The following is a 72,089-nucleotide window of genomic DNA, read 5'->3' as shown; positions in this document are numbered from 1 at the left end:
ACTTAAAAGATTATAATATTTAAATTGGGTATGTTTATATTTTTATTTGCCCAATTAAATATTGGGCCTAATTTAAATATGACCACCATATTTAATTTACTAAGTTTTAGAATTATAAAGTTTTTGTTTAATTAAACTACGGCAAATAAAAAATTTTAGTTAAATTTATAATAATTTTGAAACATATTTTTATTAAATTAACCACAGAGGGCTCTATTGAGGCCAAAATAAGTGTTTGTATAAATTATTGGCCCCACATTTAAACACAATGTGATATTAATATTTTGTTTTATTACTTTTATAAAAGCAAAATATTATATGGATTTAATAAGTTAAACAGTGTTTTATGTACCTAACAAAATTAAAAAATTAGTGGTCCATATTTTTAAAAAAATTTTTAATTAATAAAAAAATTTTAAAATGTTTAAATTGTGAGTTAAATACATGAAATACCTAGATTAAAATAAACATTGAACAATAGGTCTAGAATTTTAAATTGGCAAATTTAAAATAGCTATTTAAATATGAATCATCTAAAATTGAATAAGGGGCTAAAAAAAAAATTATGATATTTGCTTAAAATGTCATTTTTTATCATCTCATACTTAGTGTTTTGAGTTTGTTTCTTATTTAATTAACTTGTTAATACTTATTTTTATGTTATTAGTTGTTTACAAGAGCATGAAAGAGCATATAAAGCATAAAGAGGTGAATTGAGCACAAAAAAAAATAAATAAATAAAGCACACATCAAACATTTTAAGGCATATAAATGTGCAATTTTGATGAGGACTTAGCTAATAATAAAACAGACTTAGAGGTGTCTTATTTATGGTGTTTGGAAGCTAATGGTGAAAAATGAATAAATGACATCAACCAATGTTAAACTTCTTTGGATAGCCTTAGTGGAGCTTATATGTAACCTATTATTTAGAGCGTAAATATAACTTTATGAGCTTAGAGGAAAATTATTTGATATATTTTGAGATGATATGTGAAAAATTAGTGTAATTGAGCCAAATTATATTAAGGATCGCACATTGAGTGTGTTTGTACTTTTTATGTTGATTTATGTGGGACTAAGAGTTAGAGCCTTAATTTGGGTTTAATTATTTTATTTAAGTAAAATAAATAAAATAGAGGTCTGTGGGTCCCTTAGGTCATGCAAGTGGCATATCTATATAAAGATAGTTGTTTTTAAATTGATTTCCTACTTTAACTAGGATTCTTGAGAGATAATTAAGTTAGAATGCAACCAGGACTTTAAAATCAGATCTAGAGTGTCACGACCCAACCCATGGGCCGAACCGGCACTAGGACCTGGGCCAGCCTAAAGCCCCCGAGGCCCGTAGTAAGCCTAATTATTCATTAATCCAACTCTAAGGCCCATTTGGGCCCAATTTCAAGAAAACAACCGGACAGAGTCCGGCCATAAAATGGACCTTTCAACGAGGAGTTTTTGACTCACCCGACCTGTAAACATAATAAATAATCAATTGGAGAGCTCAGCTTACCCTCCACATACTCATATCATCATAAAATAAATGGGAGCTCAGCTCCCTCATCCAACCCATCAAACATGCATAAAATTATGCGTCTACAGGTCCAACATGATAATAATATTACAGACCCAATCAAATAAATACTTCTAACACATGCGAAAATTCTAAGAGTTAATAAAATTACACAAATATTAATAGACAACCTGCGAAAGAGAAAAGCAGGTTAACCACAATAAAATCCTCCTGTAGCCTGAAAAATAATGAATAGGAGTGAGCGTTCGACTCAAAGAGTAAAATATCAATTTTAACCATAATCTCTATAACTATCTAAAACTAATGCAACCTGTGGAGTGAAATGCAACATCAACAATATTTTCACATCATAACAGCAAAAAGGTAATTTGGAGCACTCACGCACCCAGTAATATCAATCATAATATATGGGAGCTGATCCCCTATACAGCTCTCTTAAATCCAACCTGTGCCAGCGAAGAACTCAAGCCGGACTTTCGCTTAATAAACTAAATCGGGGTCCCAGTGAAGAACTCAAGCCGTGTCTACCCCGAAGGACCGGGTCCCAGCGAAGATCTCAAGCCGTGTCTACCCATCCTATCCATAGTCCACACCACATCACACGCACGCCAACGCACGCACACTGCTCCAAATTACCACAACAACATCCATGGCACTTTAACAGTTGTGAATGCAACATAAAACGTGCCTAGAGTTTAACTACATAGATACATACATATAAGTGATGCATGGGCATGCTTGAACATATAATAATAGTGAAATTACAATTAAAATTAATATTTTACTCATAGACTTGACAGCGATCACTGTGGCGACTGGGCGGGGGAAGAAGACTGTCCCGGCTCACCTGACAATTTTATTACAATTATTTAATAAATTGACTCAATACAAACTTAAGAAAATACCAAATAAGTCCTAAGTCGTGCTGAAAATCCGGTAGAGTCTCCCTATACCTAAGACCTACCCAACCTGCAAAAGGGCTCAAAACACACTTCTATATTAACAACCCATATATCCACAATTCAATCACATCACACAGCGCCTCCTGGGCCCATCAAATCAGTCATCCATCACAATATGTAAAATTTCAATTTAGTCCTTATAATTGATCATTTTTGCAAAATTTGCCCAAATAAGCTCTAAAAATTCTAAGACTTTGCCCCGCGGTCTTTAGCAATATTTCTTAGCTAATGCAAAAAGAATAATAATTTTCTGAGCTACCACGAATATTTTATGGATTTTTAATCTTATTTAAGCACTAGAAAATTATGAAAAAGTAAGGTTCGGGTTTACCTATGCCGATTCCGACTTTGGGGATGCGGTCGGGATGTCTGACAATGGTGGGGTAGCCAAAACCTCGATCCAATTCGGAGACTTTTCCGGTAATCGGTCTGTCTAGCCGAAAATTTACAAACTTGAATAACTGTCGAATTTCTGCGAATTGAAGATACCTATATGAAACCCACAACACGGGGGTTAGCACATAAATTTTACGGAATTTTTTAAGCTCATTAAATGCTCTGAAAAACACTGCGAAGTTCCGTGGGACCCACCGAAAAACGGTGTCGAAAAAATTTGAAATTTATATCGCCGCGAAGCTCTCGACGAGTGGAGCGCTCTGGTACTCTCGGTTTTCTCGTGGGGTTCACGGTTTGCGAGAAATCTAGCCCAAAAATCAAAATGGGCTAAAACTTCCCGGACAAAAATTGGACAAACCGCTCGATGGATTTCGGTGTTCTTGGTGTCTATGGAAAGCTCTCGACGAGTAAATGGATTTAAACATAAGACCCGATTCGATTGGTAGCCGGATCGGCTGGGAAGACAAAGCGGCGCGGCGGCGCTGCCGCCGCTTCAGCGCCTTTTTCTGCGTTCGGCGCGGTGAGTCAAGGCTGGGACGAGCGCCGCGGCCGTGGCAGGAAGGCGGCGGCGCGGCAAGGGGAGGAGGGAGGAGAGAGAAAACGAGAGAGAAGGAGAGAGAGGTCAGGACGCGCGCGGGAGAAAAAGAGAAGAAGAAGAAGGGGCCGGTCCGATTCGACCGGTCCGATCCTGTCCGGTTCGATTCGGCCGGTTCGATTCGGTATATAAAAATTTTGGATTTTTACTCTGCCTTGAGACCAAAAACGAGGTCCAAAAATTTCAAAAAAATTTCAGAAAACTCAGAAAAATTCGTAGACTCCAAATATATTTTTAGTTTTGCCACGTTGTCTTTAAATTAATTTTTTAAAAATCATCAAAGTTTATATTTTCAAAAAATAGAATCCGATTTCTAAAGTCCGAAAAATTTCAAATAATTTCCTAAGATTCAAATAAAAAAAAATATCAATATTTACCCAAAAATAATAAAATTAAAAAAAATTTAGGGGTGTTACATAGAGTCTTAGTTAACCTATTAAAATTTAAATAAAATTATATCAAAATTTTAAATCACGAGTTTATATAACGAGTAAATTAACGTGCAATGCATGTTAAGATTAAAAACTAATAAATTCTAAATGATTCAACCAACTATATGATTTAAATCAAAATTTATTGAGAAACACATAACCATAAGTAATAAACATTATATAATTCTAAATTCTAATAAAATTCTTAATTTAATCCTACACCATGACTATTAATTGGAAAAAAATTGAATAGTATATAAAGAAAAATTAAAATTTATCCAATATAAAGGGAAAAAGAAAGATCATAGTTATAGAATATGATATGGTATTTAAAATTATATATAGATTGCTACCAGAAAAAACTTTAACAAAAATACTTTTATGATTTTTGAGAATTTATTTGATAGATATATTAGTAGTAGTTTTCAATTTAAATAGGAAAACATTTAATTATTAATAAAAATTATTTTGAGAATAATAAGAAAGACAATATTTCACCAAATTTAATCTACATAAAATTATAAATATTTTTATTAATTATGAAAAAAATATTAATATTATAATAAATATTTAAAATATAAATATTATTTTACATATCATAAATATTATTATTATTTAAAAGATAAAATCAAAACATGAATAATGAAAAATTTATAAATTGATTAAAAAAACATGTAATTAAATTTATATATTTATAAAATATCTATAATTATGAACTTATATTTTTATATATAAAATTTTCACTAGTTAATACTATTTGACTTACCATTATGTAGTTGAATTTATGTATAAAAAATAATTAATATTATCGTTAAATTTTAAATATATTCAAATAGAAAACTTTTTTTTTTATTCATATAATTTTTTTTATTAGAGGAGTTTAAAAAATTAATTTTAATTTTCTCTTTTCACCTATGTTCTTGCAATCCGTGGCAACCCTTTTGCTATAGATATAATTGCCGTCTCTGGCTATGGTCACAACTCACTCCTTAATTTATGATAATTGGTGAAAAAATCTAACTTCAACATCGCTTTTAAAGGAAATATTTTCATATGATAAATGATGAATAAAAAGAGGAAAATATTACAGAAGAGACACAGAATTATAATTTTAATGAATAAACTATTATTTTCTTAATCAATTTGATCAACTTGATAATATTGCACCCAATTTAAAAATTTTCACCTAAATTATCAAAATTAAAATATTTGAATTGACATGCAAATAAGTATAATAAGTTATGAATTTTTAATATAATCACATTTTATTGATTTTTATGAAAAATAATTATGTTTTATAAATTATTTGATACACATATAATGCACTTGCTTTAAAATAATTTTTAACTAATGAAATACAATTGCCATTTTTAAAAGTTTTAAATATAATTTTTTTAAAATAATTTTTGTAGGACATAAAATCAAATTATAAAAATTTATATTGCTATTATCAAAGATTATTTATGTATAGTTAATATATTTTATTAATTATTTGTGGTATTAAAGGATGTTTGGTTTAACTTATAAGTATGTTAAATTTATTCACAAATAAAAAGTAATAAGTGAATTAATATTTAATTAAAACTATTTAAAATAAGTCAAAAGTTATAAGTAAGATAAATTTATTTGTAATTTATTTAATTATTTTAAATTTATATTTTGATCAAGTAAAAAATTATATTATCCTAATAATTTTTAAAAATATCAACATTATTCTTATCTTAATAATCATAATACTCAATGATGTATTTCTGTTATTTTGATAAATTAAATTCCTTTTAATCACTTTTAATCAAATATTTAAGATATTTAAAAATTAATTTTAAGTAGTTTTATCAAACAATTATTACTTATTTTTAAATTAACTTATAAATTAAAAAAATATATTTTAACTCAAAAAATTTAAAATAAATACTTAAATAAATACCCACATATTAAAATATTTAATTTGATTTATAAACCAATTAAATTTATTTATAAATACAAAATAAAAATAAATTAGTGTTATTTTAACTTATAAATTAAAAAAAAAAACTTAAAATAAGTAATAAGCCACATACTTACTATTTATAAATTATCAACTTATTTTAAAAAGTAATATTTGATCAAATAAAAATATTATATTATCTTAATAATTTATAAAAATATCAATATTATAGTTAATTTAATAATCACAATGCTTAATATTAAACCAAATAATTAAATTACTTAAGGTGTGTGTATAAAAGTAAGCAAGTGCATCATTTAATCAGTAATTACTATTCTTATATAACAAATATTATATTATATATATTAAAAACAAAACTATTTAAAAGATAATTTTAAATAATTCTACTAAACAATTATTATTAATCTTTAAATTCACTTATAAATTTACTCCGTTCGGGTTTGTTTCTAGGGTTTCTCTGGCAATTCCCAAATTATTCTGCTCTATTTACAGAGGCAAATAGGTAATCAATTCTTCTCCTTCCTTTGCCTTGTATCACGCAGTTTCGATTCTGTATTTCTTTGAGGTAAAACGGCTTCTTTTCCCTGCAGCGAAGCCAATCTTGTGCGTTTGTGCGAGAGAGATATGGCTGGAAAGGAAGATAACCGAATTTTCGTTGGAGGCCTGTCTTGGGACGTCACAGAACGACAGCTCGAAAATGCGTTTAGTCGTTACGGAAAAATCATCGAGTGTCAGGTACTCTTTTTGATTTATTGATTTTTTTTTTCTTAAACTCTCTGTTTGGTTGCTATGAAAATGAGGGAAGTTATAAGGAGAGGTTTTGTAAATTGTAGAACTTTTGATTTTTCTAAAAGTTAATAAAAAAAAAAGGAAAAAAGCTACATTCTCCTGTAATTATTATATTTTTTATTTTCAAAACGTGTTGCTACTTTTTTTTTTTTAATTTAAGTTTTTTTGCTTAATTGTTCTTTTCTGAAATCCTTTGAATATTTTTCAACCTTAGCTACTTTTTCATGCTAAATCAAAAAGATATAAATTCACGTAATTTGTTACTTCTTAATTGTTTCTATTATTTCTCTGCTCGAAATATGATAATTTGGACTGGCAATATGCATTGGTATATGGGTTTTGGTGGTCTCTGTTCCCCTTTTTTTGAATTTTAAATATTTCTATTATTATTAATTTGCCTTGTTCTTTCTGTTGTTTTATGGCTTGCTGGTATGATCTTTTGTGATGCTGTGCGTTTAAAGATGCTGTGCGTTTAGAGATGTTTTTGTTCAGAGTGGTTGAATCAGGCTGCTGAAGATCAGTCACATTTCATTGATTAGATTGAAGTGAATACATAGTTTTTAATTTTCCAAGTATGGGTATAATGGTGTTCTCTGGATATTTGGAATATATGGTTTACAGAGGTACCTGGCTTTGTCCATGGAAAAATGAGTGTTATAATTTGAGAAATATCACTTCTGATGGATACAGAAGAGTTCTGTTTCATAAGTTTGGAATTAGGATGTACCATGCAGCAATACTTTTGAATTATTTTTTGGTTGAGAGGTTATCTGTTTACGCAGCTGGTCTTTATCTGGATTCAAGAATAAGGTATTGACAAGTTTGAGTTTATTGCTCTTTGGCAACTCGTATTTCAGTTTAAAGAGGAATATTATTCGAGTCCTTGTGTGAGAGCACTTGCTTGGTTTTGAACTGGCTTTTTCCAGCTTTATTGCTAGTTGGACAAAAACATAATGGAAGGTGTTGCTTGGATGTGTGAGAAAATCAGGACAGATATTGTTTCTTCCTTGGATGCCTGTCAATAGGGATTTGTGTTGATATGCTTTCCTTCACTGAGAATTGTGATGGTTTTCTATCACTGCAACCATTGTTCAATCCGATAGTATGTGGATTTTTCTTTGTAAATTGTGTTGTTTCGTTGTTTTACTCGTCTTTCACATCCCTGATAGTCAGAAATTCTTCATACCTGATGCTTGACATATTTAGTAGGATGCAAGTGTATGCACGAGCATTGATTTTAATACAAGTTTGGGTGAGATTATGTTCATTACTGTCAAAAAGCTATGAGGAAAGTTCATCATTCTTGATATTACAAATCATAACATTGTTGTCTGCTTCTGCATGGAGGTTGATCGACATGCCATGCTAATGCAGTGGACTCATGATATCCAAGTTTCCTACTTTTCATCCCTGTACATAGTTAATTTTGGACTGCTTTGGGCTTCATGCTTTTTATTTTATTATAACAAGATTCATTGCATTGCTGGATTTATCAGTTCAGCGGTCAGGATAAATTTTGACTGTTCTTTTCAGATTACAGATGTGGTCACTCACATTTCTTATTCCTTCAACTCATTTCTGATTTTGCATATTTGGGCAACCCAGATGACGGACCTTAATTTGTTTAATTACTTCTTCGTTTTCACATATCTGTTGGAACCTCAGGAGCCATAAACTGTGCCTTATTGCTTTGATGTTCCAGAACTGCATTCTGCATGGCAGAGGACAGATTCAGGGCAGTCTCAGCAACACAGATTTGGGTGGCTCATAGCTTATCAGTGGTTCTATTATTAGTTAAAAATTGACATTGAGAATTAGAATGAGTGTAATTGTTTCTGGTTACCAGAAATGCTCATTCTTTTTTAGCCTGCAGTCTGGATTTTTGTAGTTGTTAGCTGGTAACACTTTCTTCTCTCTTCATGTTGTAAATCCTTCTTCCGCTTGTAACTTTCCAATGAAAGGAAACTATTACATACCTGGTAATGTGGCGATTCGAAGTTTTCAACATTATTGGGAACTTTATGCTTATGATAATAACATAGTTTGAGGATAAAAAGACGTGAACTGAGTTCATTTGAGCATTCATGACTGTCTGTGTCTGTGTCAAGTTTGTTGGTTGGAAGAGGTTCTCTGCTTCTTGTTTGTTCTGCATCTGTGGGAGGATGCACAGAGGAGTTTTCTTTTTCAACTGCTTGTCTGACTGATCCTTTTTGCTGCCTGCCAATTGAATGATGGGCTGCTGAAGAAGGAAGCAGAAAGATGGAAATATAGATTGTTTTCTCTAAAGTGAAGGAACCAGAGAATTCATTATTTTCTTTGTTATCTCCACGGTGAAGGAAGCATATGCCTGGTTATGGTATTTCTTCTGCGCTACCAAAGGATTGACAATGTTGATATGTTTGGATTGTGGATGGTTTAATTTTGTGGCTGCCAGGTGTAGTGATCCGATATTTAAAATATCCTTTGCGGGAGGTTGTGTGATATTTGATAACCTAAGTGGCAAAATAGTCATATTCAGTAGGACTAGCTGTGATGACCAGTTTGAGTGTGAAATTGTTATTGTATCAGGGATAAATTGATGCGATCAAGCTTTAAGGCTGCTATGTAGCAGTTAATTGTGAGACTGTTATTTCAGATTCTGTGGGAAACTGAGATCAAAAGTTGATCTACTTTGTTAGATTTCATATATGATTTGCAGATTCTTTGGTTTTCTTTAAGAACTCTTTGCAATGTCAAACAGGTTGAGATGCCTTAGTCATTCCATAATAACATGTGAAAGTAAGTTATCTACTTGGTACCTTTGATAATCTTTTCTTGATTCAATTTTTTGAGTGCAGATCTTCAATATTAAATTTTCTAGGGCGGATCAAATCTGGTGATTTTACCCTTTGCCCTCCCTCTCCCACCTTTTTGTGGGAAGTTGATAAAATTCATCTGCAAATAAAATCTGAAACTTAGATAAAAAATCATCTTCAAATAAAATCTGAAACTTATTGTTCCCATTTGCTTGATATATCTCCTAAAATACATTCTGCATTTCATAGCTTCTTGTTTTGCAAATGTGCATCTACTACGGCTATAAATGAACAAATGATAATGGTGCACTAGGTCAGGTAGGTGTCTATGCCTTACCATCCTTCGATTGTTTTTTTATGCTTCTTGTTTGGTTATAAAGTCCAGCACTCCTGCTGATTAAACAAATCTCATGTAATGGCCAACTAAAATGCACTTGAATCTGATGAAATGATAGATTTGCAAATGGCTGACAGCTGTGATCTGATGGCAGTCGATTTGCATGATCTCCTTGTATATGATATTAGGTGATAACTGATAATTTCTTTTCCAAAAAAAAAAAGGAAAAAAAATAGTGTACTATATGTATTCTCAATTCCCTCTTCTTAACTTATATTTTTGTTTCAGGCTTTTATTCTGAGTTCTGAGAATGATAATTCTTAAGATTCATTGTAACCATATTTTGTTGGGTAATGAATGACAGTCAAAATCAAAAGCTTCTCAGCACAGGAAGAGCCATTATGGTTGGAAATATACTTGGGTTTTTCTTTTTTTGTTCTAGATATTTCTTAGGAGTAATAGTGTTTTTGTTCTAGATATTTCTTAGCGGTAATAGTGTATCATTATTGTAAGGACTCTCTCTTTCTCTCTCTCTCTCTCTCTCTCTCTCTCTCCCCCTTTCCCCCAATTGCCATTTGCCTCAGTATGTGTGATTTTCTTTACTCTGTTTCCTTTCAAGTGATTAATCCTTCATCATCATGATTATTAGCTATAGTTTCAGGCATCCACAAATACATGTTTTCCTCAGATAATTTTGATTAAATGGTAAGTATTCAATATGGCCCATAGATGATGAGTATTTGCCTTTAATGTTTTTTATTTACTGGGCAAATATGTCTTGATGTCTCATCCATAGTATGGCATTGATTATTGCATATTAGCTTTCCCTAGTTTTATTACGTACATGCATTTGCTTCTCATCAGGCTTTGCTGTCCCGGTGTTTATGCAGGTCATGCTGGAAAGAGATACAGGTCGTCCACGTGGGTTTGGTTTTATCACATTCTCAGATCGTCGGGCCATGGATGATGCTATTAGGGAGATGCATGGGCGGGAGCTTGGTGATCGTGTCATCTCAGTGAACAAGGCTCAACCTAAAATGGGAGGAGATGATTTAGATCATGGCTACAAGGGTGGCAGAGGAGGCTATGGGGGAGACAGACCTCATGGGCAAGATGATTGCTTCAAGTGTGGACGCCCAGGACATTGGGCTCGAGACTGCCCTTCAGTTGGTGGCCGAGGTGGAGGTGGAGGTTCATTCCCTTCACGTTCTAGGTTTGCAGGAGCTGGTGACCGTGGTGACCGCTTTGGAGGTGATCGCGATCGATTCATGGATGACCGCTATGATGGAGGACGATATGGTCATGGGGACCGTTTTGATGGCAGAGACAAATATGGGAGCCGCGATCGCTATGCTGGTGACAGGTACTTGAAGTTTTGTTAAGATGTTTATGTTATTGTGTGAATCATATTTTAATTTGGGGGAAAATGCAAAAAAGTATCTTGAGGTTTTGTACTTTGACTTGTAGGGGGCTTGTGTTTCAATTTTTGACGAAATGATATCCTGAGTTTCACTCTGTTAGCACTAATGTTTTAACACTATTAGTCATGTTGATGTGGCAATGTGCAATCAATAAAATAAATCTACTTTTTTATTTTCATTGAAGATTGTTAATTCAATTTTTTTTTTTAATTTTCAATTATTTTTGGGATCCGAGATATTTTTATAAAAATATTATTTTATTTGAATCACACTGTTATGTCAGCATAACTAACGGTTGTAGAGCCCTTAAAGCGCTATCAAAGTAAAGTTTTAGATATCATTTTGTCAAAAATTTGAACCATGTGCCCCTAAATTGTCAAAGCACAAAAGCTCAATGTACTTCTTTTTATAGTTTTCTCTTTATTTTATTCATGTTGAGAATTTTATTTTAATTTTAATCACAGTAGTAGTATTCTGTTTTTATGTTTTCAAGCTTTGCCCCTTTCAGTAGTAACAGTTAGCTAAATATTGAGCAGTTGTTATTGTTAAGTCATTGAATGACAATTGAATTGTGTTTCACTATTCATCAGTGCTTTGGTGCTTAATTTGTAAACATTGCAGGTACGTTCCAAGTGGGGATCGCATTGCAAGCGATAGATATGGTGGTTCAGATCGATATGCATACAGTGGTTATGGCAAAGACAGAGCCTACGATAGGGATGGTGTTGGAAGAGGAGGCAGTGATAGGTATGGAAGTGGAGGAGGGCCTGCACGAAATGATAGGAGCTATAGGAATAGGCCAGGTCCATATGACAGGCCTGGCAGGGGAGGGCACTTTGAGCGCTATTAAATGTTTGTTTAATGTTGATTGGCACAATGAAACCTGTAGCCTGTAGGTTTATGCACTTGAGAAATTCTTTGTTAGACTTAGTCTATTATGAACTCAAGACACTATATATGGTGAAATTTATATATAAAATAGGTGAGACTCATATATATATTTTGGGTTTATAATAGACGGAGAATATTTAAGTTTTTCCTATGCTCATAGGCCTGTTACTCGGTTTTGTGACAATGTCCAGTTTGAAATTTCTTCTGTAGGATGTTACTAGATGCTATGAAAGGCAAGTCTTGACGGTTTCAATTTTGATTTTGCTTGGTTTCCTTTTGTATTTATCGGATAGCCCATTAATGCATGATTCTTTTCTGTTTAGTTTTAAGTTAATGAACCAGAACTGGAAAATTTTCAAGTAATCAAATGTCTCAAGTTTAAGTTTCATTCCAACAATTTGTCCAGAGCTGTTTAGATTTTAGTTATATTGATTGTAGCGCAGGTGAAATCAGGCTGCAAACGACTGTTTCAGAGCAGAAATTGAAATTTTTTATACTTTATTTGAGTTTGTTTCCTTATTAATTTAGTTTTGTTGTGTTTCTTACTTTATGTTGAATGATAAGAAAATTTTTATTTTGGGAAGTTTAAATAAGCTATTTTTGAATTTTTTATTGAAATTAATTTGCAAATTTTCAATCAAATTTAAATTAATTCTCTTTTAATAAAATATTATAATTTGAATAATAATTAAGTAGAACGAAAACAGAATACATGCATTGCAAGTTCAGTGAAAGCTAAACTAGTGATAAGGAAAGAGTTAGTTTGAATGGAGTGGTACTGTCTCAAAGTAATCATTTTAAATATCTATGAGGAGGATGTTAGTCATAGGATTAAAGTCGGATGGTTGAAGTGGAGAAGTGCTGCGAGAGGTTTATGTGATCATAAGATTCCCAATAAGTTGAAAGGAAAATTTTACCGTACAGCTATACGATCGGCTATATGGTAGTGAGTGTTGGGCATTGAAAGAGTCTTATGCGTCTAAGATAAGAGTTGCAAAGATGAGAATGTTAAATTGGATGAGTGGCCATACTAGATTAGATAAAGTCCGTAATGAGAGTATTAGAAAAAAGGTAGGAGTGGTGCCAATTGAAGATAAGTTGAGAGAAGGGAGATTGAGTTGGTTTGGTCATGTGAAGCGTAAACATACTTATGCGTCTAAGATAAGAGTTGCAAAGATGAGAATGTTAAATTGGATGAGTGGCCATACTAGATTAGATAAAGTCCGTAATGAGAGTATTAGAAAAAAGGTAGGAGTGGTGCCAATTGAAGATAAGTTGAGAGAAGGGAGATTGAGTTGGTTTGGTCATGTGAAGCGTAAACATACGGAGGCTCCAGTTAGACAAGTAGAGCACATTAGGTTAGAGGATAGAAAGAAAAAAATGAGTAGATCTAAATTGACTTGGAAGAGAATAGTACAACATGACTTAGAAGTATTACACATTTCTGAGGATTTAACACAAAATCGTTTAGAGTGGAGAAAACGAATCTATATAGTCGACTCCAAATTTTTGGGATAAAGACTTAGTTGAGTTGAGTTGAATTGTATTATTTTAATTAAATTATTATTTTTTTAAATATTAATTTAAATAAATTTAAATTGAAATTAATGATTTTATGTATTTAAATATTAATTATAATTTAAAAATAATTATAAATCAAAATTTTTATTTAGATTTTGAGTTCACGTAATAAAAATCGAATTCAAATTAAATTCAAACCAAATATATATATATATATATATATATATATATATATATATATATATATATATATATATATATATATAAAAGAGAAATATATAAATAATTTTATTTTATTTTTTATTTTTATTTATTTTATTGAATAATATATTTTAAATTAATATTTTATTTTTTAATTAATATTTGATAATATGTATATAAAAAACTTAGTAAGAATTAAATTATAAAAGTTAAAATAAATATTAAAATAAATAAAAATAATTCAAATCGAATCTAACTCTTTTATTATAAAAATTGAACATATATAATTTTATAATTTAATTTTTTATTTTTAATTTAAATACTATTAAAATTGCCTTTTTTTTTTTTTTTTTTTTGGTTTGAACGCCATTAATGTTGAACCTCTCTGCAAGACCGTTCAGAGAAGAGAATATGGGTTGAATATTGGGTTGGTTTTGAATATGGAAAATGAGTTATTAGTTTTAGGGTTTTTTTTAAAATAATAAATAAATAACTTTAATATTTAAAATCATAAAATTAATATTTAATTATTAAAAATTAGAAAATTATTATTATATTTTTTGCTGTTTATTTGACCTTAAATTAAAAATTATGAGTTAATTTGACTACAAAGTTAGAAAATAAAAATTGACTTATTTAGACATCATGAAAAAAAAACGCAGGCATATTTAAACTTTTTTTTCAAATTATTACATGTATAAATTTATAAATTTTAAATTGAATTATGTTGTTGAGATCAAATTCATAATCTTGCACGCTGCACTGCATGCAAATAACATAATCTTTGCTGTGAAAAATTGGAGTCGATTTTTGAGAAAATTTTCTAAAAACATTGAAAACAAAATTGTATATTCATATATACTAGTTTTTCATTTGAAAACTTGAGAAAATTAATTTTTCAATTTTTTAAAATTTAATTAAGATTTAAAAATATTTTTATAAATTGTTTTTCACAGTTTTTCTTTATAATAAAAGTTTTTTTAATTATTTTTTAAATAAAAAATAATGAATTTTTTTATCATCAAAATTATATTATAATTTTTTATAATTAAATTAAATAATTATTTAAAAAATATTTATTTTCATGGATAAAAAAAAATTAATTATATTATTATAAATAAATAACACACCAATATGACTACAAAACTTAATCTAACCGGTTGGAATAGATTATATGGATTTTTTTTTTTGGACTATTCCGACGCTAAGTCTCTATCAATATCAAAAACTTATAAGTCCTTTAAAACCTCTTCCATTCACACTATCATGGGTTTATCTTTCCCTTTCCTTACTCTTTCTCCTGTTAACTTACCACTCATTTTTATATTTTTATTTTTGCCACGTCTATCTTATGGGTATATTGCTTCTTAGATACTTAAAACTCACTCACATTTAAAAATAAATAAATAAATAATATATATTAAAAATTTTTATAATAAAATAAAATTTTAAATTTATTTTATGATGATTTATTTTTAATTATGAAAGATATGAATAATTTTTGTTGATATGTCTTAAAATTACAATTTTGAGAAATTGTTCATGTGATATTGTGATTTGTTTAAAATATATGAGTTTGTTTGTATTGATTGTTGAGTTGTTCATGGTTTTTTGAGTTATATGACGAATGTTTTCTGGAGATGCTCGTCATCTAGCCTCTATCTCAAAACTGATTGTTTCAAACTGAATCAAACCAATTAACTTTAATTCAATTCTATTTTTTCTAAATTCAGTTCAGTTTTGATTGAGATTTTTAATAAAATTAATTTTTTAATTTCAATTATATTTGAAACCGTACCGACTGAATGCTCTTTCCTGCTTGTAATATAATTGACTTAATTATTTTAATATACAATAACAGGCAAGCACTTGCACATGATACTCCATCTAGTCACACACGAAATCTCCCCATCATACAGTGGTTCATATATATATATATATATATATATATATATATATTGATTATAGAACAATATGGATAAAATTATTTAGTTTGATTTAATTTAGTGATTAAAAGCATGTTACTCATTTGATAAATGTTAGATTTGAATCTTCATTCTCTTATCCCTTTTAAAAAAATATGGATAAAATTTAAGCATATTAATTGTAAATAATTTTGTAATAATAAAATATAAGAATAAATACACTTTAATACCATATGATTTGCACGTTTTATTAATAAGGACATGAGATTTTTTTTTAATACATTTAATAGCCTGTATTATTATATTGTTAACACTTAAAGATAAAATTATTAAACGGCATCAATATGACATGATAAGTCTCCCTATGCTCTTAAACTAGGGTGACTAGTGGATCTCGCCTATTTGGCTGTATTTACCAGTTTGCTAATTGATTTCCTCACAATAGGAGAATAAATATCAACATATTCTTTTTTTTTTTTCATTTTTTCTGACTTAATATTGGATGAATAACATGATTATACAGTAAAATAAGTGTGCATCACTTGTCATGCTAACTTAAGAGTACAAGAAGACTTATCACGTCAGCATATATCGATGTTATTTAATACACAAATCATAAGATATTAAGGTATACTTATCCCTAAAATATAATATCCTATCTAGAAGATGGCTGTAAATGCGTGTAAACATGTTGACTAAGAATTTTTTTTTATGCTTGCGTTGCAAAGATGAATCTCCTTTTCTCCATTATTATCCATACAAAAATATAAATTCGAGAAACATTACAGTAGCTCGCCCTTACCGGTTTTTCCCTGAAGACGAGCTGCAAAATTTTAAAATAAAATAAAGCAAAAAAAAAAATACAAAACTCACCGCTTTGCATTTTAGCAAGTGCAGCTGTCACGTTGCTCATGTATATATTAAAATAAAAATAAGAGTAAAAATAAAAAGATAAAAGATAAAAAAAATTAAGTATTCAGTTGATTTATTTTTTATCCATTCTCATATTTAAAATAAAACAATTTAATTCTTTTTAATTTAAAAATATTTTCATTTTCAAAGAAATGAAAATCAAATATAATTGTGTAAAAATTTAATTAAATTTTTTCTCACAAATAATTTATTCTAAGGGAAGCCATTGAGAGATTAAAATAAAGTTTACAAATTATTTTTCAGGAAAGATGGTTGGTAGAATCAAATTTTTTTATCTAATAAGAACACTGATTGAATCTTACAAACTAAATCAACTCTCGTTAAAGCAATCAAATTTTTTATTAAAAAATTTAATTGCATTACATCACACTGTAACGAACATAATTTTTAAAAAAATCCTTACCAGATTTTTTTTTAATGAACTGATCGTTGACTATAATGGTATGATAATCGTTTTCTTTATTCTAAGAGTCAATTCCCTCATCATCGTTGAATTAATTTGTTGTGTCACTGTAATCGTTCCCTGTGAAAGATTGCTTGTCCTTTTCATTTTCGTGACATTTCCATTATCAAAAGCAAACTTTGGAAAGTAATTGCTGCACGCTTGAGAATTCCAGTTGTTGACTAAAGTAGGGCAAAAAGCTAATAAAGAAAAATAAGTGAAACATAAGCTTATTTAGCTTCTTTTTCTACAATGATGCAAAATTGGTACAATGTAACCAAAGCTTTCTACTCTTTGGCCACACCATTCTTCACAGACTATTCAACAGTTGCTTCAGCACTATAACACAGCTTCTTGTTTGCACCTACCCATGAGAGAGAGAGAGAGAGAGAGAGAGAGAGAGAGAGAGAAAGGACTTTTCAATTTATGTATTCAAGTGGGCAATAAATTCCAAGGCTTACTGGTCTTTTAATGGAAATTTAGTTTAGTGAAATTGATGTCCATACAATAATTTTGCTGTTATCGTTGAATATGATGGGATCTATACGGGACTTTACAACAATTAACATTCATAATAAAATCATTATATATATAATCTTATGTTGTGAAATTGGTATACATATAACGGTTTTATTATTATAACACATAAATCATAATGGGATTCATGTAGAATCTCACCATAATAAATGGTTATAATAAAATTATTATACATAAAATAGTTATAATATAACGGTTATAATAAAATTACGTGAAATTCTACCACAATTAATATTTATAATAAAATCATTGCATATATAATTTCATTTTATGAAATCAATGTTTATACAAAGGTTTTATTATAACATGTTGATCACAATAAAATCCATCACAATCAATAATTATAATAAAACTATTATACATACATCAATTTTGTGGTATAATTTTTCTTCTTAATGATATAACAATGGTTAATATCCCATTAAATATCGTTTTCTATTCATGGTATTAAATTTTTTTCCAATCATTTAGTCATATTAATCACTCTTATTTTCGTAAGTGTTTTGTACACTTTTAAAATCTTGCACATGGAGTTGAAAGTTTAGTATTCAAATTTTATAGTTTTTTATTATTATAATTAAAATAAAAAAGAAAAATATCTAATTAACTATAAGAAATTTAATTTATCCTCATAATTATAATTACAATAGAATTTGTAATAAAAATTACTATCATATTTTTTAAGATGATTTATAATGTGCATAAGAAAAAAATTTATTTATAAATTTAATACATAAATATTTAAATTTTATCATGTTTGTTATGTCTTGATTCTATGATAAATTAAATTTGAAAAAACAAATCAAATATAAATATTGGCAATGTGGCCATGAAATAGACATTTTTAAGTAGTTCACTTTTAAAGAAAATGAAAACACTAACTTTTATTTTTGTTAATAATAAAATTAAAAATTCAAATATTAGTATTTTTATTTTAAATATTTTTAAATAAAAAGTAATAAAATTAAATATTTGATGCAATTATTAAGATACAATGATAACAATGAAGGGTAAAATTATTAAGATACAATGATAACAATGAAGGGTAAAACATAAATTTTTATATTTTTGATATTCCTAAAATTTTTAAAGTTATATAAGGACAAAAACATGATGGTATATATATCTATCATGGGTGATTGACTTAATTAACAATGTGATTGGGTTAATGACATAATGATATGATGCAAGAGATTAGAAATTTAAATTTTAAGAATTTTTTTTTTTTTTTTAAATTGAAGTTAAAAAATAAAGAAAGGTAAATTCTAAACTAATTTCATTATACTTCACATTTATTATATATATATAACCACAAGCCTAGGAAAGAAAATGAACTCTTCTATCTACTGTTTATTTTTTATTTTACCACATGATCAAATAACATTATATATTATAATTTTCATATACATCATATTAAATTGTTTTCTCCAATTTTCATAAAAAACAATTCATTCACATAAATTAATATTTAATTGAAGTAATTACAATTACATAATGTATCATTAATGTCTACTAATTAAGTATAAATTATTTATTATACGCATAATTATTTATATGTTGATGAAAAATTAGTTTAACCGGTGATTAAACTCAAAATTAAAGCAGTGAGAATCAAGAAAGTTCTAAATTTTATTCTCACAATTGTTTGTTTAATTTTTTTATTTAATTATATAATTTTTTCCCATTAATTTTTTATTTTTAAATTTTTTAAAAGCACTAAAAATAGGACATCAGTAACGAATTGACAGATCCATCACTAATCCATCATTGATGATATAGATTAGCGATGGATACATCTCTAATCTGTCACTAACGCCTATTAGCGATGATCATAATCCATCGCTAGTTTAAAAAATAACTTTCAATGATCGATTTTAGTCCATCGGTGATACCCTTGTCGCTAAAGTATCAACGACTGATTAATAAAGTATCAATGACAGATTAGTGATAAATCCATTGTTAATCAATACTATTTGCGACAAAGTTTTAATTCATCGGTAAATCCGTTTCCAATACATGTATTTTCTTATAATGAAGTATAAACATAATTCATAAATGTCCTTAATTATATATATATATGCATTTGATTTAGAAATCTATTTTTCATTTTTCTTTGTATTCCAAGAATTTATTCATAGTTTGTCTTATAGGAATTTGATAGCCTGATGATACAATGTGAGAAAATTTCAAATTAATTATCAATTGTCAAATGGACATCTTCAATGTTGTAAACGTCATGGTGATTAGCTTAATTGATTAACAATCTCAATGAATGGTTTGCTTAACTATTATTATATGTCTAATAATTGAAACTTGAACTCCTCCTTGTTGCTTGAACTCCTTGAAGGAAGGCTGTTGAGAACAACTAATTAAGTATCAATTAATTCAGTACATGTATATCACATCTATTAACTAACCCAAACAAACTCCTAATGCTACATATCACATCTATCAAGTGATGCTAAAATGATGCAATTTTTTTTTTCTTAATCTCCTCTATAATGCCTTATCTGTTATACATTCATTAAGAATTTTGTAACAAGAAAAATTTATCTAAGATAAATTATGAATTTGAAGCATAAATATATATGTCTCATTTAATTTATATGCGAGTCTTATCATATTTATTATGTATTGAATTTTTACTAGACTAGATCTATGTAAGAATTTCTCGTTAAAAACTAATAAATAATAAAATAACTAATTAATTTAATAAAATAAAATTTAAATTAATAATAAAATAATAACTAAATTAATAAAAAATTTTAGAAAATTCTAATCAACAACACTTTTTTTAATTAATTACATACCTTTTTATTTAATTTTCATATATAAAGTTAATGATTTGATGATGATGACGACGATGACGACAAATCAACCCAACAATTTGGAATGGAACAATCTCCAAGGCAATAAGTCCATTTAAATGACTATTAACACATACCATGCATCATTCACTTTGACATATCAATTGACCAATTTGAGATACTTTGATTATTGACTTGGATTATATCATTAATTATCATATGAATATAAAGGCATTTGTTATATTAATAAAATATTAAGGACTAAAACAATTAACCATTGATTTAGAAAATAAAGATTAATTTAATTTATTAATAAAATTTAAATTTAAAAATTAAACTATTATTAAAACATAAATCAGAGACTGAATTATAAATTTTGCTATATTTCAAGAATTTAATTATAATTTAAGGGATTTTATTAGTCAGATGGGCAATCAAATATAAGTTCAATCAACAATAATCTTTAGCAATTACCTATGTTATTAGGTGATGGTGATGTTTATGATGAAAGGGGAAATGCTAATTGGTAATGATCTGTTTGATACTTGCTCTAACTTGCCTTCTCAATTATACCAATATGTTGTTCACACAAAAGAAAAAACTTTTTTTTTCTTTTTTTAAAAAGAAAAAATTATTATGAAATAATATTATGGATAAACTTTTATATATTATGTTAAATTCATATTTTTGTTTGGAACAAAAACAAATTTTCTATATATAGATGCTTGACTAATAAATTTATAAAAAAGAAAAATGTATCAATTGTGGCATAATATCAAGATTAAAGTATTGATTAATAAATAAAATAAATAAATTATTAATCTAGTAATTCAATAATTAAATATTATTTATTTCATAGTTAAAAAAATAACATTCAAACATTATTATTCTTTTAAATTACTCCTTTTTTATGACTTAGTTTACTAATCAAAGCTAAAAGACACGTTTAAGAAATGTTATAAAAAGAGGAAAAAGAACTTGAATTTCTTATAGAGTACAAAATTAGCACTCCCCATTGCAACGGTGTAGATGACCATATCCACTGACTAATTTAAGGTAGATAGTTGATAAAATAGACTGGGCTAACGTTATTTTAGATGGTAGAATTGTTCAAATTATATAAGAAGTAATTTGTCCACTTATTCAACCGATGTAGAATCTTAATGTATCTCCTTGCATTTAAAATTGAAAATTTTAAAAGTGAAATTTATAGAATTGGATATCTGATAGTTTAACATTGATATTAGAATCAATTTTAATACCATATTGATAAAGCAATCGAGGACTATAATTCCACTTTAAAAACATTAATTTTATATCAGAAAAATTTCCCAAATATATATATATATATATATATATATATATATATATATATATATGACAAAAATGAAAACTAAAGTAAAAAGTCTATGAATGACAACAGGTCATATTTGTGGGTATTCAATCTGACCAAACCCTAATAGAATAGATTTGGGTAATATATAATCTGATTTTGAATGGATTCGGATATGAAAAATAATATCTGTGATGGATTCGAGTCGGGTTTGGATTTTAAATTTTGAATATCCGTTACCTGAATTTATTTATATAAATAATTAATTAGATATAAAATGTATTTTTTTAATAATACTTATAAATTTTTATATATTATATTTTAAATAAATAGAATTTTAATATTCTATGAAATTATTAAAATTTTAAAATATAATTTATAAAAAATATTTTTTATTAATATTATTATTTAAAATATATAAATTAAACGATTTCAAGTAATAACAATTAAATTTGGATAGTTAGAATAAATTTTAATCAGGTTTAAGCTAAATCTAAATATTAAAAATATTAATTAAATTTAAATTTAGATAGATTGATTTTTACAGACTTTTGCAAATAATTTATCTAATGCCATCCCTAGTAAATGCATTGAAAACTTATTACTATGATAGATTTTTTTTTTTTTTTTAATTTACGATTGAAATTACTACAAGGTGGATTCCATGTAAGCTAAGAATATAATATTATCCTTTATTTTATTAATCTTCTACTTCTGCTTTGTCAACTTAATAAAATCTATATTTATTATTTTGAATTTGAAATTCGAAGTAAAAATACAATGATCGAAGGGCCAGTCGCCAATTTTATGATACAGAAAATCAATTATTGTAAGAAAAGCTTATAAAATAATTAAAAAAGAAGAAGCATACGTGTGGGGAAGCTCAGGTTTGAAGCTTTCAAACTACAAAATTTTCACGTTGCTTATATAATTCATAAGCAAAATACTTTTATAATTTCATTCAAATGATAGTCTCAACTTTGAATTATTTTAAATTTGAACTTTCCCTTGGGAAGTTTTTGGATGGCTAATATAATAAAAATAATAGAATATGTATTATTGGTTCTTTAAATTGAGATTCAATAACACAACTAGTCGTTTGGCCAGCACATTATGCGAATTATCTGTTTTTTTTTTTAATAATATGATTTAATATAATTTCTCTAATGTTAATATATAATTTTTTTTAATAATAATTGATATAATTTTGTATTTAATAATATATTATTTAATTTTAAATTTTGAAATAAGTTGATTAATATATTATTTTGTAAAACCATTTCTGAGATTTAACTTTATATATATATATTCCGTCTATAACTCTCACCATAAATATGAAAATTCTTATCATATATGTTAATAAATAAATATACTTAAATTTGAGATGGCCTCTTCTCACCCTCTTTAAGGTATGAGAAGATAAATCAAATTAAATTTGATTACTCATAATATAAGAATGTTAAAATGTTACCATATTTGGTTCACAAAATTTCTAAAAAATAAAATATTTATTCTTATACATAAATTATAATATGGTGTTTAATTTGAAAATAACTATATTATATTGTCTATTTTAATTGTTAGGTGCAAATTTGCCATATATATAAATCTTTCAAACCTAATATTTAATTATTTGATCCATTTCATTTTATGAACTACATAGCAATTAGCAACGTCATAAAAAATTAGCTTAATCTACTTCAATTTAATGGCTGAAAACATATCACTTACATGACAAACTTAAATTTGAGTTCTCACTCTTCTAATTCATTACTTAAAAAATTTAATAAAAAATTATTAAAAAGAAAACAGAGGAGTTGCTTCCAATTAATTTTTATTTAAGTTGGACTAAATTATCAATTTTCCCTTAATAGTGAGTTTCTAAAAAGGAACATGAGGTTATATGGAGGAGGTGCCTCCCTATTGAACTCTTATGCTGATATAAGAGTCAATAATTCAGGCATACAAAGTATGTACAACTTAAGAGTCAGAGCTTTATATAATAAAGGTGTATGAAATTGACTTGCCACTGCAATAAGGCCAACTGTCCTTGCGCCATCTAGAAGGCAATCATTTTTATTCTTTAAATTCAAAAATTATTAAATAAATTCATTTTAAATGTTATTAAAAAATTAATTAAAAAGTTATTTTACTATTTTAATATTCTAATAATTAAAATTTAGTAAACATAATTTTAAATATTTTTTAATGCTTTTAATTAATATATTTTACAAAAATATTTTTTTCAACAGGCAAACAGATCTTTATATGCCAAATAGAATTTTATTCTATATAATAGCAAATGGTCAATAAAAAGCAACAATATTTATTGCTGGCAAAAATGGCAAATCTTCACTAATAGTGTCTGTCAATCTCATATGCCACGCATAAATTATCATGGATTAGTAGAATTCTCAATTTTCTTATGGATAAGATAATGAGAAATTATAAATAAACAAACATAATAATATAATAATTAAAAAAATAAATACTCATGGTTACTCCAAGTCAACGTTATGTGTGAAGTTTTGAAACTACTTGTTTATATATAGATTCTTGATAAGTAGAGTCCTCAGGCCAGTATTTCCCTTTAACAAACTGCTCTCGAAACCATAAGCCAAAATGTTGGTTGCTGCCTCTGCTGCTACTCCTGTTATGGCAGGTTTCGCTGACGTGAAGAGTTTCACGGTTCAAGTCATCACCGGCCGGTGGTTCATGGTCTTCGCTTCATTACTGATCATGGCTGCGGCTGGTGCAACCTATATGTTCGGTCTTTACTCTGGTGATATTAAAACTGCTCTAGGATATGATCAAAGCACCCTCAATCTACTTAGTTTCTTCAAGGACCTCGGCGCAAACGTCGGTGTCCTTTCTGGCCTGATCAACGAGGTCACGCCTCCATGGGTGGTTCTCTCAATGGGAGCAGTCTTGAACTTTTTTGGGTACTTCATGATATGGCTAGCCGTGACCAGAAAAATCAACGGTGTCCATGTCTGGCATATGTGCTTGTACATATGTATAGGTGCCAATTCTCAGGCATTTGCCAATACTGGTTCTCTTGTTACCTGCGTCAAGAACTTCCCAGAAAGCCGAGGTGTTGTTCTTGGGATCTTGAAGGGCTATGTTGGCCTTAGCGGTGCAATTATCACCCAATTATACCATGCCTTTTATGGTGATGATTCTAAGGCTTTGATTTTGTTCATAGGTTGGCTTCCTGCTGCCATCTCTGTTGCCTTCTTGAGAACTATTCGAATCATGAAGGTAATTCGCCAACCTAATGAGCTCAAAGTCTTTTACAATTTTCTCTACATTTCTCTTGGGCTTGCTGGGTTTCTGATGATAATAATCATAGTAGAGAAAAGGTTTAATTTTACTCACAGTGAGTATGGTGGTAGTGCAGCCATGGTTATGTTCTTGCTCTTTTTGCCTCTAGCTATTGTTGCTATAGAAGAATACAAGATCTGGAAGAGCAAGAAACAAGCCTTGGATAATCCTCCACCTTTGAAAGATATTATCGCAGAGAAGCCAAGGCAAGACACCACCTTAACAGCAGCATCTGATCCGCCAAGTAGTGACAAATTTTTAGTCACAGTCACAAGTTCTGATGATAAAAGCGATGTTTCTTGCTGGAAAACTGCTTTTAGGCCGCCAGATAGAGGTGAGGACTATACCATATTACAAGCTCTTTTTAGCATTGATATGTTGATCCTCTTCATAGCTACAACTTGTGGTATTGGAGGCACTCTGACCGCTATTGACAACTTGGGTCAGATAGGGGCTTCTTTAGGGTACCCTAAAAGAAGTATAAGCACTTTTGTGTCACTAGTTAGCATATGGAATTATCTTGGTAGAGTTGCAGCAGGTTTCGTCTCTGAACATTTCTTAACCAAGTATAAATTTCCTCGCCCATTAGTGCTCACTTTAATCCTTCTCTTTTCATGTGTGGGTCACATTCTAATTGCCCTCAATGTCCCAAGTGGCCTTTATGTAGCATCCATCATTATTGGATTCTGTTTTGGTGCTCAATGGCCATTGCTTTTCGCTATAATCTCAGAAATTTTTGGTCTTAAATACTACTCTACTTTGTACAATTTTGGGTCTGTGGCTAGTCCTATTGGGTCATATTTGCTCAATGTGAGAGTTACTGGGCACTTGTACGATAGAGAGGCAAAGAAGCAATTGGCGGCTCAGGGACTTGTAAGGCAGCCTGGTCAGGACCTGAATTGTATTGGGACTGAGTGCTTCAGGCTATCCTTCATTATAATTACCGCTGCAACAGTATTTGGTACATTTGTGTCACTTATTTTGGTGCTTAGGACAAGAAAATTTTACAAGAGTGACATCTATAAGAAGTTCCGAGAGGCAGCTCAGGCGGCCGAGACCGAAATGGCTCTAGCCGGAAATGGCGTTGGAAAGACAGAAGTGAAGGCAGCTAACTAGATTTCTGGCTTCAACACAAGGAATAGTAGGTGTTGGTAAAAGAGAAAATTTTAGATTTTTTTATTGAAAAATCTAATGTTGAAATCTCATTAAATGGAGTATTGTGTAGCTTAATTAATATTTCAATACACAGAAAAAAAAAGAGTAATTTCATTTAGAATTCTGATGCGCAATTGATGACTTTGGGATTATCTTTCTATTTTTTTATGGTTTAATTTTTCTTTTCTTTCACTGTCAATGGAAGAATAGCAAGAAACCAAATTGCTTACTTTTTAACCATGGAAGGTTCTTGTAAAATTGGAATAATATTGAAAAAGGTTGGCCACTTGATTACTTAATTTGTTTCTTATTACAAGGAAGTGTTTATCCATTTGTTTATTTATGTTTTCTTTATTTGTTTTTTTGTCCATTTCATTGTTTCCAATTGCGACCGCAATGTGCAATGAAGATCCTCTGGATATTCATTATTGACTTCTTGCTTTGAAGATCATAGAGTGGGCATGGTCATGGTGATGTTAGGCTTGGAATTTTAGTTTGAAACAAGTTTCTTTTGTCAATGTTTTGGCAACACTTTCCCGGAAAAGTCTTGCATGCGCCCGGATGTATTTACACTCAGACCAATAAAAATTGGTTCCTTGATTTGTATAATTTTTGAAATTCCTGTTTTCTCTTTGTTTGCCCTTTCCACCTTACTTGAGCTGTTGTTTGTTTCCAAGTTTTGATCTACTAGAATTTATTGCAAGCTAAGTGAATTGTAGTCTTGTTTGCTTCTGTAGCGGTGTTGAGTTTGAAAATGTTTCGAATTTGCTTCTGGAACTCTTATCTGCAGAGAAAAAGGATTATTTTGACATGATTGCTGCTGGATTTTTCTATTTGGGAAGTTTTTAAATCTCATTATACTACGTTCCTTGAAATATGGCTGCTCTTTAGACTTTAGGTGCCTAGTCATGATAACATTACATTAATTTTTTTTTTTTTAGAGAACACATACAAGATAGGAACAGCACATAGCCCTCAATAAAATAATTTTATTAAGACATGCTAAGCTATATATTAGATATACACTCTCCACAAAGCAATGTAAGACTTGTTTGTGGTGTAGTGCAATGCTATCCTACGAGATGTCCTGATGCGTGGGGACTGGTCGTTCGAGATCCCCACAGTATTATATTATTTAATTACAAGATATGAAGGTCTTCTGTTGGTTTCTTTGTTTGGATGCAAGGTTTAACTTTCATCTCTAGTGTTTTTATTATTTATTTTAATATTTGCTTCTGTAACATTTTCCCTGTGGCTTTTTTTTTATTATTATTATTATTGTTTTAGTAGAAAGAAACATTGTTGGTCGAAGCATGTCAAGATGAAAGGTCTCTGTTTGATACTGATAATCAAGGTGGCTGAAGTGAAAAAAGGTCGAAGCATGTCCTTTGCTTTAAGCTTTTAATTTCATGTGGCTGTTATATATATATATGTCTGTGATTATTAGTTTCTGTTACCCTGTGGTTTGTGTTATATGTTCAGGGTTCTTTGCTGAAGCTGAAGAAGAGCAGCCGAGACAATTTATTGAGAAGCACATGTGCTACGTTTATTTATTTAGTTTTAGCTTCTCTTCTTGATTGCTTTTTAGTTTTTATCATGCTTCAATTGCAAACTTACCTCTCATTAGCTATCAACAACGAGGGTTTCTCCGTTGATCTTAAGCTTAGGAATTTACTTGAAGTAGTCGTTAATCAGTCTTTTTTATGCAGACTTGGTGTCTAACAGAGCTGAATAGCAAAAAATAATTTATATAACCAATCTCAACTAATTTGAGATTAAGGTTTAGTCATTTTTGTTATTGTAGCAAGAATAATAGTATTAGAAGACGTTACACTACTACATTTTAAATTTAAGGAATGATTGCTTTGTAATAATTTATAATTATTGTCTTTTATATATATAAGACAACAGTTTTGCAATGATTTAAATTTGTTGCAAACTAATTGATAAATTATGTCAAAATTTTAACAAAATTATTACTAAAATTGTTAAAATAGTAATTGTTTACACTTATTCAAGATATCGATTTTTATTCATTGCAAAAAATAATTAAACTGTAGCTTTATGTTATGGTAACAGAAGCAAATGTAGCGGTTCTTAAATCGTTACCGTTGACTTATGACAATGGTTTAAGCATATAAGGCAGCAGTTTTGGACCATTACCTCAGATCCATTATATGTTAGTGCTGGTGTTCGATCAGAAGTATTTTCCTACCAATCCTTGGTTTATCTTGAGCTTAGGATTTTTTTTGAAGTAGGAATTAGTTTTAGTTCTAACGGTGATGGTGTGATTTCCATTTTCCATCGCCCTTGAAAAAAAATTGCAGTTAATTAGGCCTTATAATTTTTTAAAATTAAGATATAAAACCCAAATTATTAAAATTGAAGCAAATTGAATCAAATTTGGGTCATATACATGCATTTATCACTGTTAAATCCAATGTTATTAAATTCGGCCTGGAGGTTGACCCAGTAAAGGGACCTGATGAATGCGTCAATGGTTCAATCAGTGAGTTAATAGTTCAACTAGTGAGTCATTAAAAATTAATTAAATATATAAATTAATTAAAATTATTAATATAAATAAATATAATTAATTAAATTTTAATTATTTAAAATAAAATTTTAACATTTATTAAATTATATTTAATAAAATTTAATAGTGTTTTTAAATTTTATATAAAAGTATTTAAGTAATATAATACATAAAATTTTTTATAAATGTATAATTCTCTTTTTAATATTTATGAAATATTAAGTATATATTAAAAAATAAATATATTGAAATAAAAACACATAGCTATCAAATTAACTCACTTAATTTTGATTTTAAATATTTTTTTATGATATTATGAGTTCAATTCTCTATACTTAAAAAAATAAAAAAAAGAGAAATTTTATTAAATAATTGAACTAGCCAGGTCAATTGGGTCACACAGATTCAACCACCGAGCTAACCAGGTCAAGCCGGATCGCTTCCTTATTTGATTTAATTACAAATTTGGACCGATTTAAAGGTTGACTAGTTCACCAGTTAACTAGTTCAACCAGCCAGTTCAATCTGGCTTAATAACTATAGTTAAATCTTCTCCATCATCATTAAAAAGGTTCTTCCTCTGCAACAAGCTTATTGCAAGTCCTTCAGCCTCTCTGCAAAGGAGCCTCATCATGTAAATTGAAATCTTACAAACACCACAGGCAAGGAAGATTTTCCTTTTGATCTAAAGCTGAAGCAAAAACCAGTAAGATTATGCCTAGTTGATACAATATGTTTAACTTGTGTATCCATGTTAATTGCTTAATATTTGCTGTGTCAAATTTGAACTGGATGCAGTGGTGAACCAAAAAAGTAAAGCATCTGCAAGCTTCTTGAAAAGCCATGCTTCCAGGGATGTATAAGAATCTAGATTGGTGTAGATAATTGATCTACAAATCAACTCAAATTGGAAAATGTATGAACCCTGCAACTTTGTGATTAAAGGGGCTTCGAAGGAAAGATTTAAGGAGAACAATCATCTGGATTCACGAAAAATAACCAATTTCTCCATATAATTTCTTTTCTTTTTCTTTTTTACTGTTGATTTCAGAAGCCTCAAAATTTTATGCTCAAAACCAGCGCATCAAAATAAGAGGATTTATTATTAAATAATGTTAAGGAAAAAATATAATTTACAATGTGAATTTAAAACTATTTATCAAAATAATATTTATCAAATAAATTGTCAATTTATCTATACTATATGTATAAATGTGGGAAGGGAAACATTAGTTTTGCTAAAAATATCCTTCATTTTTTAAATTAATTATAATTATATTTTTATTATTTAAATTAATTTTAATATTTATGTAAATTAAAAATTTTTAATTTTAGAATTTATATAAATTTAAAGTTCTTAGTCTACTTATATTTAACTTCAATTAAATATAAATTTTTATGAGAAATAATTAACTAAAATGAGAAATTAATAAGTGAAAAATAAAAAATACAATTAATTTATAATCTATAATCTATCTATCTATAATCTACATTATATATAAATGTGGGAAGAGAGGGGAGCATTGACTTTGCCAACGATACCATTCATTCTTCAAATTAATTATAATTATATTTTATTATTTAAATTAATTTTAATATTTATATAAATTTAAAATTCATAATTTTAGAGTCTATATGAATTTAAAATTATTATTCTTACTTATATTTAATTTCAAATAAATATAAAATTTAATAAAAAGTAATTAACTGAAATAAAAAATTAATAAGTGAAAAATAAAAAATACAATTAATTTATAATCTATCTATCTATATAATTTTAGTATAATTATAAAGTTCCTATTTATAAAATCTTAATCATTTAAATTTAAATAAACAAAAATATATAATTATAGTCCTAAAATATTATAAATTACAATGCAATAAATATCATAAAGCTAAGATTTTTAATACAACTAAACTAAGATTTTAATAAGATGAAAAAATTTAAAGGTTATTACCGAATGAGTTGTTTTAAAAAAAGCCATAAATATAATTAATTAATTAGTAAATAAATAAGTGAAATTGTAAAAATATAGAAATAATTTTAATTTTTATATTATTTATAATATTGAAATCTTTAATGTTACAAAAAATAATTAAACAAACATACTTAAAAAAAAATTAGAAAAAAATGAATTATAAATAAGATGAGTAAAATGAATTGTTAAAATAATATAAATAGAAAAGAAAATATATGAACTCTGAAAAATAGTTAAATAATTGATTGATATATATCCACTTTTGTTTATATATATATATATATATATTAATTTATAAAAAAAATTTAAAAATATATTCTTATAATAACTTTTAACAAAATATTATCTTGACATTAACACTAATTGAAAAAAAAAATACCATGTCAGATACAGATATAATATAACATCATAAAATCTCATAATATTAATTTAATAAAAACTAAAAATTTTATCCTTTTATTATAAGAATATACTAAATCACATACTATAACTTTTGAAATTATCTCTAAAAACTATTATATAGAGAGAGTATTAAAATATATTATAAATGTAAACTAACTAAGGCATGAGTGTATCAATCAAATAAGAAATTATAAGAATAAAAATTTTAAATAATTGGATATATTTCAATAGTTATCTCTAATTTCTAATTCTATAGTTAAATTTTATGTTAACATAGATTATTTTAAGGTAAATATTATCATTTATTATAAACTTTATTTTTTATATTTTATATTTAATTTTCAATTACAATCTATATAACTAATTATTTTTTAAAAGATTTAAAATTGAAATTATTATATTTAATAATGCAGTTAATATTTTTAAAGATTCTTTTGAGAGAGAAAACTTACACCATATAGTTAAGGAAATTAATTTTTTTTAACATACAATTTTAGAAAAATTTAAAAAGTATTATTTTAAAATTACAAAACTTAAATTTTTTTCCCTTTATATGTTATTATAGCCATTAATTAGAATTAATGTTTTATATAAAATCTATCATTACGATAAAAAATTTTTTTTATAATGGTTAAGATTCATATACTGTCAAATAATTAATTTTAATTCATTAATATGTAAAGCACACATAATTAATTTTTTATTTATTAAAGTTTAATATTATAAGTTTGTAAATATTTAGAATAATTAAAAAATAAATTAATGGTAGTGAGATTCAGTGCTTAATGCTCATAATTTTATTATAATAAATTAAATAATTTTTGGTAAATTAGTAAGATTATATGATTATGATTATAAAATTATCAAAATTTAAAATTAGAAATTATATAATAGAATTTTTTTTTATAAGTAGAATTACTATTCAAATAAATTTATAATTTTAATTTATATTTGTTACGATAATAATGCATAAACTTCGTTATTAAAAGTTATTAGCGATGGATTCATCTTTGTAGAAAGTGTTAGAGATGAATTTGTATGGATTATTTTATTAGTGACAAATTCATTTATCCCTCACCAAAAATTTAAAATTATTAACATTTTTATAATGTATTTAAAATTTAAAATTATTAACATTATTAAATTTAAAATTTAAAAGTAATATAAAAAATAAATGGTATTTTTTGCAATCTTATTGTTCCCCTCTTCCCATTTTTATATGTGTGTTGCTCATGATTTTTTAATATATATTTTTTATTGATTTTTCATACATGATATAATATTGCCATAATATATTAATTTTTACTAACTAATTAAATTCAATATTTAATTATATTTTATTCCTAATTAAAGTTTATTTGTATTTTTTAAAATTTTGTTATATGATTAGTTTGTTAATCCTAAACAAAAATGAACTATATTTTTTTAAACTATTTTTTTCAATTTCATTATTTACATATTTTCTGTATTTCTAATCCTACTATTTACATATTTTAGTCTAATGACATTGGAATTGTCCTATTCTTTTTTCTCTGTATTATTACATATAATAATATTAATTCTTTATATGTTGTGAATGAATTGAATTTCTTAATGTTCTTTGCTTGTTATATAATAACTTATCAAATGATTTATTTAACTCGGTTAATTTAATGCTTGTGATTTTTATAATAATATTTAATGTTGTAAACAAAGATTTAATTTGTAAAATATTAATATTTATTACACTAAATATTATTAAATAAATATATTTTATACGTGATTTGCAAATCAAAATATACATTAAACCATCCTTTTTTCGAAGCCGTAAAATCGAATGAAATATTAATACTTGCACATTTTGAAGGACAAATTTTTAATTAGTAAATGCTAAGTAGTCATGTTTTCTTGTCATTCACTGCTATGCGTGCCCATCCCAGCCATCTCAAATCTGATTGCCACTACTTGCCATACTATCAGAATCTGTTCAAATCTATTTTTCTTTTTTATTTTTGCTTCAAATTTAATAAAAGGCTGTGCCGCAAAATCTCAAAAAGAAATCTAAAAAAATATATATATATAAATATATGAAATCAAATAAATATTCAAGGCTATATATTATGTTCTGCATATAAAGAATATGACAGCCTTTAATTGATGAAAGCATTGGAAATCATAGAACATTGTAGAGTCTAATCATGCTTCCTCCATCCACCTTTAATTAATTCTCAAAGAAAAGGGAAGAGCAAGGATTTTATAAAAATTGCAGAACTAAATTGCAAAAAATTAAGAAGGGTAAAAGCAAACAAAATTTCTCCATAAATTGTTTATGATTATCACTGGTAAATAAATTTAAAAACAAAATGATTAATGACAAGATAGTACAAACCTAGAAATTAATAAAATCACAGTCTATAAAAAATCTGACATTCTTATTTTACAATTAGTGTTCTCACGTTTTTATTTTACAATTCGTGTTGTGCATATATTAGCACTTTGAAGCCATTCTCCTGAAAGTGAAAAACAATCTAAGACTATAAGTACATATTTGGTATGACAATCAAACATTGTAATATAATTGAAATTACATTATATATTTAATTACGTTATTTGATAATATAAAAAAATTTGATATAATTAAATGATAATTACATCTTGTAATTATTTATACTTAAAATAACTTAATAATCGTTACATACAAAAATGAATATAGTTATAATTACTTATTTTGATTTTTTTTTTATTTATAGTCAATAATACCATTGTCATTATTTGACCACCACTACTACGATCATCACCACTATCCTGTTATCATCGTCATCATCATTACCATCATCACTTAATTACTGTTGTCATCACATAGTCATTGCCTCCTCCACCACCACCTAGCCACTGCCACCACTACTAACTCACCTTGTCACTGCTACCATTTAGCTACCACTACTACTCGACTACTAATTACTACCATCACTATCACTTATTATCAATATTATTAATAAATTAAATATTAAAATCAAAATTATCATTACATTACACTATTTATATTTTTAATTTGTAACTAAAAATAGGAATGTAATGACAAATATATTACATTCCATTACAACTTTGATTACATTATAACTTTGATTGTCTTATATAATTAATTATATTACATTACATTATACTCCACTAAACGTAACCTAAATTCAAGATAAATTTTAGTTTAGTTTCTTTGATTCAGTTAATTTTTTATTTTCATATCTAAATTATTATAAACATTAACTAAGATTTAGAATTTAAGTAATAATAGGGTACCTAAAATTTTAGTAGAATTAGAATTTGTAGAATTATAAATAATATAAAAAAATATAATTATAAATAATATAAAGAATCAAGGATATTTTTAGATAAAATGGTTGGAGTTTTATTATAATTAATGTATTATATATAAAAATTATGATCATCGTTGGTACTTTTTTCAAAGAACAAAAAACTTGCAAAGATAATAATTATTCATGTAATTATTATGAGATAACTTTAAAATTTTAAGCTAAAAATTATTTTTTTTTATTTTAAAATTTTATAAAATTTAAGATTATTTATTAATTTTATGAAATTTATTGTTGTTTTCTCATGTGTATTTTTTTTTTGGGTATAAATAGGCATCTATAATTTTATTTACCTTAATAAAAGGAAAATAATTAATTTTCTGAATTTTACTTCCTCCAATTTAGATAGCTGAAAATTGATTTCTCTGGAATTGGTGTCAACTTGACCACCCAACCAACTGGCCATGTGATAGCTGCCACTCCAATGCATAGAACCCATTGAGCCCAATTCAACCTCTCTATATCTGCAAACTTCTTCAGAAACTCTACCATTATCACCTGAATGACTATGTTTATCCCATTGATTCCTGAGAACAATTTGTTCTTATGTGTCCGCTTGAACTCATTCTTCTTCTCCAGCTTCCTTGCATTGAATTCATTAAACACTTGGCAGAGAACAAAAGTATTGAAAATCAATGTGTCAATTACCTTCTTTGTGACACCAAAGATGGATTAGCCTTTAAATTGAACCGTTAAGAGAATAGCTATTTGATACAAATGTTAAGCTAATAGGTTCCTCCACATAACGTTGGTTATAAGAGGCTCGGTTCTGCCCACGGATGGTTTATCCATAAGCTCTTCAGTTGGTTGTTCTGTAGCGAAAGCCAGAGTACCAACTGTGTCCATGATCAAATTCACCACAGTTACTGCATTTCAGTCAATGGGACTTCACCAGCTGAAACTGCAGCCACGAAATTGATTACAAGAGCAGCAACATTGACTGTGAGTTGGAACTGAATAAATTTGAGTATATTGTTGTGGACACGCCTTCCCACCTCAAAACTGTTGCACAAAAGCAAAATTATCATACAAAATGACTATATCTGAGCTTTCCTTGGCAACTTCGGCGTATCTTGGATCCCCATAGACAGCCCGATATCTGCGTCATTCAATGCTGGTGCATCATTAGTTCCATCACCAATGACAGCCACCACATGTCACTTTTTTCAGGCACTGCACCATGAGAAGTTTATCAAAAGGGGAAGATCTTGCCATGATGAATATTTTATCTGCTTTCTCCATTCTTTCCTCAGGGATGTAGTTGCGAAATTCTTCTCCTTTTACTACAGCTCCACTGAATATATCCTGGCCAGGCTTGAGTATTCCACACTCGATGGCTATAGCTCTTGTAATGAAGACATCGTCTCCTGTGATCATTTTGATGTTCACTCCAGCATGTTGGCAATCTTCCACAGCTTTCTTCACCGGCATGGGTCCTTGATGCCCACAAGTCCTTGCTGGGTTAAGCTGTTTTCTTTGAGCTCATTCTCTTCTATCCCTTCTTCACATATACCGTTCTTCAAATATTTGTGTGTAGGCAAAAGCAATGCAGCAAAGAACCTGCCATACCTTGAATAATTTACTTGAATGCACTGTTTTGATGATCATCCAGCAGATCTTTCATTATTCCGGAAGCATTATAGTAACTTGACCACATATCATTATAGTCAAGCATGCGCACAAGAACATTAATTCAGTGCAATTTGTGCAAAGTGCAAACTAAAATATATATTCTTAAGAGAATGACAGGTGTCATACTCTTTTATATAGTATTATCACGTAATATTCTCTATTTTATATAATTTATAAATTATTGAATAGTTACGTTATTAATATTATAATAAGTAGCCGTTATTATAAAATAACTTACAAAATATTAACATATATTAATTACATATATTTATATCTATATTATATATAGATAGGTTTTAGTTATTTCTATTAGAGATTTTAATTATTTCTATTATGAAATCTTTATTAAAGAGTTTGAGTAATAAAAGTAATAAAATAAAATTTAAAATAATTAATAAAAAATTTAAAATATTACATTATTTTTGTATACTAAAATTAAAAAAAAATATATTAATTAAAATTATTAATAAGCACGTGCAATAGCACAGACAATTTTCTAATTTATAATTGATGCGAGACGTTTTTTAGTAAAGAAGTAAGTCAAGCAATAATGGAAGCACACTGGAGTGAAAATGGTGAAAACTAACAATTTTTACCAAGTTTGGGTAAATTTTTTGGGACAGCAAATCCCATGCCTAGGTGTGAGATATTCTACATCCAGCCATAAGATTCTTTGGACAATAGCAAAGTTTTTTTAATTAATTTTCATCTCCAATGGTCCTAATTCACCTAGGACATCTTGTGAATACTTCCAATAGCTGTAGAGATTATATTAAAATTAATTAGGAAATCTCCTACTCTATTTAGGACTTATTAATTTTTCCTACCTTATCTAGGATTTAGATTAATTTCTTCCAATTTTATTTAGGATTTCCTATTATATTTTAGTTTATCTAAAGTTCATACTTAGTGGTTTCATATTCGTATTAGTTTTAGGAGATTAATATCTATAAATACCTCATATTTTATGTATTTAAAGAATAGATTGTGATCAATAAAAATCTAGCAAGGTTATCAATAAAAATCCAATAGAGGTTTTTCTCCTTATTTTCACTCTTTTGTATAGAGTGTGATTCTATTTGAGTTTCATGCTGCATCAGGTGGTAACAAAGAGGGAGTATTACCCCAATCAAGATGGCTTACCTTGATCGAGTTGGCAATTATAGTGGTTCTTACAATGGTGATCGAGGAACTAGAGCCCTTTACCATAGGGACAAAATGTTGCAACGATGGGAGCGACGTTCGGAGCAATGGATAGGTCTCAGATTTGAGCATATTAAGAGACGCCTCAAAGAAACTGTACATCATCTTGATACGTTAGGAACTAAAATAAACTGGAATTAGGTCGACAGGAGTGAAATATGAGATACTTATAGATACTAATTTCCTAAACCTAATAGGAATATGAAACTACTAATAAAGAACTTTAGATTAACTAAAATATAATAAGAAATACTAAATAAAATTGGAAGAAATCTAAAACTTAGATAAGATAGAAAAACATTAATAAGTCCTAAATAGAGTAAGAAACATTCTAATTAATTTTAATCTTATCTCTACAGCTGCTAGAAGTCTTCACAAGGCGTCCTCAGGTTACGGAGCTAATCATGGAATGGAGATGTTATGGAGCTTTTTTTTGCACTCTTGTAGTTTGAAGCAACGAGACCCTTTGTCTCCATATTTATTTATTTTATGTATGGAACGCTTAGCCCATGGCATTTAGTTAGTTGTCTAGTAAGGGAGATGGAACCATTAACTTTATAAAGAGGGTCTCAAAACTCACCCACTTATTATTATTTTTTGTAGATGATCCCATCCTATTTGCTAGAGCTATTGAGGATCAGATTTTAGTCGTGAAAGATGCTTTAGAGGCTATTTTATTGTTGTTTAGGTTAAAAGGTTAATGTTGCAAAGACTCAAGTTTTCTTTTATAAGAATGTCATCATCTATTCTAGAATTATTCTTTGTAAAATTTGGGGTATAAATAGACTTCCAAATTGGGTAAATAGTTGGGAGTGCCCCTCCTTCATTCTCAGATTTCTAAAAAGACATCATTATATTGTAGACAAGGTTAAGTTGAAGTTAATTAAGTAGAATGCCACCCATATTTTCCCAATTGGAAGAGCCACTCTTACTTAATCTGTCCTTGCTTCTACGCTGAGTTTTGCTATGCAGATAGCAAAAATGCCTTCTTCAATTTGTAATGAGCTTGAAAAATCAATTCGGCAGTTCATGTGGGGTTCCACAAAGAAAAAAAAGGAGAACTTCTTTTATTTTTTGGGCTAAGGTCCAAAAGTTGAAAGTAAATGGAGGTTTGGGTCTCTAGTTCTTTCGAACCTTAACAGAGCTTATTTTATCAATTTGGGTTGGAGGATGATTGAAGATCCCTTGGCTTTATAAGTCAATGTTGTTAAGTCCAAACGTAAAGTGTTAGATGAAAGGTTGCCAGTGTTATTTGTTTTCTTAGTATGTTCTCCTTTAGAGGGTAGTGTCTGTGTTAACTCGGAAGAAGTAAGAGGCAACATCTTCTAGGCATTGGTTTAATGGTAATTCAACCAATTTTTGGATGGACCTCTAGATTCCACAGCTGCCTAGGCTTGAAGAGCTTGTATGTGATGATTTCCCAGCTTCTAAGAAGGAGTTGGAGGTCTCTAATTATGTTAATCAAGCTGGTGATTTAGGCATGGGACATATTTACTCACTAGCTTTTGCAAGACGTCATTTTTCATTTTGTGGCTGTTTTACCCCCATTTGATGACCAGGAAAATAACTTTATTTTCTAAGCTTCCTCTAAATTGGGGCATTTTTCTCTAAATTTTGCTTACTCGCTCTTGTCTCAAGAAGGATGGAATGAACCTTCTCTACTCTTGGTCAAGATTTGGCGTAGGACTAGCCTTTAGTGAGTCAAAATGTTCATCTGGTTGGTTTTAAATAATGGATTATTGACCAATTATGAGAAATGCAAGCGGCATTTTGGTTCCTCCCCTCTTTTCTCAATTTGTTTGACTAATGTGGAGTCTTATTTACATGTCTTACAGGCTTGTCCAATTGCTCTAAATTTTTAGAAATTGCTTAAGCTGCCTATGAATTAGGATATTTTCTGTGATGATAATCTCAGTATAGAAGATTGGTTCATGCTCAATTTGGGTAATGTTTTCTTGTGGATTCATGGCCTAAATTGGGATTTACTTTTCAAAGTGGGTTGTTGGTTGCTGTGGAAATGTCACAATGAGGCAATCTTCTCTAACAAGTTTATTGGGGTCGATTGCCTCCTTCAATGGTCATTTATACTATCCATCTTTCTAGGAAGCCCATAGTAAGCTAGTTTTGTGAATGTCCTTGATTATCATAGAAAAGCTTATGTAGTAAGTTGGAAGCTCCATTCTGTCCATCATTTTAAAATTTATATTGATGGCTCTTATTATAATGTTTTCGGGGCATGCTTTTGGGGGCAATTCAATCCATGATTGTTCCAAAAAATGGATTAATGGCTTTGTTTCAAATTTGGAGAAAAGATCTATTGTTAAAGCTAAGGATTTGTTTAGTAAAAAGTTAAAAAAAATCAAGGGTTAAATGTTATTCTTATAAGTTTTAACATTTAAAAAGGATAATTATTAATTTAGTCCCTGCAAGATTAACATTGAACTTCTCAATAAGGTATAAATATTAATGAGGTAAAAAGTTAATATAGATTTTTTAAATATCCAAGCAACATTAATGGGGAATTAAAAATTATAAGGATAATAATTATCCCTTATTAGTCTTGTTCCAAACATCTCCTAAGCTCTAGGCAATGTTTCTTGTGTTATTGCTGAATGTGATAATATGGGCGTTGTGGCCATGGTCTCACAAGCTCATCAAGGCTTATTACTAGCTATATGTCGCCGGTTAATCAAATCAAGAAGTTTTCACATGATTTTTCTCAAGTTTATGTAGTCCATGTCTTTAGGGAGCCAAACTTTTCAATTGATTGGCTTATGTCTTTTGCCAGATCATTCTCTTTGGGTTCTCATGTTCTTGAAGATCCTCTTGATGTATTTTGTCATAGTTGTATCATTATAGGTTTGGGTGAGCTATCGTCGGTAGTTCTTTGTGTTTATCCACTCTGTTTTCATAAAAAAATATTTATTCAAATATATATAGCAAAACATAGACTTGATGTGAGAATAAATTATTATTTAAATTATAAATAAAATTATATTATAAATAATCTATGATATTATTCAACTATAAAATTATATCATATTGTCCAACATAGTCATTTTTAAATAAAATTTTATTTATCTAATATGAACATAGTAATAAAAATGTAATAAATTTCATTATTTTTTTTTATCCAAATAAGGAAAATATGCAAAACATTTCCTTTTATTTCCTTTCTTTCCTTATGTAAAATATTTTTTTCCTTTTCATATAGATTTTATTTCCTTCACGATTTCATCCACTTTTCTTTCATCAGTTTTCTTTCCTGTAAGTGAGGATTTTATTGTATTTCACTCATCCTTTGAGTCCTTTTAAAATTTATTTTTTTATTATTTCAAAGGAAATTTATAAAAATACAAGTCACTAGTTTTTTATTTTAAGATAAAATTACTATTTAGTCTCTAGATTTTAACAAAACCAACTATTAGTCCTTTATTTTAAAAAATATACTATTTAATTCATTGTATTTTGTTTTCGTTAAATTATTTAGCAATTTCATCAAATTTTAATTTAGTTAAAGAATTTTAATGTCAGTCAAATTATTATTTAGTCATTTTATTTTAGTAAAATTAATTTATTAGTCTCTATATTTTAAAAAAATACTTTAATAAATCCTTGTAATTTGATTCTGTTAACTATTTAGTCCATCTTATTATTTTTTTATACCCAAACTGCCTTGACCATCTCTCTTATATCTTTCCTCATATTTCTTTCGCTATACACCACACCATTCTCCCTCTTCTCCTCTTTTTTTTATTTATTTTTTTTTAAATCTTTTGATAGAAATTGGTATAAGTTATTGCGTGAAAAAGTTAATCAAATCTTCTAAATCTCCAAGTAATTAAAGCAATAATCTAGAAAAAAAATTTTTCTAGTGGAGAAAATAGAAAAATAATACCTAAGGAATTGAATAAAATACTTGAATAATTTTAAAAAGAACGTAAATGCAAATTTAGAAATGTGTTTTTTAAAATGTTATGCTTTCAAAATATAAAAATTAACTAATTAGTTTATAAAAATAAAGAGACTAAATAATAATATATTATAAAATACAATAATCAATTAATTATTTTTCTAAAATAGAAAGATTAAATAATTATTTAAAAAGGACTAATTAATAAAAAATTTAATAAAGGGATTAAATATTTTAATAAAAATAAATATAAAAACTAATTAATATATTTTTTAAAATATAAAAATTAAATAATTAATTTTTTTAAAATATAAAAAATAAATACTAATTTTTTCTTATTATAATTGGGTAAAACTAAAATAAAAAAAAAAATCACGTAAAAGGAAATTTGAGGAATTTTATTTTCAATCGTTTAAAATTGAGGGACCATCACTGCAATTAGCCTGATTTCGCGAGAGGTGTCATTGTTGTTAATTCTCATAATTCATAACTCCACCTGTTTAAAATCCACTGCGGCTGTGCCAGCCAGGTCATCAGTCGGGAGGAACAGCCCAGTGTAAGCAGAAATTTCTGCAGTCCAAGGGCCACTCTACTAGTCTTTCTGTACCTGTATGTGAATCACACAGTAAACCTCACATTGTCGCTTCGAAATGGCATCCAAGGGCAAGGAGGTTGTTACCGGAAAATCCTCCTCCGGCAGTAAGCGGGAGCGTGGCGGTGGTGCTGATGAAGACATTCCCGGCAGTGGCAGGAAGAGGAGAAACCGCGAGGTTCTTCAGTTCTTCGAGGATACAGCTGAGGTAGACGACGACGAGAGCGATCAGAGTGATTTTGATGACGATGGTACAATAAAAATCTGTTTTGGTTGTGCATTTTGATTTTTTTTACGGATTCTAGTGTTTTGAGGTTGGTGAAAACTGGAGCTGTTTGGGTGTCTTGAGAGGTTTTTATTTTCGATTTGCATGTTTGGGTTTTGGGTGAAATGCGAGTGACGATTCGTCGTTGGATGCTTGGGAAGGGGTGTTGTTTTGCCTTATTATTATTATTATTATTATTATTTATACTTTGCTATTTTGCTTCTGCATTTTGGTTTTCAGTAAGTGTTCCTGGGTTGTAAGGTCTGTTTTTGGGGCTTTTTTTGGTTGAACTAGTAATGATTAGGTTTTTCTTGTTTTTAGTTTTTATAAGAATTTTGATTTCTTTTCTTCCCTTTTATAGGAAATGCTTATTTTAGGGTCTTTGAGGGCAATAAGAGAGTTTTGATGGTAGTTAGTGGTTCTTGTGGTTTTCTATGTCAAATTTCAGGATGGTTTGGTGGTATTTAAAAATTTTTCTGCGGATTTTAGGCCCTGCTTGGAAGGTTTTTAGTATTTGAGTTAAATCAGCCTTTTCTTTTGGCAAACATGTTTCGGGCTTAAGCTTTTATTTTGTATTATTTCTAGTTAACATTTTTATGATATTTGAAGTTGCTGATATCTTGCCAAGATGGTTGTTAAAATTATTCATGATCCTTGCTTATGGTGGTCGTCTCTTATGCTTGCTATGATATAAGAAGACAATCTCAGTTTCATGTTGCATTAATGTGTCTATTCAATGAAACATCCTTTTGCTAACAATGACCTTCCAATCATGTAAAGAATTTGACATTGAGCTGAAAGTCAAGAAAGAACCAGTGAAAATGCAGAATATTCCATTCATTCCCAAAGAGGAGGCGATGGATGAGGAAGAATTTGATAAGATGATGGAGGAACGTTACAAAGAAGGTTCTAGTTTTGTTACATATGCTGAAGATGCTTTTGAAACCAAATCAATGGAAAGAAATACTCATTTTCCATCTGCTAGGGATCCAACAATCTGGAAGGTCAAATGCATGGTATGATATTTAAAATAGACGTGATAGATGCTCAATGATTCCTGCTATAAGATTTTGCATCACATTTGTTAACCTTTCTCTTTCATTGTTTATTATTGCGCTGTGTTTAAATTTCTTGATTGTAGGTTGGACGTGAGAGGCATTCAGCTTTCTGCCTTATGCAGAAGTTTGCTGACTTGAAATCTCTAGGCACTAAACTGCAGATAATTTCTGCATTTGCTGTTGACCATGTAAAGGGCTTTGTTTACATTGAAGCTGATAAGCAATGTGATATTAACGAGGTAATATTGATAATGTTCTTAGGGTATCTTTATTGGTGATTATCAGTAAATGAATATGTTTGCTTTCTTTTGAACATTTATAACTTCAGGCTTGTAAAGGGCTTTGTAGCATTTACTCTACTAGAGTGGCACCAGTTCCAAAAAATGAAGTTTCTCATATACTTTTTGTTCGAAGTAAATCTAATGTAGTTAGTGAGGGAATGTGGGCCCGTATCAAGAATGGGAAATACAAGGGGGACCTCGCACAGGTACGTGTGCTCCCTGCTTTGCTGAGTTGCTGTATAGTGGTAGTGGATTCTTACTATTTCTATATGCAAAATTATTATTATTATTTTTTTTTCTGTAGGTTGTTGCTGTAAATGATGCACGGAAAAGAGCGACAGTGAAGCTTATTCCAAGAATTGATCTACAAGCACTGGCCCAAAAATTTGTAAGATTTTTTTTTTAACTGCATGATAAAAGTTGTTAATATGCAATTGTTTGTGAGAATTAATAGATTTTCATAGTATACGGGTGTATAATTCTTTTCCATTGTTTGTCATATGGAATAATTGATTTGTGTCCGGGAATCTAGTAATTTTTGTTGCATGCTTTTCTCATTTTATAGTGCATTAAAGCTTGTCATTGATGTTACTATTTGACTGTGGAAGTTTCACGAAGCAATATGGATGACCTGCCATCTAAATATTGAATGAGAAGTTCACTAAAAGGCTAAAAAAAAGCTTTTGACTTCTTGCAGTTTCTCTTACGAGTAATGCTGAGTTTGGAATACTTAGCAAAAAAGTTGACTTGGAAATTGAGATCTTCTGTACCTCAGTTCATCATTGAGTGTATATGGGTTTTTCATTTGATTCCTGTTTTACGTTTTCTGTACTGGAGTTAGATTTCAGTTTAATTGCTTGAATAAACTGTTGTTTTGTGAAAAAAGAATCATGGTAAGTAAATCCATGAATACACCTAAAGATAAAAGGAAGATCAGTTTTGTTCAAGAAGGCATGCACGTGGCTTGATCTTGCTAAACATCTTAAGTTGGCAATTGGGCATAATAACAGTTGACATCTATAGTTTATTTGGAAAGTTGTTTATGGTCTAATTCTAAATGAGAAACGTAGCATTCAATTCAGTGTTGTTAAAAGGCGCTGGGTGAGGCGCTAGGCGAGGTGAGGCAACCCTCTAGCGCCTTGCCTAGCTATGCCTCACGTGGATTGCAAGAGGTGTGCGCCCCAGAGAAAAAGGCGCTAGGCGAGAGGCAATAGAGAGTATGCCTTTTTCATATAACGTTTACTTTTTTATTTTTAATTTGTTTTTAACATAGCAAAAGATTAAAAGGTAATTTCTTCATGTAACAATTCATCGTAAGGGATTACAACAAATTAGGAACTAAATTTTTACTGATAGCTTATTGTTCTCTTAAGACTTAGGCAATCACAATAATTTAGGCCAGCTGTACATAAAAAACTATATATATATATATATATATATATATATATATATATATATATATATATATATATATATTTTTTTAAGTTACACCAAGAAGACCTAACTAAATAAGGGGGAAAAATCTAAATAAGGGATTATATTGCTAATAAGGGATTACAACAAATTAGGATCTAAATCAAAGATTGTATAGCCAAGAGATTATATAGCTAGTGAATTCTAAGTCAATTCTTACACAGGTAAGGAATAAAAATAGATAGGAAAGATTTTAGAGATTCTAAAATTATATATTTGACATTCTTGATTTTTGGCTATAATACATGATCTAATTAAGCTAGAATATTACTTTTCACATATGTAAATTTTCTTGTCCTATATAAATCTTCTTAATTAAAGAGTTCTCAGTGCTTTTTTCGTCAAACACTTGTTCTAAACCCTAATAAAGTGGAGTTAATTAATCTTTCTTTGAATTTCATTTTCTTTCTATAACCTTATTATTTTTTGATTTCTATTTCTCTTCTATTACATATGGTGAACTTCAAAAAGGCTCTCGCCTTGCCTCTTACCTTAGGGCGATAGGGTGTCGTCTTTCGCCTTAATAACATTGATTCAATTTCACAAAAATTATGCTCCTTTGTGATGTAGAACAAGCTCTGATATCAAACTAATGTAGAACAAGAAGAATGAGAAACAAAGGGAAGGGAAACAAATTCTCAAATTGAAGAGAAACTAATTCTCAAACTATTTCGGGGCAAAACCTGACCCATTAGGTTTTGACTTTTGGGGCATTGGATGGGATTTTCAACTTTGGAAATGAACGTACTCATGGTAGGAGAAGCTTCAGTGTGGTTCAGACATTGGGATGACGATCGGAATATGATTCGGGTCAAACCTGATTTGGATGGAGCGGACGCTAGGGCCTTTGGATTATGGTTTTAAATAATGGTTGTTTTGTAACGTAATTGCTGTTACTTACAGGTGAGTTTTGACCTTAAAAACAGCGTCTCCGTCATTTGGTGAGACTCTGAAAGCAACAAACTTTGGAAATTATCAAGTTTCTAGGAGGTCAAGAGTTGGGTTGCTTCCTGACCCTTTGGATCTTGGCCTTCGGCCACTTCCAGGCAGCCGAAATGGTGTCCTTGAGGTTGCCTCAGGCCAGCGAGTCCTCAAGCAGCTACATTGAGGTCTTCTGATGGCCATTCAGTGGTGACTTGGTGAAAAGGGTGGGTGGTGTTGGTTTTTGGGTTTCAATGGGTTTTTTTTGAAGAGGAACAGCAACTAAGGTAGGAATTTTCGAAGAACAAAACACGGGTTGGGTGTTTTAAGTTCTGATGCCTAGTTGATGTAAAACAAGGAAGAGAAACAAAAGGAAGAAAATATGTTTATAAGATTTAATTTAAATAATTTTAAAGTTATTAAGATATTATTATTTAAATTAAATATATAGTAAAATTAAAATTATAATGCACTAGAAAATTAAAATTATCATTTCAATACTATATTTGATTAAAAATAAAATTAATATAATGCATTTTAATGATAATTTTCACTCATATGCAATTTGATTGACAATGGTGATTGTGCAATAAAAAAAAAAAACTAATGTAATAAATAATATATTACGTTTATTTTTATATGTAATTAATATTATATTAATTAAACTTATGGTACTTATATAATTTTTTTTTTTATAAATGCTTTATTTTTGTGCCTCGCCTTGCTTAGGCGCATGCCTTTTCGCCTAGGCTCCTCCACGGCTCTGGGCGCCTTGATGCACCTTGAGCCTTTAATAATCATGCTAATTGGAATAGGATTAAGAACCCCAATTCCAATTCTAATTAGAAATCACAAATCAAGTAAGACTACTAACTTCTAAATAAAATAAACTGCTATTTCCTATATTTTTTTCCTAAAATAAGTAGTTCTAAAGTCTCTAAGATTTCTTACATCACTTGGTATCATCTATTTCATTTTTACAGGGTGGGGGAGTTTCCATGAAGAATGCTGCAACACCTGCTCCTAGATTGCTCAGCTCAAGTGAACTAGAGTAATATGCACATTTTCAAATTTTAGTGCTGTGTCTTTTGGATACCACGTCTTCTAATATACCCTGTACATTCATCTTTGTAGGGAGTTCCGGCCCCTTGTTCAATATAGACGTGACCGTGATACTGGCAAGATGTTTGAGGTTCTTGATGGTCTGATGCTCAAGGATGGGTATTTGTATAAAAGGGTTTCTGTAGATTCATTAAGCTGCTGGGGTGTCACGCCACCAGAAGAGGAGCTGGTCAAGTTCCAACCTTCTGAGAACAATGAGTCTGATAATTCAGAATGGCTTAAACAGATTTATGGTTCACCAAAGAAAAAACGTATAATCGGAAATGGCAAAGGCGCTGATAAAGGAGAGAGTTCATCAGGTTCTGGTGCCCATAATAGTTTTGAACTGTATGATCTTGTGTGTTTTGGGTAAGTGCTGCACAAGTTGTCAATCCTTTATGATCTGATTTTGTAATTTGTATTATAGTCTCCCTTAGATTGATGTTATGTGCCATTGCAGCCGTAAAGATTTTGGTCTTATTGTAGGCATGGAAAAAGACGATTATTACAAGGTATGAAGCTTATTTTACCTGATCGTAGCTACACTGTTGGCTGCTTTCTTGTTATTTATTGTTTTAGACTAGGAATTGGTACTTTCTAAACTTGCTGTTGACTACTTCTGTCTTCTTCATTTTCAATGCATTAGATTCTGAAAGATGGACCGGAAGCACCAGTAGTGGTGACTGTTGGACGGCATGAGTTAAAAAATGGACCCTCAGATATGAAATTTATTGCGTTAGATCACCGCACGAAAACTGTATCAATTAATGATACTGTCAGGGTGTTGGAAGGTCCATTAAAGGTTTGGTGCTGGTTGTGCATCTATTTTGTTTTAAATGGTTTATTGTAATGAATATGCTGTGCAATGCACAAGTCCGTTTAACAACGTTTTACTCTTTGCAGGATAGGCAAGGAATCGCTAAGCAAATCTATAGGGGAATCATTTTTATGTATGATGAGAATGAGACAGAAAATGGTGGTTATTTCTGTTCTAAAGCTCAAATGTGTGAGAAAATCAAGCTTTCTTTTGATGCTTCCGGTGAAAAGGTCATACAGTTTGAAATGATCCACTGTGCCTTTTGCCTGTACACTTTTTCGACATTGACTTTTAAATTTAATGTGCTGAATGATGATCATTTTCTCCTTATTTCAGGGTGTTGAATCAGGCCCAGTAGGCTTTGAAGATTTCCCATCATCTCCTAAATCTCCTCTGTCTCCTAAAAAACCATGGCAAACGAAGGAAAATAGTAGAGAGTGTATGTATTCAATTTTGTAAAAATGGTTTCTGCTTGGATTAATGTCAACTACTTGTTCCAACTGATTTTTTTTTTTTTCAATTGCAGTCAACCGAGGGGATAAGGATGGAATGTTCTCCATTGGTCAGACCTTGAGAATCCGTATAGGACCTTTGAAGGGTTACCTTTGCCGTGTTTTGGCTATACGTTATTCTGATGTTACTGTGAAGCTTGATTCTCAGCAGAAAGTTCTTACAGGTTTGTTTATCAATATTTACTCTTGGTTCTTTTGATCATGGATGTATCGAGTCTTGTAACATTTTTGGGATTTTTTGTTGATATTCTTAAAGTAAAATGTGAGCATCTCTCTGAGGTTCGTGGGAAGAGTTCTGCTATGCCTGCAAGGTACTTATCTTTATTACTGCAATCAATTTATTTTCAGCATGCTTTGCTTGTGTGATTGGCCTAGCTTTTGTAACTTTCTGACTATGTTTCTTCTCTTTCTCTAAAAGCGATGATTTGGGGTCCAGTTCTTTCAAACCATTTGATCTACTTGGAACTGAAGGGGGTTCTACAGGTGGGAATCCTGTTACTCTCAGAATATGAAATACTTGAAAGCAAAGTATTAGGGAAGTAAAGCTACTTACATGATACAAAACTTCTATATGAACTGGAATTTATTTTCTAATGGGCGTACCATTCTTAATATTTTCATATTTCTAAATTTGTTTTTGGTTTATGAAAGTCTGAGATTATTATTTTTTCTATGTTTTGCTTGTTTTCCCCAAACCTGTGGCATTTGGAAGGTTGGACAGATGGAGCAGGAACATCAGCTGATGGTGATAAGTGGAATACTGGAGGAGCCGCCACTGAAAGGTAAAATCTTTGTTAACACATTTTTCCTGCATTTTCTTGTGATTTTGCTTTAACTTAGTTGTTGGCTTGTCATTATTGAATCATGTCTCACTAAAGGTGTGAATGAAGGAAGACTGAATGTGTAATTATCAAAAGCTATAGGTTGGCTTTGTTTTCTGTGTTGCTTGATGTATGGGGGGCTTAAGTTTGCCTGCTTATGTATGGTTCTGGATGCATCTTCATATGGCATTTGTTATCATCCGACTTATAGCTCTATAACATTACTAGCTTTTTGTATATACTGCTACTATAGCTGTGTTTGTTCATTACTCTCTTATTTTTAACACGCAATTTTCTCTCGTCTGATATTTGTAAGCAGTTCATGGCCCAGCTTCTCTTCCTCAGGCTTGAAGGTAGCCCCTGAATTTTCTCAACATTTTTAGACACACACATGCATCCCTTGCCATCACCAACACAACTGCCATCATAGTAATTCCTGTCCTGTGATTATTGCAGCTTCAATCTGAATCCAATTTTGCCAATTCATCAGGTTCTGCAGATAACAATACTAAGGAAGGTATATAGTCAAATTCTTTTGTTGACGAGCAAGCATGCTTTTTGGCAAAGATCTATGCTTATTCATCTATTGTAATGTGTGGATGCAGGAGGTGCTTCTTGGGAAAGGAAGATCTCTTCAAATCAGAATTCCTCTTGGGGTGCAGCTGCAGCTGATGACAAAGCTGTTGCTAATAATGATCAAGTGCATGGTTGGGGGAATGAGGATTGTTGGAACAAAGCTGCTACCAATATAGGGTCTAGCAGTGGTGCAACTGTTGGCTGGGGTAAAGCAACTTTGCCCAGTGAAAATCCAGCAGGTGCTTCAAGAGATTCTGGAGATGGCTGGGGTCAGTCTAAACTTAATGTTGGAAATTCTACAACTGATTCTGCAGCAGGTTGGGAGAAGGGAAAGACTGTCATTGGAAATCCAACGACCAGTTGGGGAGACATAGCCACAAAGAAGAATCAGCTGGACTCTTGGGGCAGTCGTAAGGATGTAGCAGAATCAGGATCCTGGAACAGGAAAAGCTCCAGTGCAGGTGAGGACCACTGGAACAATGCTACTGGGTGGAATCAACAGAAATCTCAGAACAAAGACACCTGGGGAAGTACTGCAGAAGCCCAAAATAAAGATACTGTTCATGAAGAGTCATGGGGTAAAAGATCTAGTGCAGGCGAGGACCATTGGAATAAGGGTGCTGGGTGGAATCAGCAGAAATCTCAGAACAAAGGGGACACTTGGGGAGGTACTGCAGTTGGTAGCTGTGCCCAACCAGATTCGGGAGATGCTGATGAAGTGAATGGCTGGATGAAAGCCAAAGTTGATGGTGCAAGTCAAATTGCAAATTGGGGAAACCAAAAAAATCACAGTGAAGATGCAACTGGTTGGACTAGAGATGGATCTAGTGGCCAGACCCAGAGTGATAATTGGAATAAATCACAGACCTTTGGTGCTGATGGGGGATCTTGTAATAAGCAAGAGGGAGAATCTGCTTGGGGTAAATCAGATGGAGGGCCATCTTGGAATAAGCAGGATGGATCCTCTTGGGGCAAATCAGAGGGAGTGTCTTCTTGGAGTAAGCAAGATGGAGGTTCTTCCGGAAACCAGGATAGACTTCAAGAATTTGGCGGTTGGAACAAGACATTTGATGGAGGTCGTGGATCAGGTGGGAGAAGGGAAAGAGGAGGTGGTAGGGGAGGCAGAGATCAATTTGGCAGAGGAAAAAGACCATTTGGAGAAGATCAATCTTTAGGTTGGAATAAAGGAGGTGAAGGAAGCAATTGGACAGGTGATGGAGCACCTTCAAGGAATCCATCTGGTTGGGGCAATGATCAAGTTGGTGATTGGGTTACCTCCAATGCCCCTGAGGAAGGTAGAGAAGGTGATCAGAAGAAACCAAATTCTTCTTGGGGGGATAATGAAGCAGGATGGAACAAAAGCAAGGGAGCAGGTAAAGAGATCGGTGAAAATTGGGACAAATGGAATTGTGCAAAGTCCTCTTTTGAGAAGAAATCTAGTTGGGGTGATGATAAAGGTGAATGTCAGGGTGATGACTACAATTTAGATAATCAATCATTAGGAGGGCAAACAGAAGCTCCAAAATGGAATGCATCAAAATCAGTTGATGGGAACTGGACTACTGATTGGAACAAAGGATCTGCTGCAAATGAAGGGTCAAGTCAAAGTTGGGGTGGAGGCAGCAAAAGCAACATGGTGAAAGCTTCTATTGGTGAAAATGCTACTGGTTGGATAAGTGGAACATGTGGGGTAGGTACAAAGCAGACAGACTGGGGTGCTCCTAAATGTTCCAAGTCATCATTGGCTAATAAAGCTGGTGCTGTGGACAATAGCCAGCCCTCTGTTTGGGGCAGCAAAAGCAGTTGGTGTGGTTCTAAATCTTCTGGACAGAAGTCCAGTTGCGATCAGAAATCTGATGAAATCGAAAAGGAGAGTGAGCATAAAGATCAAGATGGTTGGAATGGTGGACAAGCTTTGGATGGAGAGTTGGCAAAGGGATGGGGTCAAAGTGCTAGCTGGGGAAGGGGATCAACTGATACAGGTGGACCTACCGATGCAAATAGGAAATGTGATTCTAGTTGGTGCCAGAAATTATATAATGTTGTATTTTATAACATATCTATTTATATTAGTGTATAATAATATTTTGTAGATAGGTTGCCATATAACTCAACTATCAAATAATCATGTAAAACTTTCATGAGCGATTCTTCTAATTTCATTTGGATAATTAGATAAAGGTCCTAAAAGATATCTGTCACTTTATTGATGCAGGTAAAAACCATGATTCTGATTGGGGTAACAAGGGTGGCAGTAGCTCTGGATCCGGTGATTCTGGCAGAGCGGGCTCAACCTGGGGCAAGAGATGTAATTGGAACTCTGGATCCAATGATGCAGATGGGAATCAGGGTTCTGGTTGGGGCAAGAAAAATTTCAACTCTGAATCTGGTGATACTAACCAAAGTTCTGGTTATGGCAAGAAAAGTAGCTGGAATTCTGGATCTGGTGATGCAAGCCGGGATTCTTGTGGTTGGGGCGAGAAAAGTAGTTGGAAAACTGGAGATAGTAATGTCAACCGGGGTTCTTTTGTAGCCAGTGGTGAAGACCAAACTGATAATTCTGGCTATCGAGAAGGTGGTGGGAGTTGGAGGGGTGGTTTCAGAGGAAGAGGTGGTTCTTTTGACAGAGGGGGCTTTAGAGGTAGGGGGGAGAGAGGAGGTTTTTGGGGTAGAAATGGTTCAGACAGGGGAGGCTATGGGGGTAGAGACAGATCCGACAGAGGAGGATTTGGAGGTAGAGGTGGTTTAGATAGGGGAGGTTTTGGTGGTAGAGGTAGATTTGATAGAGGATATGGTGGCAGAGGCGGTGGAAGGAGGGATCATAGTGGTAGTTGGAATGAAAACAATGATTCTGGCAAAGACAAGGCCTTTGACTGGAAGAATGGGATCAACAATGATGGCGAAGGATGGAAAACTAGTGGCGGAGGCAGTTGGAACCAAGGGGGTGCTAATAAGAGCCAAACTGGTGGTTGGGGCAAGGGCATTAATGCAGTTGGGGAATCCAATGATTCATGGGGTAAATCATCAGCAAGCTCTTGGGGAAACAAGGGAGATGGTAATGATGGAGGAGGATGGAATACTAGTGGAGGCAGCTGGAAGCTAAGAGGTGATGACAAGGCCGACTGGAAGAATGGGACAAACAATGTTGGCGAAGGATGGAAAACTAGTGGTGGAGGCAGTTGGAACCAAGGAGGTGCTGATAAGAGCCAACCGCAGAGATGGGATTCCAGAAATGATGAAAGTAGTAATGAAGCTGGTGGTTGGGGCAAGGGCACTAATGCAGCTGGGGAATCCAATGATTCATGGGGCAAACTGTCTGGAAGCTCTTGGGAAAACAAGGGAGATGACAATAATGATGGCAGAGGAGGCAGTTGGAGCCAAAGTGGTGCTGATAGGAGCCTATTGCAGAGTTGTACTTCCGAGGGAACTAGAAGCCAAGCTGGCGGTTGGGGTAAGGATGCTAATGCAGATGGGGAACGCGGTGATTCATGGGGCAAAGCATCCGGAAGCTCTTGGGAAAACAAGGGAGACGGTGGAAGTAGCAAAGGAGGATGGTAAGTTGATCCACAAATTTGTCATCTGATTTGTGTTACTTGGAAGGACTGAAAGTTCAGGGATCTGTATATATTGGTTTCTTTGCCCTTTTTTTGTTCTTTTTTAAATGCACTATTAAGGTGTGAAAACAGTAGTTTCTTGTGGAACCATGCACAAGTCCTTAATCTTCCTTCACTTTTTGGACACTGGTACTAATGAGCAGAGCTCGACTGAGCATGGATAAGGGAACACCTGTTTTATAATGGCCAGTGCATGGTTAATTAAGCTTACTTGCAAGTCATTTGTAAAAAAAAAAAATGTTTGTCCTTAGATAATTCAGCATATTATGTTTTGGTTTATCGTTGATACTATTATGGTTCCCTGTAGATGTTTGTGCATGACATTTGAAATTAGCCGTTTGTGCCACAGTTTTCGGTCAATAGCAATAGAGCAATTGTGGCTTAAACAGTCTCCACTCTTGAAGAGTTTCTGATTATAAGATGGAGAATTATCATCCGTATTGATAATTTTTAGGGGTACAATTGGCAAAATAAATCTGAACCTATCTTTACCTTGAATGAAAAAAACACAATTAATCACAAATAGATAAATAAAAACAATGATAATTTACTTATATAATGATAAAGTATTGAATACATAGAAGGGTATATGATAAAATTAAATACTTGAATTTTAATTAAATAGGTACCTAAAAGAAATAAAATATTTGTTGGCCAATTAAAATAGAGCAATTTGTTATAAATTCAACCATAAATAATTTTGTCCATCTCATATATATATATGTGAAGTAAAATGCATATTATATATTTGTCATGAAATAAATTATAAATTTAAAAATAAATTAAAATATATATTTTTATATTTTTTATATCAATGAACAATTTAATAAAATAAATGCTTTATTTAAAAAATATTAAATTTAAGTATATATGCCCATATATTTAACAATTTTAAGTAGTTAATGATATATGGTTGTTGTATCATTATCAAGTTTCAAGGAAAAAAAAAAACAAATATGCCAAGTGTTTGATTTATCGCTAGTTATACTAGAGGCATGTATCTATCGTGCTTGTAGTAGAGTTGGCTATGCGGATACATAATGTCTTGATGCTTGATACATACATCATATGACTTAATTATACATTCAATTAAATGGATGAGGATGCATATATTTATTTTACATTATTTGTCTATGGATTATTGATGTTTATGACTCTTTGTGGTATCGTTAGCATGATACATAAAAAAGGAATTATGAGAGGAAAATGAGAAAATAAAAAAAAATAAAGGAAAAAAATAACTATTTTTTTAAGTTAAAAAAATTTAATTTTTTCATTTCAAATATAAAAATAAATTAAAAAAATTAATTAAATTAAAATTTTGCAAGATTATAGTTTCTAAATAAGGGTATTTAGATAAACGAATCATCTAACATTTTTATTCAATAAATATTTTTTATTTTTAAAATTTTAAATATTCTTTATAATTAATAATTAAAATAAGATAAAAAGTTAATTAAAAAGAAAATTTAATTATTTTATATTATTTAAATTCTAAATATTCTATATTTTAAAATAAAATCAATTTATGTCAAGTGGCACATACGTCCGTAGATATTATTTATAAATGTACTAAAAAAAGACAAATGACAATTTTTAAATTATTTTGTTATGGCATTATTTTGTGAGTTTATTTATATAATTTAGTGTTAATATATATATATATATATATATATATATATATATATATATATATATATATATATGAATGATAGAGGGAGGAGGGGACTATTATTTTTATCCAAATTGTCCTTTATTTTTAAAATTTATTATAATTATATTTTTACTATTTAAACTAATTTTAAAATTTATATAAATTTAAAATTTTTAATTTTAGAACTAATATAAATTTTAAATTATTAATGCTATTTATACTTAATTTCAATTAAATATAATTTTTTTAAAAAATAATTAATTAAAATAAAAAATTAATTACTAAAAAATAAAAAATGTAATTTGATAAGTAAAATAGTTTATTACTATAAATATTTACAATTAGTTATTTTTATATATATTTAAAAATATTTTATTAGTTGCATATTATTTTTAAGTTAATTTTCATATATGGTTTTTTTAATGAAATAATTTATTAATATTTAAAAAATTATGAATATTAATAAAAATTAAATATTTTAATGACTATAATTTATAAAAATAAAAATAAAACACATAAATCACCTAAAGATTATTATTGATTTTAAAATTTGTAAATGAACAATTTTGAAGGAATTTTATTTAATTTTAATTAAAAATAATACTAATAAAAAATTATTGAAGACAATTAAATTTTTACTTAATTCATTTATTTCTATGTATATTTATATTATTATAAGTATGATTTTTTAAAAAATTATTATTATAGAGCTAACATTGTACTACTTATAAAATATTATTGTTGCATTAATAATAAATAAAAGAGTAATATTAATAATATATTAATTAATTACTTTTATATTTATATTGTTACATTATTAATATTTTTCTATTTTTATTTTTTTTAGCATTGATAATATTAATGTTCATGGTTTTTATTCTTTTGAATGAAAAAAAAATTAATAAGAATCAAAATAAAAAAGATACTTTAAAAATCAAATTGTAGTGGACTAAATTTATTTTATTGTACTGACGTAGTTCTAATTTTCTATTAGTAACTGAATCAAGAATTAGATTATATCCAATAATACTGAATACCCAATAAAGAAATAATTAAAACTGAAATTAATTTTATAAAAATATTTTTTATGATTTTTTTAAAAACATAATATAATTTTAATATAATTAAAATTTAAACACACAATAAATATGATGTATTTATAATAATAAACCATATGCGTTATAATATATAAAAAAGTACAAATGAGAGCCTACTTTTTGATCTAATAAAATATTCTATAAATATTAATAATATCAATTTTATTTTTTAAAAATGTTTTACCGAAATTTTTTATAATTTTTAATTTATAATTAATATATATATATATATATATATATATATATATATATATATATATTCAATTTTAATTAGAACATGATTAATTTTTATTTATATTATAATCAATAATATATTTATAATATATATAACATAATCTATCATTTAAAAAATAAAAAATAATTAATATATTAAATAGGTTTTAAAATATTTTATATTAACAATATGACATTATAAAATTTCAAGATATCAATATAATAAAAATAAAAATTTTATAATGATAATGTATTAAAATAACAAAAATTTATTTTAAAAATTATTTTATTTTTTAATTTTATAAATAATTTTTTTTTACATTTATTTAGATAAGCAATTTTATTTATTCTGCAAGTTAATATTATTTTATATTATGAAAAATTAAAATAAAATATATGCATATCAATTTTTTTTTTAAAAAATAAAGTAATAGAGTTAAATAAATTAAATTTAATAAGTTAATTTATATTTATTATTAATTTATTTTAATTTTTAAACATTTTTACCTATTTATATTTTTAAAACTTATTATTATATTTTTATTATATTACATTTAAGTTTATAATTAAGTTAATATTATATGTTAATGGTGTAAACATAACTTTCATAAAAAAATATGATCGAATAAAAAATAATTGTTAAATTAATAAATATATTTATTTACATAATTAATTAAAATGATATTAAAATTAATATTTTAATTTAAATAACTAAATATAATATTTATAATACTATAATAATATATAAAAAATTAATAAAAAATTATATAAAAATTAAATTATAAATTTTTTTAACAAATATAATAATGTGCAACACAAATTTTACAAAAAAATTAGTGTAATAAAAAGGCAAAAGAGCCAAGTTTCTATTATTTAAGTTTAATCGAGAATTTATATAAAAAACAATGAAGATTCAATAACCTTATAATATTGTATTATTAATAATAAAAATACTTTTTTTAATACAATTCAAATAATAAAATTGTAATTATATTATATTATTTTAAGCAAAATTTTAAATAATGCAATAGTCTATTTTTTGCAAATTTAGTAATGATTTTATAATATTAAACAAATTAAAAATTTTAAAAAATGCAAATTAATAGTGCTATAAAAATTAAAAAGTAATCAACAAGTAGTTAAATTAGTACGTAAAATTGATTTCAAGTGAGCTTTACCTGTAAGGTAAGAGAGTTTTAATTTTAAAGTCATTATTATTGAGAGAATTTTATTTGAATATCACTTTCGGTTTAAGCGTAGAAATTTACGTGCTTAAAATTAAAAAGAAAATGGTAAAAAAGATGAATGGCAAAATTATAATGCTAAAAATATAAATTTGTGAATATAAAAAAAAAATTAAAGAGCTGAGTATACAGTTTCTCTTTTATATGCTGGTATAGATTATAACAAGCAAATTACCGCCGGAGCGGATTATTATTATTTTATTTTATAAAATTTAATTAATTAATAATAAAATAAAATAACTAATAAATAAAAACTTTAACTTCTCTCATTTTATAAAGACTAGTGTTTTCTTTTTTCAAAATGTGCATTGCACGTTTTTTACATTAATTATATGTGTTTGTAATTTAATATTTTTATATAAAATTTTTTTATTAATTTTTATATAATATAATATTATTATAATATATTAATTATTATTATAATAATATAATAAATTTTCATTTTTTATGATATGTATGCACCCAAAATTTTTAAATTAAATTAGTAAAAACGAAAGTATATTAATAAAAATATAAAATTATAGAAGTAAATTTTATTATGAAAATTTATTATTATAATATAATTTTATAAGTAAAGTTTTATAAATATATAAATTTAACTATTTATTATTTTGTTAGTTTATATATTTTTATGTTAAATTTTTTAATAATAAATTATTGAGTTTATTAAGACCAATTAATTTTTAATATTTTATAATTTTATAAAACATATATAATTAGCATGAAAAATTTAAAATTTTTAACACTATTTAAGAGTTTATATATATAACAGATAAATAAATTAAAATTGGTATAATTTTATATAGTATTGATTTTTTTAATTTTAGTTATTTTCTATTTAATTTTTAATTTTATTTATTAAAATTAATTGTGAACACTCGTATCAATAAATATCAATATTATTAATTTTTATTTGATATATAATATTTTAAATAATTTCACATTTTCTTATAATATGAAGAAAAACTTTAAAATATATATATATATATATATATATCTTATCAATAAATGTATTAACTTATATATTAATCAATAATTACGAATTTGAGAAATATATCAATAATTAAAAATATAAATTTGTTTTATATGAAATATATTTTTTTAATGAACTTATAAGAAATTAAGTTAAAAGAAAACTTCAAAAAATTAATAAAAATATTCATATATTTTGTTGATAGAAAATTTTTTTTCTTATTCTTTTATGTAAATTTAAATATTATTGTATTAAAATATTTTTTCATAAATAATTATAATTAAAATAGAGATAAAAATCCATTAAGATTCATTAAAAAATTATTCATAGAAAAAAAATACTTTTTATTTTTTTAAATAATATAAATTATCAAAGTATTTTTATAAAATTTTATTTTAAATTATATTATAATAAAAACTTAATTAAGTAGAATTTAGATACAAGTAGGATTAAAAATTTTAGATTTATGTAAACTCTAAAATTAAATTAAATAATAAAAAATATAATTATAAATACTATAAATAATGAAGGGCAATTTAGCTAAAGCAAATGTTTCCCCTCCCTTCATGTATTTATACATAATATAGATAAGCTTTTTTTTTTTTTTAAATTCGTCTCATATTATAATTTTTTTTTGAAAAGTAGTTATTTTATTAATTTTTAAATATTATTAACAAATATACCATTAATCAAATGTGGTTAGAATAATAAGTAAGACTCATCTAGTATTAGAGGGATTTATATTAGAAAAAGAACAAAGAAAATTTATTACTTTTATATATTAAAATCTCATTTATCGTTAAGGTTGGGAGGCTAAAAAATTATTTTTAAAAAAATATTTAAAATACAATTGAAATTTTGTTAAAAAATAGTTAGAAGAAATTGTTTGGCATTATGCCAAAAGAATGAAAAGAAAATTATAAAGATAATGTCGTAATTATTATTAAATTAAAAATTTATTAAAAAATAAAGAAAAACACCTAAAAGAAAAAAGTATTTAGGACTCATACAGTGCCGAGATACCAACGCCCTTTGATGGCATAAAATCTCAAGGCAATGCTCTTTTGTATTGTTATATAAAACCATATTAAGAAAACCATAGTAAAGGATCAATATTTGAGCATTTTTTGCTACACAGGATCATTAAGAAAGGCAAGTGTAGAGCATACTCATGCTTAAGTGAGGGATGGATGAATAAGATATCATATCAAACTTTTAGGAGAGTATGAAAATTTAGCAAGCCATAAAAGTAGATAAAAGAGCTTGTGTTATTTTCATTTTGCCTCAAACTGATACAAACTTCCTCTTATATCGAGGGAAGGAAAGCAAATCGATAAATCTTAACGCAAAATATTTTCACATGATGTGGTACAAGCACTACCATCACTTTTGCTTTAAGTACATGCACAACTAACTTTTAGTACATACATCTTTATAAAAAGAAAAAGAGGATAATAGAGTGCATACACTTACTTAGAATTTCATGAACCAGCTCATAGTAGGGTACTGAAAGTCAAAGTGAGTTTTGACAAGGACTAAGATTAAAGTTATCGTAGTCTAAGTCTTCTAATCTAATATCTCTATAAAAACTTTTGTACCATGGCCCACTGTCAACATTAGAAGTGACTATTTTGTATCCTTCAGTTGTTGTGGTTTCTATTTTAGTAGGGTCTTATGAGTCTTGCCAAATGGGGTGAGTATAATCAGGAATTTCCTCAAGCTTAGTTCTTGGGCCGATAGAAGTGGAACTCAATATCTGGCCTTTGGGTTGATAGTTGTTAAGCTCAAATAGAAAGGCATTTAGTTCCATCCTTAAGCCTTGATTGCTTTTCTTATGCTTGACGGATTTAAAGTAAGTTTTCCGTTCATATGTTGTATTCATAATCCATAATAGGCCTTCAAGTATTTTGAAGAATTAACAATGAGCATGTATCTTGAGCTTTTGGGGCAGACTTTTTCCAAATATCGTGATTTTCTATAATTTTTCTGAGTTCAGACCTCCACCATATCAATGGAGAGAACCATTCCAGAAAATGCCATAAAAGAAATTTTTTATTCCTTCCATCATTGAGAAAATCATAGAGAGCTAGAGCAAGACTTTCAATGGCAATGTCATACAAGGTAACCATGCACCAGAGGAACCATTGTTCTTCATAAAGTAAGTTTTCATAAACACTGATCCAAAAGATTATAGAAAATAAAGTTTTTGGACGAAACTTGCTTCTGTTTCTCTGATATTCCTAAGAACATTAGAGAGGTTTTGAAAGTGAAACAGATTATTCTTTCTAAAATCTGCGATTTGGGATAGGGTCATGGAGGCATTGCAGCTAGGTGGAAAACTTTTTGCAGTGGGTATTAGTCTTAAGGGGGGGGGGGGGGGGGTGGTGAGAACCAAATGGCCCAGAAGAGCTACCCATGAAAATCAGAGGAAAAGTTTGGACAGAGGTGATTAGTTAGATTTTTTGTGGTCTGGTGAGGAAGTTAGGAATGAGATTGAAGTCTCCTTTTATATGTTGGACAGTATACTCATATTCTGAGAACCAATTTTTTAAACTTAAGAGTTATGGTTCTAGGAGACTTTTATTTTTGAAGTAAAAAATCCAAGGGAAAGATGAGTTGTCCATTATGATAAAAAAGCAGTGTCCTATGAGATCGAACTCAAATTTTTCATACCATTCTTGATGGCCAGAATTTCTTTGTAGGCTATATGATATTGTTTTTTGGGTTCTTTGAATTGTCTACTAGTATGACCACAAATTTATCACTTTTCTGCAAGCTCTTCTAAGAGGACAGCTCCCCAGTATTCCTCACTAGCATCAGTCTGAAGGATTCTTTTTCCTGTACTTGGAATCTTTAAAGGAGAAGGTTTTTGTGCCACTTCTTTTAGTTTCTTTACAACTGTCATTTATTTAGGACACATTAGGGATAAAATCCCTAATAAAATCCCTAAGGTCATTGACAATACCAAGAAATTGATAAATTTGTTTTATGGACAAGTCTTGGTCTAGAAACTTGGGAATTTCTTAGGAAATGTGAGACCATGTTGATATTTTTCATTTTGAAAATTCATCCCTAGGAAATCAATGGTTGTTTTTCCCTAGTGGCTTTTCTTTTAAGACAGCATTATCCCATATTTTTGGACCAAGTTATGGAATTGGGCCAATAATTTCTTATGGGCTAAAGCATCTTTTGAGAAAAGCAAGATATCATCAATGTAGATAAGAACACTATGAAGAATGAGCTCAAAATTTTTTTACAATGGCCTTTTGGAAAAGGGATGAAGCCACTTTTAACCCAAATAGCATGATAGTCCACTAATATTAAGTATTAGGGATGCAAAACCCAGTCTTATATTTGTCAGTTGGATTAATCCCTAGTTGATAGAACTCTGCTTTTAAATCAAACTTTGAGAAAATGTGGGCTTTTTGCAGATGCGTAAATAGAGAATTGATCGTTGGCAAAGGAAATTTGTTATCCCTTAAGAAATGGTTTAAAGGCTTACAGTAAATGAGAAGCCTTTTCCTTCCCCGAAGTTTTTCTAATCTTTTTTCCACATAAAATGCTTGACATGCCTATTTAAAATTAGTTGGCTCTATAAGACTTTGTTCTAGCAACTACTGATATTCTTTTTGAACAAGAAAAAGATCTAAAGGAGTCTTTCCCGGATGTGTAGCTTTGTCAGATTAACATTTTTATTAAGCTTGAAAGGGAGCTTAATAAAGAAGTGCTGATTTTTCCACAATGGATTTGAATGAACAAAATCTGCATGAGAGGCAGCACATGAAGGTAAGAGCAGATTCCTATATTCATGAAATTCTGAAGGAGCTTCTACTAAACAGAAGAGCTTCTGGATTGTAGTATAGGCCTGAAGAACCTTTTGAATTTTAATCTAGTAGGAAGGATCTGAAGTTTTTGAGCTTATTGGTAAACATCAAATCTTACTAACGAATCTTTATTAAGAAGATCTGTGCCGGTGATTTTTGTCCATATGATGCAGTCAGGGAAGAACTATATCCCCATTTCTTTCTTAGTGATAAGATTAGTTTTAAAATTTTTTCCATCTGTTGCCTTGAAATATTCTAAATGGGGAACCCAATCTTCTTCAAGAAGTATGGCCGGATTTATCATACTTTTGAGAGCACTTGTATCAATGAATCCAATCACAGAAATTGGTCTGTCATACTTGGAAGGTAAGATCTGCAATTGAACCAATGGGATTGGTATTGCAGGTTATGCTAATGAGCATGATTGGATAGTGTTGATATAAGAAAACTCAAAATTTTCAGCATTAGATTCACTCTCTGAGGAGATGTGTTATCTATTGAAATGCCTTCAAGAGTGAAAATAGTTTTTTTTTTTTTATTTTCTTCATCTTATTCAGAGAATAAAGATTCAATGTCACCTTCTTCAAAATTAAGATGAGTACTCTAATGAATCTGTGAAGGAGAGGAAGCATGAAAATTATTAGATTAGAACATTAAATTCAAAAATTTTTCTTCTAGGGTCTCATGCATCATGCAAGATTCATTATATACCTAATTGATTTCAATATTCAATTACATATTAAAACCCTTTTAATATGTATTAGGATCTACATTTGCCATTTAATATTTTAGAATTAACAAATTAATTCATTAGAACCTTAGATTGATACAAGAACATGTGCACTAACCTTTTGATGTACTGTAGATGCATTTGGTACCTTTGGGAAGCACCTAGGACCCCAAATGTTGTCCCTCTTGATTTTCCACACCAAGTTCACCAATGGAAGCCCCTTGAACAGCTTCTTAAGCCTTGCCAACTAATTAGAAATTAGGGATTTGTCTTTAGGAAGGTTGTAGATGTATATAGGACACTAGAAATAATTTCTAGAAATTTTAATTCAAGAGAATATGGGCAATTCTCTTTGAATTGATGAGAGAAGAAGAAGAAGAGAGGAAGAAGGCTCTATAGGTGGCGGTACCTTTGAGAGAAAATCAAAATGTGTAATTTGTTCTTTCATTCTTTCCCTTTTATAATTAGGTCATCACTTAAAACCTTTGCCACAAGTCATCACTTGATTGCACCTTAATTTTAATTGACTTAATCACATTAAGCCAAGTGTCAAAGCTAGGTTTAATCTTGACTTTGATCATCATGCATGATTAGAAGACAAATGGCAAGCTTATATGGTGCCATGTGCCACCATCTCATGGTGCCACATGTCACCCTGTGAAATAACCAAATTACCCTTGTGTTGTAATTTTGAGTTCTCAACCCAAAATAATTATTTCTTCTCTTATAATCAATTTATATCAAATATAAATTAATTAATTAATCTCTATTAATTAATTTTTCATAATTAAATTCATATTTAAACACTTTAAATATAAATTTAACTTATACTATACATCTAATAACCTAGATTTGGTTTCAAGTCATGCTAGGGACTTTGTAGTCTTATTGCAAACCAAACCTATTTAATTAATCAATTAAACTTTTTAATTAATTAATTAATTAAATTACATTTAACATGGTGATTATCTTGTGTATGTGTGTGACTCACTAGGCTCATCACTAATTGGCAATGAGATATGATATTAACTCTTAATATCATCAGAACTCTTTCTTACCATAAATGATTTCTTTAAATCATTTTAGGCATCTCATAGACCAAGATTAACACCTAGCATAGCATGCCATGGCCACCCAATCAGTAATAAGGAATACCTTAAATGAACCTATAATCATATGTTACCATGCACTAGAATCTCTCTGTTACAAAATCCCAATTCGAGCTGGAGTCATGGTTTATGTCAAATCCCATTTGCTATGAATATTATGTTCTCTTTTAATTCTAATTCTTGATTAAAAAGATTTTCTCATCAGAAACTCTTTTCTGATTAAATCTATCTGTCCTAGCCAGGAACTTGAAACATCAAGAATAATTAAATGAACATAGGATTTTATCCCTATTTACTTAGGGTAACAGATTCCATCTTGATTAACACCTACCACCATATATAACTAGTAGGAGCCAATACATGCCCATATACCCATACACAGTACAAGTATGAAAGCAGTATCAAACTCAAACTACTTATATACAAGATAACTGTGTTATCTCAGGTCTAAAGATTATATGCACTGATATGATTTATGACAATGCATTGACAAGAGTAAACTCCACGTGCTTGTCATAAGTGTCATTGGTTCGGCCTACTTATCATGTATAATGCCTATCATGTTTGTTATATGGCATGAGACTCACCATTCCATCTTATTTATATCTCATATAAATACATTGAGAACAAATATGAATACAATCTTTCTGGATAAGTCATGTCCTGTGTGAAGTATCCTCGATTGTGAACCAATTTATGATACTTTTTGCTAGAAATACTGTCACTCATATTCTTAACAACTTAAGAATAGAATTTCTAACAAAATATCAATGGACCTTTTCTATTACACATAAATATATTATGTAAACCGAAAAGTGAAATTGTCTTTTTATTAATAAAACATGTACAAGATATATACTAAATGATATGCTCTATGGCATACTACTAACAATCTCCCACTAGCACTAGAGTCATTCATTACAATACCTTAGACACATCTTCTCAAGATTTCGGTTTAACTGAGCTTGTAACATAGGCTTAGTGAATGGATTAGATGGATTTTCAGCTGATGCTATTTTCTACATGGCTACATCGTCTCGCCCAACTATCTCTCTGATAATGTGGTAACGCCTTTCTATGTGTTTGGATTTCTGGTGAGACCAGGGTTCCTTAGCCTATATGACTACTCCATTGTTGTCACAGTAGAGTGGAACTGCTGACTCAATGGAAGGAACTACTAAAAGTTCTATCACGAACTTCTTTATCCAAATAGCTTCCTTTGCAGCATCTGATGCAACAATATATTCAGCCTCTGTAGTGGAATCTGCAGTCGTACTCTGTTTGGAACTCTTCCAACTGACTGCACCTCCATTACAAATAAACACATACCCAGAGGTAGACTTTCTATCTTCGATATCTGATTGGAAATCAAAATCAATATAACCATCCAATTGCAAGTCACTACCTCTATATATCAAGAATAAATCATTAGTTCTTCTCAAGTCCTTAAGGAAATTCTTGACAGCTATCCAGTATTCCAAATTTGGATTGGATTGAGAATTGCTAGTCAAACTGATAGCATATGCGATATCCAGCCTAGTATAAAACATTGCATACATCAAACTTCCAATAGCCGAAGCATATGAAATCCTGGCCATTTTATCTCTTTCTTCAGGTGTCTTTGGAGACATATCTTTAGAAAAGTGGATACCATGTCTCACTAGTAACAATCTTCTCTTGGAATCAAGCATGTTAAACCTCTTTAACACATTTTCCAAGTATAGACTTTGGGATAAACTAATTATTCTTTTCACTCTATCTCTTTAGATGCGAATTCCAAGAATATAAGTTGCCTCCCCTAAGTCTTTCATGGAGAATGTATTTGACAACCATACCTTTACAGCTGTCAACATACCTGTGTTATTACCCATCAACAAAATGTCATCCACATATAAGATAAGGAAAGTGACAGCACTATCACTAACCTTCTTATATACACATGGTTCATCCTCACTTTTGATAAAACCAAATGACTTAATGGCTTCATCAAAATGGATGTTCCAACTCCTCGAAGCTTGTTTTAACCCATAAATGGATCGCTTTAGCTTGCATACCTTGGAACCATCTTGGGATTCAAAACCTCTAGATTGTTCCATGAAAATATTTTCTTCAATGTGTCCATTGAGAAAAGCTGTTTTGACATCCATCTGCCAAATCTCATAATTATAGTATGCAGCTATTGCCAATAGAATCCTAATTGATTTAAGCATGGCAACAGGCAAGAAAGTCTCTTCATAGTCGATTCCTTGCCTTTGGGGAAACCCTTTCGTTACTAGCCTTGCTTTATAGGTCTCTATCTTTCTATCAGAACCGATTTTCTTCTTGAAAACCCATTTATTCCCTATAGGTACAATACCTTCAGGTGGGTCAACAAGATCTCAAACTTGATTCTTATACATGGAATCAATCTCGGATTTCATAGCATCAATCCATTTTGAAGAGTCTATATCTGATATAGCTTATTTACAGGTAAGTGGATCATCTCCATGATCTACTTCTTCATGAGTAAACAACTCTTATTCTTGTTCATGAAGAAAATCATATCTCACTGGTGGGTGAAATATCCTAGTTGATCTGCGAGGAACAGCTGTAGATGTTTCATCAATAGGTGTAGGTTGACTAGATGGATCTATATCCATCTGATCTATTGGTTGGTCAGAATTCTCCAATTCTAACTCTATTTGCCTTCATTTGCCTCCTTCTTGAACAAATTATTGTTCAAGAAATGTGGCATCTCTACTTACCACAACCCTTTGAGATGTAGGTAAATAAAAATAATATCCAAAACTCTCTTTTGGATATCCAACAAATCAACCTTTTTCTGATCTGGTTTCCAATTTATCAGTGTTCAGCTTTTGATGTAAGCTGGACAACCCCAAATCTTAACATGCTTAAGACTTGATTTTCTTCCATGCCATATCTCATAAGGTGTGGAGGATACTGATTTTGATGGAATCTTATTCAGAATATGCAAAGCTGATTCTAATGCAAATCCCCAAAAGGAGATTGGCATATTAGTATAGCTCATCATACTGCGTACCATATCTAATAGTGTATGATTTCTCCTTTCAGATACACCATTCAGCTGTGGTGTTCTTGGAGGAGTCAGTTGAGAAACAATGCCATGCTCTTTTAAGTATTCATCAAATTCAGTACTCAAGTATTCACCTCCACGATCTGATCGAAGAGTTTTAATACTTTTTCCTGTTTGATTTTCTACTTCAGATTTAAATTCTTTGAACTTTTCAAAGGATTCATGTTTGTATTTCATCATATACAAATACCCAAACCTTGATTTATCATCAGTAAAGGTAATAAAGTAATGAAAATCTCCTCTAGCCATTTCTTTAAATGGACGACATACATCACTATGTATTATCTCCAAAATATTTTCAGCTCTTAGTCCTTGTCCTACAAAGGTTGATCTAGTCATTTTGCGTTGAAGGTAGGATTCACAAGTTGGAGTAGATTCAGAACCCAATGAGGATAAAATCCCCATTTTCTCCAGCTTTGCAATCCTATCTTCTGCAACATGATCTAACCTTAAGTGCCAAATATATTTTGAACTTCAGTTGATTTTCATCATGGCATTGCATTCTTTTAGATCACTTGCATTCAATTTGTGTCTGTCATTATTATCCAAATAATGAAGACCATCATGCATATAACCTGAGCCAACATATTTATTTTCAAAATAAATATTGCAAACATCATTTGTGAACTGAAATTCATAGTCGTTTCTAGTCAAACTAGATATAGAAATGATGTTCTTAAAGCATCAGGTACATATAAAATATTATTCAAACACAAAACATGTCCAGACATGTAAAAAGATTTAGATCCTATGGCTAAAGCTTCAACAGTTGAGCCATCGCTAATCTGGAGTCTAACATCTCGAGAACGCAAGCGGCTACTGTTTGCTAGTTCCTGCATATCATAAGAAATGTGAGAACTGGCACTAGTATCTAAAACATAAGTTGTAGATGAACTATGAGCATCATTAACATCTAAATAACAAGATATAGACATATCTTCTAAAAGTGTATCCTTCTTGTCCTTCAAAGAAGCAAGATACTCTGGACAATTCCTTTTCTAGTGCCCATCCTTTTGGTAATGGAAATACTTTCCTTTGCCTCCATCAGCTTTGGCCTTCCCTTTCTGTTTAGCTATCTTCTTGGAAGGACCAGGAATTTGAGGTTTCTTTTTCTTATTGCTCTTCTTCTTATTGGACTTTCCAGCAGAAGAAGATGCAATCAAAGCTACCTCTTTTCCTTTATTGCCCGACATATTCTTTTGGGTGATAACCAGCATGTTAAGCAGGCCAGCCAAGGTGTATTCCTGCTTAGTCATATGGAAATTTGTCACAAAATTCCCAAATGACTCAGGAAGGGACTAAAGGATCAAATCCGTCTGCAGTTGGAAATCCATGTTAAAGTCAAGATGTTCCAGCTGCTCAATAAGCCGAATCATCTTATGGACATGATCCCTAATATTTTGTCCCTCAGACATCCTCATGCGAAATAGCTGCCTAGATATCTCATACCTGACATTTCTGCTATGTTCACCATAAAACTCTTGTAGGTGAAGGAGGATCTCACTCGCACTCTGCATGTTCTCATGTTGCTTCTGTAAATCATTACTCATAGAAGCAAGCATGTAATGCTTGGCTCTCATATCATGCTCCTTTCACTTGTCCAAAGTTTCATGTTCCTCTTGAGTGGCCTCTGGAGGTAAGGGACCAAGAACCCGTGAGTCTAGAACATATCCTATATGTACAAGGTTCAGGACAAGTTTCAAATTTCTTAGCTAATCAGAAAGATTAGGTCTTGTCAACCTATTGTGATCAAGTATGCTCGCAAGGATATTGGATGGTGGTGGTTGTGGTGTGCTCATTATTATCAGAAAATTAACTACAGAAAATAACCAGATTACTTAGTAAATGTATCATGTACTTAACCAAAATGATTATGGTCTTTTAATTAAATTGGTCCTCCCACTAACTTAGCGGATCCTACACTTCCAAAGTAGAAAACGGAAATCCTAGTTGGATGGATTTCTAGTGGGTGATTAAATTCTTATAGTCTTATTGATCATCCTCAGGCACATCCATTATTGGAATTATAATAAACTGTAAGTGAGCAACTCCTTGCCCATTACATCTTATATGAGGTTCAATCATTTACCTAGCCTCTAATGCTCAAAAACTCAGGCACATCCATTATTGACTTATCTTGCATTAGTTAAGTTGATCCCATTGAGCCAGTAAACATGCAAATAATTTTAATGTCCTCAGGCACATCCATTATTGGCCACCAAACCATTTACATATTTACAACATCTCAACCTTAACAATTATTCTTAAGAAAATCTCTTAAATTGATTGCATCATATGCAAGTATTTAAAATTTTTTAAAATAATTGCCTCAATGGAGGGCCCATGATATAATTAATTTAATTATATCATTTCCAACTTAATCATTTGTTTGGAAGATTTTGTGGTCGACCTAATTACTATTATGGTCTCACTTTGCACATTATCCAATTAGCATGCATATATCATATATTTGCATACATTTCCATACATCTCATGCATTCATGGATAAACATATAAATATAGTATGATCATGGACTTTCTAAGGGATTCAATTCTGAGCCACCAAGAATTGAATCAGGGCATTCTTAGGTGTATTTCATTCATTCATATTACAAGAGTTGCTGAAGGAGTACATAATCAACACTTAATCTTAAATTTCTCATACTTGTAACACCCTCACTGTAGCAATTATGTACATTCTACTGTTCCGGTAATCGATGTAGGTCTGGACAGCTAGAACATCTGGAAAAATACTTAGACTAGAGTGAGGAGTCATAAATAACTCAAATAATGGTAAGAAAAATTTAGAAAAAATTTTAGAAATAAAATACAAACAAGTTAAATGAGCTGGTGCCCTAGCGATGGGTAACCCAGTGGGAAGTTGCGATCTTCACAGCTAGAAGCCCTAAACCCAGTGGAAAATTCATGAAATAATTTTTGGGACTCCAGAGAAGAGTCATTGAGGTTTCGATGGCATTAGAATGCCATGAAAATGCTTAGAAAAATTTTTAGATCGGTACAGACGATTTTGGCTCAATAAGCCAAATAGAGGGCATTTTGGTCATTTCATCCTCAGAGATGATTTTTGGCCAACTTGTCCAGTTAAATAAATATTTATATGGTATAAAATATGCATAAATATTTCTAAAAATAAAATTAAAAATAAGAAGAAAAGAAAAGAAAAGAAAATGAAATAAAATTAGAATTATGACATAAGAATTAAGTCACCGTGATGCAATAAAAGGCCCTCCACCAATCATGTTGCAATACACACTTTATAACCCAATTAAAAAGAGGTAAAAGGAGTTAAAATTGAAAACAAAATATGCTCATCTCTTCCCCAAATCAGCCAAACTCCATGGATGGCCCTCCCATAAAATTTTCAAGCTTTCTAGCTTGAAATTCTCCATTCTCTCACGCGAAAAGCCCTAGTCATCTTCACAAAAACTTGAGCCCACACCTTGGAGAAGTATTTGGCAGCCAACAAAGAGTAAGAAAGTGAAGAAAAATTGAAGTCTTGGTTAGCTTAAATTTGAGCTACAAGAGGTTAGTGCTAGTTATCCTTTCTCTCTCTTTATATTTATTGTTAAGAGCATAAATTGAGTTAGGGATTGCATAAAATTGAAGTAAAACACATAAGTATAAATACCATGAAATTTGGCATCCATGAAATCCTTTAGGGTTTAATGTTTTTATTTGATGATACTTGGTCCCATGATGATGCTTGTTAAGTTGATATGCTTAGGAAGTAGAATGAATTGAGTTTGCACCAATTTGGAAATTTGAAATTAGGGTTAGTGATCATGAATTAGGGATTTGTTGAGATTGCTTGAAATTGACTAAATTGAGAATGATTTTTTCCATTTAGAAGTGCCTTGAATGCCATGTGAAGTATGGGAGTTGGAGGAAATTGAAATTGGGAGTGTATGCTTCTTGTAGGAAATTCGAACCTATGAGTCCAATGTACTATTTGAGTCATAATTGAAGTTGTGTGACTCCAATTGGTATGAGGCCAATTGGAGGTGAAACTAAACCCAAAATACCCCATTTTTTATGAAGAAACCCTACTCAAATTCTGTCCATAAGTTGACCAATTTGCTGGTCCAATCCGAATATTCAAATACTGAACCCAGAAAATGGCCAAATGAACATGTTCATTTGGCCATAACTCCCTCTAGACAGGTCCAAATGACCTAAATTTTATACCATTTGAAAACTTAGACATAGGACTACAACTTTCATTAAGAATACTAAGCCCAAAAATGCCTCTAACCAAATGAAATTACTGACCCAAGTTAGATCACCAAACTGACTAGAATCAATTCTGCCCAAAATTTCCTAGACATAAGCTTACCCGATCAATTTTGGAAAAATGGCCATAACTTGGTCTATAAAAATTCAAATATAATGAAACCAATGGAAAAAGTTTTATAAGACATAGGTCTACAATATTGGTTTATAAGACCTAAGTCTACAATATTGGTCTTTCGACCAAAACTCAGAACCCAAAGGAACTAGGTCAAATGGTTAGAAGAAGTTAACACATCAAAACTTGGAGTTTGACCAAATCACAATTGACTCCAGAATAGTTTTTATAGCATATATTCTATTAGGAAACTCTAATTAGGTTGAGCCATACTGATCTGGAACCCTAAGAAATAGGGTTCCAACTTTGTTTTAGACATTGTTCTCAAATTATGAACATAAGAACCCTAAAATGGAGGTCAATGCTACTGACCTGAACTTGGACCCTAAAGGCACAGGGTACTGGAGTCTAAGCTAATTAAATTGGTACAATTAATTCTATAAAACTTGGAAAATTGTAATTAAA

The 72,089-nt window shown here is 29.7% G+C and overlaps 3 protein-coding genes and 1 pseudogene across 7 annotated transcripts; 3 read left to right on the top strand and 1 right to left on the bottom strand.

Annotated features, from left to right (window-relative positions):
* Positions 1-6,218: 6,218 nt before the first annotated feature.
* On the top strand, positions 6,219-12,352 carry LOC110671957 (glycine-rich RNA-binding protein RZ1C). 3 transcript variants are annotated; one of them, XM_021834596.2, is made up of 4 exons: positions 6,219-6,368; positions 6,457-6,601; positions 10,678-11,150; positions 11,830-12,222. In XM_021834596.2, the coding sequence occupies exons 2-4, from the start codon at positions 6,491-6,493 to the stop codon at positions 12,056-12,058; spliced, it is 813 nt and encodes a 270-aa protein (XP_021690288.2). In that variant the 5' UTR covers positions 6,219-6,368; positions 6,457-6,490; the 3' UTR covers positions 12,059-12,222. The 3 variants fall into 3 exon arrangements, with proteins under 3 accessions (XP_021690288.2, XP_021690290.2, XP_021690292.2); XM_021834598.2 differs by lacking the exon at positions 6,219-6,368 and adding an exon at positions 8,358-9,011 and having other exon boundaries at positions 6,462-6,601; positions 11,830-12,352; XM_021834600.2 differs by lacking the exons at positions 6,219-6,368; positions 6,457-6,601 and adding an exon at positions 8,358-9,433.
* Positions 12,353-24,359: 12,007 nt separating this feature from the next.
* Positions 24,360-26,576, top strand: LOC110651497 (protein NUCLEAR FUSION DEFECTIVE 4-like). Its single transcript, XM_021806855.2, has one exon. The coding sequence runs from the start codon at positions 24,421-24,423 to the stop codon at positions 26,236-26,238; it is 1,818 nt and encodes a 605-aa protein (XP_021662547.2). The 5' UTR covers positions 24,360-24,420; the 3' UTR covers positions 26,239-26,576.
* An 8,292-nt stretch (positions 26,577-34,868) lies between these two features.
* LOC110651881 (putative calcium-transporting ATPase 13, plasma membrane-type) lies at positions 34,869-36,216 on the bottom strand (annotated as a pseudogene).
* Positions 36,217-41,742: 5,526 nt separating this feature from the next.
* Positions 41,743-53,599, top strand: LOC110651879 (protein RNA-directed DNA methylation 3). Of its 3 annotated transcripts, none has more exons than XM_021807350.2 (19): positions 41,743-42,132; positions 42,927-43,162; positions 43,288-43,443; positions 43,533-43,691; positions 43,790-43,873; positions 46,863-46,930; positions 47,014-47,349; positions 47,441-47,492; positions 47,627-47,782; positions 47,884-48,027; positions 48,134-48,236; positions 48,324-48,473; positions 48,566-48,620; positions 48,728-48,792; positions 49,022-49,091; positions 49,450-49,483; positions 49,587-49,647; positions 49,736-51,747; positions 51,922-52,372. In XM_021807350.2, exons 1-19 carry the CDS (start codon positions 41,940-41,942, stop codon positions 52,237-52,239), a joined length of 4,452 nt encoding a protein of 1,483 aa, XP_021663042.2. In that variant the 5' UTR covers positions 41,743-41,939; the 3' UTR covers positions 52,240-52,372. The 3 variants fall into 3 exon arrangements, with proteins under 3 accessions (XP_021663042.2, XP_021663041.2, XP_021663039.2); XM_021807349.2 differs by having other exon boundaries at positions 41,745-42,132; positions 49,736-51,688; positions 51,922-53,599; XM_021807347.2 differs by having other exon boundaries at positions 41,745-42,132; positions 49,736-51,724; positions 51,922-53,599.
* Positions 53,600-72,089: the final 18,490 nt, after the last annotated feature.

Source organism: Hevea brasiliensis, chromosome 8, assembly GCF_030052815.1.
Source record: "Hevea brasiliensis isolate MT/VB/25A 57/8 chromosome 8, ASM3005281v1, whole genome shotgun sequence".
NCBI classification, from domain to species: Eukaryota; Viridiplantae; Streptophyta; class Magnoliopsida; order Malpighiales; family Euphorbiaceae; genus Hevea; species Hevea brasiliensis.
The sequence above is the reverse complement of the archived record's forward strand: the minus strand, read 5'-3'. Positions and strand labels throughout refer to the sequence as shown.

Excerpts from the sequence above, each read along its gene's own strand:
- LOC110651879 (XM_021807347.2), top strand. The coding sequence starts at position 41,940 with ATGGCATCCAAGGGCAAGGAGGTTGTTACCGGAAAATCCTCCTCCGGC. Across the intron at positions 48,028-48,133 it reads TTGATGCTTCCGGTGAAAAG|GGTGTTGAATCAGGCCCAGT; the intron begins GTCATACAGTTT and ends TCCTTATTTCAG. Across the intron at positions 51,725-51,921 it reads AAATAGGAAATGTGATTCTA|GTAAAAACCATGATTCTGAT; the intron begins GTTGGTGCCAGA and ends TTATTGATGCAG.
- LOC110671957 (XM_021834596.2), top strand. The coding sequence starts at position 6,491 with ATGGCTGGAAAGGAAGATAACCGAATTTTCGTTGGAGGCCTGTCTTGG. Across the intron at positions 6,602-10,677 it reads GAAAAATCATCGAGTGTCAG|GTCATGCTGGAAAGAGATAC; the intron begins GTACTCTTTTTG and ends GTGTTTATGCAG. Across the intron at positions 11,151-11,829 it reads GATCGCTATGCTGGTGACAG|GTACGTTCCAAGTGGGGATC; the intron begins GTACTTGAAGTT and ends TAAACATTGCAG.
- LOC110651497 (XM_021806855.2), top strand. The coding sequence starts at position 24,421 with ATGTTGGTTGCTGCCTCTGCTGCTACTCCTGTTATGGCAGGTTTCGCT.